At 41.4% G+C, this 71115-nt stretch overlaps 6 protein-coding genes and 1 long non-coding RNA gene across 9 annotated transcripts in view; 3 read left to right on the top strand and 4 right to left on the bottom strand.

The window, feature by feature from the left end:
- LOC138951676 (PHD finger protein 10-like) overlaps positions 1 to 4130 on the bottom strand; it is a 39741-nt gene extending 35611 nt beyond the window's left edge. Inside the window, exons 1-3 of the mRNA XM_070323232.1 lie at positions 3997 to 4130; positions 3228 to 3378; positions 209 to 1130 (exon numbers count right to left, since the gene is read on the bottom strand). Coding sequence (XP_070179333.1) covers positions 209 to 1130; positions 3228 to 3378; positions 3997 to 4068 — 1145 coding nt within the window. The 5' untranslated portion in view covers positions 4069 to 4130. The remainder of the gene's footprint in view (positions 1 to 208; positions 1131 to 3227; positions 3379 to 3996) is intronic.
- A 13787-nt stretch (positions 4131 to 17917) lies between these two features.
- LOC138952765 (uncharacterized) lies at positions 17918 to 23304 on the top strand. The gene is made up of 2 exons (XR_011451415.1): positions 17918 to 18205; positions 21155 to 23304. It is a non-coding gene; the product is annotated as an uncharacterized lncRNA (long non-coding RNA).
- A 185-nt stretch (positions 23305 to 23489) lies between these two features.
- Positions 23490 to 40813, bottom strand: LOC138952764 (uncharacterized). 3 transcript variants are annotated; one of them, XR_011451414.1, is made up of 4 exons: positions 40713 to 40813; positions 40227 to 40380; positions 38033 to 38400; positions 33776 to 34896 (listed from the first exon to the last, which is right to left on the bottom strand). XR_011451414.1 is itself a non-coding variant. In XM_070324485.1 (3 exons), exons 1-2 carry the CDS (start codon positions 38406 to 38408, stop codon positions 34850 to 34852), a joined length of 423 nt encoding a protein of 140 aa, XP_070180586.1. In that variant the 5' UTR covers positions 38409 to 38964; the 3' UTR covers positions 23490 to 28580; positions 34750 to 34849. The 3 variants fall into 3 exon arrangements, 1 of the variants encoding a protein (XP_070180586.1); XR_011451413.1 differs by having other exon boundaries at positions 40540 to 40797; XM_070324485.1 differs by lacking the exons at positions 40227 to 40380; positions 40713 to 40813 and adding an exon at positions 23490 to 28580 and having other exon boundaries at positions 34750 to 34896; positions 38033 to 38964.
- A 3744-nt stretch (positions 40814 to 44557) lies between these two features.
- On the top strand, positions 44558 to 49855 carry LOC138953209 (uncharacterized). Its single transcript, XM_070325001.1, has 4 exons — positions 44558 to 44713; positions 44889 to 44971; positions 47542 to 47762; positions 48188 to 49855. The coding sequence occupies exons 2-4, from the start codon at positions 44908 to 44910 to the stop codon at positions 49052 to 49054; spliced, it is 1152 nt and encodes a 383-aa protein (XP_070181102.1). The 5' UTR covers positions 44558 to 44713; positions 44889 to 44907; the 3' UTR covers positions 49055 to 49855.
- A 2390-nt stretch (positions 49856 to 52245) lies between these two features.
- LOC138952827 (tRNA 2'-phosphotransferase 1-like) lies at positions 52246 to 54285 on the bottom strand. Its single transcript, XM_070324563.1, has 4 exons — positions 54215 to 54285; positions 53456 to 53512; positions 52809 to 52916; positions 52246 to 52491 (listed from the first exon to the last, which is right to left on the bottom strand). Exons 1-4 carry the CDS (start codon positions 54273 to 54275, stop codon positions 52316 to 52318), a joined length of 402 nt encoding a protein of 133 aa, XP_070180664.1. The 5' UTR covers positions 54276 to 54285; the 3' UTR covers positions 52246 to 52315.
- Positions 54286 to 63617: 9332 nt separating this feature from the next.
- Positions 63618 to 67824, top strand: LOC138953066 (uncharacterized). The gene is made up of 3 exons (XM_070324840.1): positions 63618 to 63694; positions 66264 to 66484; positions 66911 to 67824. The coding sequence occupies exons 1-3, from the start codon at positions 63631 to 63633 to the stop codon at positions 67775 to 67777; spliced, it is 1152 nt and encodes a 383-aa protein (XP_070180941.1). The 5' UTR covers positions 63618 to 63630; the 3' UTR covers positions 67778 to 67824.
- Positions 67825 to 70964: 3140 nt separating this feature from the next.
- The window catches only part of LOC138952891 (tRNA 2'-phosphotransferase 1-like), a 2042-nt gene continuing 1891 nt past the window's right edge, over positions 70965 to 71115 (bottom strand). Inside the window, exon 4 of the mRNA XM_070324642.1 lies at positions 70965 to 71115. This exon is cut by the window's right edge and continues 95 nt beyond it. Within this exon, the coding sequence (XP_070180743.1) occupies positions 71035 to 71115 (81 nt within the window). The 3' untranslated portion in view covers positions 70965 to 71034.

Here is a 71115-nt window from a genome sequence, read left to right as displayed (position 1 = left end):
TATTCTCAGCACCTACAATATTTTTGGTACATAGTCGGAGTGGAATTTTAATAAGGCAGCTTGGAAATAGTCACACACAAAATGTGCAAACACAAGTAACTAACACCCAGTCAAACGACATAAGTTTCCTTTTAAAATTAAACATGTCTTTTGTCAACTGTCAACACTTTCCATTTAGTAACACTAACACTAGTAACAGTACACTTACCAATCATCCTGATCAAGTTTTGAGTCCTGAATGTCAGTAATACTATTGCGTCTAACGCGCTTGCGACGCGATGGTCTACCAGTACCAGTACCAGCCACAGAGTTGGATTGCGAGTTCTCGTCGATGAAGCTTATGTTGGAGCTCTCTTCCTCCCCTCCCAGCCCTGTGGCGGGCATGCTGCTGTTAGCGTTTTCTCCAAACGGAATGGAGCTGGGCCGCTTCAGCTCTATGGAGCTCTGCAGCGACTCCTCTTGCTCACTCATCACCGAGTCCATGTTGTACATCTGTCTGGAATCTTCCGACATCTCTGTCACTGATCTCATGGTGTCTTGGTTTTCGCGCTGATTACAAATTTCCCGAAATGGAGTCTCATTTTTATCTTCTTCTCCACTGTCTTCCGTTTCCATGGGCTCTGGTTGAGACAGTGAGTCACTGTTTAAGAAGGCGGCTGGCTGGTTCTGAATGGCACTACCGCTTTCTCTCAGTGTTTCACCCGCAATGGGTTTAGCCTGAGCATCACCTGCAGAGGAAATGTGGTTTGCTTTGGAGCGCTTTCTACCATCCTTAATCTCTCCCGTCACTTCATCCAGAACTAACTCGGGCTGACCGGGTGAAGAGCAGGACCCAGAGCCATCACCCCCACTGTCTAGACTCATGCTCTGGGTATCCAGATTGTCCTTGAGGTATTGCGGCAAGGCAGAAGCAACATTTAAACTCTGAACGACAGGGTTCTGGAAAGCCGAAGGAAGAGGGTTTTCCTCCAGCACTGCTGGAGAATTTGTGGAACGTATGGAGGAGTTGTCACTTTCAGCGTACTCTGCCGCAAGTAAGGAGAGGGCTGAGAAGGAGCTGCCAGGGGGAGGAACTTTGGTCCCTGAATCATCCTCCCCTGCTGCTACTGTTGATGCCCCTGTTTTACTGCCTGATAGAACAGAAATACAAAGGTGAAGAAGTGAAAACTCAATTCAGAAACTCAGTCTCACCGTCACAGAATTAGTATGGTACTCGTGAACAAAACATTTGAAAGAAAATCAAATTTTATAACAATTCAGAAAATATGAACTATGATTGAAAAAAAAAAGATGTTTCCATGAAGAACTATAGGAATAATTTGTGCTCACTCACAAAATAGTGAAGTTTCAATTTTACAACTTTTAATAGTAAACCATGTACGAACCAAAGTCATTTTTGTGTGTGGAGAGATTCTTTTTTCTAATCCAAAGGAAAAAATTTAACTACCTGAATTTAAACTAAACTAAAAAAGCAAAAATTAAATAGCAATATGAAATTGATACTGATAGAAAGCTTCAATTAGACTTTGTTAAAAAAAAGAAATGACCCTACAGAAGCTGCAATCGTTTTGAGTAAACAGGATGAAGAATTCGGATAACAACATGGAATTACATCTGGGACGTCGTTAGGCGTCGGACATAGACCGATTAAAAGGCTCAAATGTCCGATTCATAGCCGCATGGCAGTCAGATGTCCTATCGTTTTGAACTGAGCGCTGTCATTGTCCGATAAGAACTCCATTCCTACTGACAGCGTGATATTCGATATTTTCCATTTAAGATACACATTTTCTAAAAGCGACCGAGCACTCTCGCGTACAGGTGCACTGAAGTTGTGTAGTGCTGATCTTGCGTTTTCGTGAATTCTGAACCGTTTGCGATATGAGCCGTTTGGGTACACCCGTCCGCAGCACACTAAAGTTAGGAGTACGGGAGACAATTCCAACTGACTATAAGTCTTGCGTCTGCTTTTGGTTTCAGTTTGGGACATTTTGACGAAGCGCATTGAATTATGCCACCAAAATAAAACTAAGGCCTGCCAAAAATAAACAAAAGCTGAAGACCTTTGGCTTTCTAACAGCATCCTGTGCTACGTTTGGGTCAAAAACAGGTCAAAACGCGGCGAGTGTCATTCTTGAAAATGACAGTGCCAATCAATCAATCAATGAGTCTTATATCGCGCATATTCCGTGGGTACAGTTCTAGGCGCTCTGCAGTGATGCCGTGTGAGATGAAATTTTATACGGCCAGTAGATTGCAGCCATTTCGGCGCATATTTACCTTTCACGGCCTATTATTCCAAGTCACACGGGTATAGGTAGACAATTATTAACTGTGCCTAAGTAATTTTGCCAGGAAAGACCCTTTTGTCAATCGTGGGATCTTTAACGTGCACACCCAATGTAGTGTACACGGGGGGAGGTTCGGACACCGAAGAGAGTCTGCACACAAAGTTGACTCTGTGAAATAAATTTCCGCCGAACCTGGGATCGAACTCACGCTGACAGCGGCCAACTGAATACAAATCCAGCGCGCTACCAACTGAGCTATATCCCCGCCAATGACAGTGTCGCCGTTAAAACTGACACAACCACAGAAAGAGAAGTTTTGTCTTTTGTACAGGACATGGTCATGGTGTCGGCACAGCAGGAAATTCACAGAAACAGTCTTTTAACTATTCATGGCTGACCCTTTTTGGTTGGTTAGACCTTGACAGCAAAGAGACCATACTGTTTTGTCGAATCTGTGTTGAAAGTGAAACGGACTTTTTTGTTTTCTCAGTAGTTCATTTTTTGGTCAAACCATGCAGTTTGTGAGACAATCAAAAAAAGAGTGCTGAAGGTTTTGGTTGCTTTTTAGATGTTTGTTTCTTTTTGTGTGTGTCCTATTTGGAACTAAATTAATAAAACAATGTATGCAAACATTTTCGGTGTATGTGTGTGCGTTAAAGCATGTGTGTGTGCACATGATTTTGGAACCATTCCATGGACAGTGTTTAACTGTTTTGCACAAAATTATGATGTCCTATTGACATTTCTGAAAGCGGTCAAATGTCCTAATGATTCTGAAGAGCTCAGGACATTTGTCCTATAGGTGTGAATTTGTAACAACATCCCTGTTACATACAGGAATTTTCTCACTCACTTCCTATTCAAAATGTGTAAAATTTGTAAAAATGTAACACTAACAGTAACACTAACAGAAACAGAACTCTGTTGAATCAATACCTTCTAGCCGGTTAATGTCAGTTTCACGAGAAGGTGGTGTGACACCATCATTTGTGGTGTCTAGACCCATTCTGGTTTCTTCATCGATGTTATACACTGACTCAGGTACCCTCACATGTGCATGGCTGTGAGGCTGACTGGCTGCACCCATCTGCCAAAAATGCATCACACACACACACACAATCAAAAATCAGACATCTTATTATGTAAACAACTACTGTACCACAAAAATCCATAATTTACACAGTGTAGACTTCATCATAAGGGAGTTACTGAAATAACTACATGCTGAAATAACTAAATATTTACTGAGCGCAAGTAGACTAATGATTCTGGCTGCGCCTGACAAACGCCACACGTCTAACTCTAATGCTAGCGTGGTTATGTCCCTTCAAGTTCAATCACTGTCACACTCAATCGGTTAAATTTTGAAAACACCTCTCCTCACAAAAGAAAAAGAAAATCATTGTAGTTTTTAATTTTACCAGGAAAATTGCAAATTCACTCTGATAGATTAGTTTGCTCTGCTCATTCATCTTAAAGTATACTGCCATTACTAAAATACTCTTCACCCTAGTCACACCAGCAGTAGCACTAACAGTCGCAAGGCTCTTTCACTTCAGTATTTCACTATTTGTTATGTTTCTTCAGTCGGTACCAATTACCATAAGAAAAAACCCAATTTCTGGCCTCGGGAACACAAATCGTGCGTAAAGATAATTTTCCTTAAGATGAACTAAACATTTTCATGAATTAAACGACGGATTACCTGACTCTCAGCTGCAGACATAACTCCATTTGGTGTTTTCTCGAACTCGACGCTTTGTTCTGGGGACGCCATTTTGCTTGCGAGCTGACTGAAGATGATTTCTAACACTAGAGAGTGAGCTACCCAGATTGCATCCACGATAGCGCAGTGAATAACTCTTATTGCACCCACTGTGGCTTGGTTGCCGCTCCAGGGCCGGACTACCGGGGGGGTTATGGGGGTTGCGCAACCCCCCCCCCCCCCTAGCCTAAACATGTACCTTACTTATTTAATTTTTTTTTATTATTGCTTATTTTATGCCGTTTCATGCAAGGAGCGACCATTTTCTTATCTCAGAATATGACCTACCCGTCAGCTTCAGGGGGCTTCGCCCCCTGACCCCCACAACGAGGGGGGTGGGGGGGTGGGTTCTAGGGTTTCCGGACCCCCCCCCAGCCAAAAAATAAAAATATTGAATGAGGTATGCATTTCTTTATTTTACATTGAGTTTCAATTTTTGGGGTATTAATCAGTGACAAAATCTGCTGCCTGAAACTGGTAATGATCATCCTCAGAATGCACCAGATTGCACCATTTTGCATCCTTTTTTTCAAAATTTTCCGGGGGGGCATGCCCCCGGACCCCCCTAGCAAGCTAGGCGCTTCGCGCCGTCGGCTCGGCGCTTTGCGCCTTCACACCCATATCTTCACAATATACTTTTGAAAAAAACCAGTCATAAAATGAACTGATCCGCCCCTGCCGCCAGGGGGGACATCCCCCTGGGCCACCACTGGCAACCCCCCCCTCCTCTTCGCCTAGTCCGGCCCTGCGCTCCGTAGAGTTCTAATAATTCAATCACACCAACATTGTTGTATATTTCAGTTTTTATTTGAAAAATATTCTGACTAATGCCACAAGATGTTCCTGTTCTCAGCCCGGACTAACATTTCGTTTATACCTGTCTAGTCTGAGTAGCAGCCTAAACTGAACAAAAACAAAAACAAACTGAAACACAAATTGAAACAAAACTGGGGTCAACAAAACGGCCGGAAAATTAGATCTTTTGATGTTTTTACTTCCGCTATTTGGACTGACATTCAAAGACCCTTTCGGCTCCTACCATGCATTATCTACTAGTTGACCCTAACACTGCGGCAATGCCGGACTGTAGACTATACACCGGGGGGGGGGGGGGGGTGTTCCTGGGTTCCGGACCCCCCCCCCCCCCCCTGGCCACCCGATGTACCTCTCAGAGAAAAAAAAAGTGGACTTTTTAAGCTCTTCCCCCAACTCCCTCAGTTTATTTGGTCTTCTAAAACTATTTCAAATTATGAACAACATCAAGTCGACAACGGCCTGCCCTCCCCGTTATAAGTCCATCATCATAGTAATATTCAAAGTAAAGAGTCCTGTCAGACTTATTTACTAGGCATATATGTCTTTGGGATTATTCCACTGAACCACTATGGTAAATGAATATATGAAGTATTTTGTTACTGTTGAGAATGTGTAATTTTGATTCCCAGTTGCAAGGAAAGACCAAAAAATGACCTCACAAATGCAAAATTTTCTCGGCTTCTGGGAGGCTTTGCCCCCCCAGACCCCCCAGCCGGCGGGGCGTTCGTTGCCCCTGCACCCAAACGGGGCATGGGCGGCTCCTGGACCCCTGCCTTCAGTTGGACCCCTCCCCCCCCCCCCCCCCCCCTCAAACGAAATTGGTCCGGCCCTGGACCACATGGTTACCTCTCTAAAAAGTTGGGCATGGACACGATGGTTCACTGACCGTGTACGGTCTAATGGAGCGTTCACATTAATCAGTTTTATTTACACAGGCACTGAAGCATAAACGTAGATTCCCGTCCTATTCAGGGCCAATCCCCTCCTCCAGTCCCAGCCTTTTCTCCCTGACCGACAAACAAATCGAGTGGATGATTGATGTCATGCATTTTATTTGCATACCGTCTGCTTTGCCTGATGCTAATTCATTGTTTTGGGTGTGCAGATATCTGACAGGTTTGTTTACGTATGGCTGTATCATCGGTTTCAGTATTAGACGCATACTGAGGGCGCGGAATTCCGCGTCTGCCCCCGTGTTTTCAAAATGACACTGATGTTGATCCAAATGATTATAGTCTATTAATTTGCGATACATTAAAAAGGGGGTTTAGAACACTTTTTTTCCTGGCCATCTTTGCGTCAACTGCGACTATGTCTCAGAATGATACCACTTCATTTATACTCAATCAATCAATCAATCAATCAATCAATCAATCAATCAATCAATCAATCAATCAATCAATCAATCAATCAATATGAGGCTTACATCGCGCGTATTCCGTGGGTACAGTTCTAAGCGCAGGGATTTTTTTTTTCTTTTTTTTTTATGCAGTTTATATCGCGCACATATTCAAGGCGCAGGGATTTATTTATGTCGTGTGAGATGGAATTTTTTTACACAATACATCTCGCATTCACATCGGCCAGCAGATCGCAGCCATTTCGGCGCATACATCCTACTTTTTACGGCCTATTATTCCAAGTCACACGGGTATTTTGGTGGACATTTTTATCTATGCCTATACAATTTTGCCAGGAAAGACCCTTTTGTCAATCGTGGGATCTTTAACGTGCACACCCCAATGTAGTGTACACGAAGGGACCTCGGTTTTTCGTCTCATCCGAAAGACTGTTTAAAGTAATACTTCATAAATATGTAGTTATGTCATTTTGTCATATCTTCTTCGTTCATGGGCTTAGACTCCCACGTTCACTCATGTTTTTAGCACGAGTGGAAATTTACGTGTATGACCGTTTTTACCCCGCCATTCAGGCAGCCATACGCCGATTTCGGGGGAATTTTGTCATATGATTACAATGGCACATGCGTTTAAAAGACGTTATGAGAATGAACAGAAGTTCTGTGGACATGAGTATCAACAATGTGAATTTGACATTCATGCTCTCATTATCATTTCCATGGAAGGAAACTTTTCGTGGTGATGAACATATCCTTTAAATAAGTTAACAACCAATTGAAGGCTGCTGTGTAAAACAAGAAAGGTGTTTTAAAAACGGCACATACACTCATACATTGCACGACATGCATATTCTCATGCAAGTAACTGCATTTTCATTCTATGACAACAAAAATACACCCAAAGGGATAAGCGGCCGTGGAATATTAATTGTGTGCAGTAGACAGATCTAGCAATCTGAGGGATCAGTTTACGTACAGCACATCAGACATTAGTCTCCCTTTGTGTTGGTAAACCGTTAAGACTGTCATCGAAGCAGACTGTTTGTTTGAGCTTCAGGAAATAATGATATTGCTGATGTTCCGAGAAGTTGTTTCAGAAATCAGAAACAGCGTTCCGTACACACAACTGGGAGAAGTCCACATCCTACACACGGAGCAAGACTGGCGACTAAAACACTGAGAAGACTGAACAACATATATTTGAGTCACAGCGTCAAATATTTGACGAGAGTTTTTTTTCCAATAAGACAATTATTGTTCTCAGATAATTACTACAGAACGTTTGAAGTTACCGCACACCTCTTGGTGGTGATCAGATCGTATATATATATTCTTGTCCTGCGGTCAATCCGCCAGATGGCTGTGTCAGATCGTCAGCCTGGTCTTCCAACTGAATACCGAATCTCAAGTCTGCCTCATGTGTTGTAGTTAACCGGGTGCGTTTTGTGATTAGGCCACAAAAAAAAGTTGTATGTTTCTGGTCACCCGACCCTACCTAGTTTTTTCCCGCCGACCCTAGACTTTTTTGTTATTGCATTTGTAAAAAAAAAAAAGAAAAAAAAGCGTCAAAACGAAAGTAACAGACGACAGACGACACAAGGGGGATAACCCCGCATCCCTTTTGTCTCATTTGTTTTGTAATGTGTTGTCTTTCTCTTTGTATAGTAAGTCCAGTCTCTTTGCGTCACTGTATAGTTATTTTCTACCCTGACCCCCCCCCAAAAAAAAACAAAAAAAACAAAAAATCCCTACCTACCTACCCTATTTTTTGTAGCCATGTTACCAGAAACATACAACTTTTTTTTTGGCCTTAACACCTTTGCTGTTTCTTTTCCTCAGGCGCAGATGTATGTCTACCTGCATGACGCCAAAGATGCATGGGACAGCGAGAGAGTAGCATGAATCGTCCTCTCAACATCGTCGTCAAAGTAGTCACCGTTGTTTCTGTCTCGTGTGTCCGTTTGCAACAATTACACGATCCTTCCTACCGGTTGGAAACATCATACGGCCTTCCGGCACAGCATCAGTGGCGTGTGAGGCAGCATCCTATTCAAGAGTTACCGATGTTGGAAGGACAAGGTGTCCACGCTCAACACGGCGTTACCACCGTCACCGCCACAGCCAATGTCGCGTGCAACGCCGTTACTAACTATCATGTCGACGGACTCCACCAATATTCAAGTATGACGTCAATAATACCGGATCAGTCAGTGTCGTCAAGTTGTGCGGTGACGAGAGATGGTGAGGAAATGACGTCACAGCTTCCACATGTGACGTACCATAGTGACGTGCCCGTTTCTTTGTCATCAGAGGCAATGCATTCGTCAGAACCCACGGTGTACGCACCCGCAGCATGCGTTTACCCAAACTCGGACAGTTATGCAGTGTGTGCAAATTCATACGGGACCACAAGCACAGACTATGGGCAGAGTCGTCACTTCTCCCCAAGCTTTATGGATAAGACTGAACATAACACCCCTGAGAATAACGTGAACAGCTTTGGTAACGCAGGGACATTTGTTCAGGATGAACTCGGCAAAGAAGTCCCGCAAGACTATGATGCAGGGACCTCATGCTTTTTCGCAGACTGCGGGTTTGAAGAATCTTTTTATCCAAGTGATCACTGGCACGGGTTAAGATCCTATTTCCAGAGCAACGGGACGATGGGACACCCTGCTTACAACGAACAATCTGTTAACGTTTCCGCTAACGAGTACACAGACCGAAGAAAATGTGACATGAGGCAGCAGGATTTGGGAGGCACGGGGCAAGCACATTACAACTTTATACCAAATGCGCCGTCGAATATTTTCCACTATCCACAAAACTATTCGGGAATGGAGACCTCAGGGTCGTTCTTTTCAACCCCTCAACAGTTCCATAGCTCAACATTTTCTGGTCTTCAGTCACCGGCTACATCTGCTTCTCTGTACGCAGCTTGTGAGAGGGACATACAAAGCAACACTCTTCAAGCAAACAATCCATTTCATGACAATTTAATTCAGGGCTCCCAGTGGTGTGAAACAGACATAGATGGTCCAGATGAACAGCAACGAAACTCATCTTTTGTGGCTTACCAAGACAACAAGCAAGATTCAAGAGAAATAAACGAAACAAGGATAAATGGGACAGCAGCCGACACCAAGCTGACCAACTTGCAAAACTGCCCCAACAAACATCTTTCTGCAGCCAAAGAGGGACATTTACAAGGCAGAGAACGTATCAGACAGGCCCAGGAACATTCGGCTGAAATGACAGACGACACCAGTAAAATTTCAGCGAAAAATGGCTCCAAACACATACGCTGCGTCGATGAGCCTGACACAAGTTCAGCAACTTTGACATTAAGGTTTTCCGATCGTCAGCTATACCAACAAAACCAGACGCAGCAGCAACACGGATTGTCCGATCAGTTCCACACATTAGCACCGGAACGCCAGCAGAGTCAACCTTGTAGCACCTCGGTTGTCACATCTGACCCTCGATTCAACACGAAAACGGACAGCAGACTTCATTGCATGTTTCCAAAGTCTTTTCCTGCGAGTTCAATAGGAGCTGGTCATTCAGTTTCCCAGCATTCACCATCTTCCTCGTCTTCATCTGGCAAGTCACTCTCCAAACCAGAATGTCCAGCGTCTGACGTGGAAACGAACTTGGAGAATATGACGCAGACTTCAAACCCAGCCCACCCCGCGGCTGCTCACCCGGCTGCTCCACGTCAAGCCTCATCACCGCGATTCGTGTCCACGGAGCCTCGCACTGTGACGTCGTCAGAGAAATGTGGAGGCACTGCAGACCCCATCCTTCACGACGATGATGATTCGTCGTTGTCAATGTCACCGTCGTCGTCCACCACGTCTCTCATCGACGTGGACCACCTCCTGTCCAGCGGGGTTACCGTGGCTGGGTTCAAACCTCGGCCTATTATCAGGAAACGTTGCAAGGTAAGAACAAGTAATAGCTGATTCATGATTTACACGGTAAGAGGCATTGCAGCTGACTAAATTAACCAGAATGTTTGTCTTTTCTTATTACTTTATATTGGGTGAGATGATTATAGGAAGTACTGGCATAGAAGGGATGGGTATATTTCATCGCTGCATGTAAAAAGTTGATGAATGGGCTAAGACTAACAGTACACCTACTGGTACTCTAATACGACGGGTAAGTAACAATGAAATAGCGATCACCGTTGTCATCAGATGCACAAACAAGGCAGCGTCACCCCCACCCACCCACACACACACTCTCACACACACACACACACACACACACACACACACACACACACACACACACACACACTTGCCGTGGTAACCATTTAAAGGCACAGTCCTTCCCGTGTAGACGATTCAGCAGAGTGGAATCTTTTTTGAGTTCATTTTTTGTAAACCCACGGGTGTCAATCGGCGAAATCAATTCATCAACAACACAAATGCTACAACTTGGGCGGGGATATAGCTCAGTTGGTAGCGCGCTGGATTTGTATTCAGTTGGCCGCTGTCAGCGCGAGTTCGATCCCAGGTTCGGCGGAAATTTATTTCACAGAGTCAACTTTGTGTGCAGACTCTCTTCGGTGTCCGAACCACCCCCCGTGTATACTACATTGGGTGTGCACGTTAAAGATCCCACGATTGACAAAAGGGTCTTTCCTGGCAAAATTGCTTAGGCACATTTAATAATTGTCTACCATACCCGTGTGACTTGGAATAAGGCCGTGAAAGGTAAATATGCGCCGACATGGCTGCAATCTACTGGCCGTATAAAATTTCATCTCACACGGCATCACTGCAGAGCGCCTAGAACTGTACCCACGGAATATGCGCGATATAAGCCTCATTGATTGATTGATTGAACTTTGCACAGGAATTAGCAGCCAGGCTATTGATTTCTGGTACGTGTCCAAATGGAGGGATGGTCTTATTTCGTGCAAAAGCCTGGGTTGATCTGAGATAGTGAGCCGGCCTTCACGGGAAGGGTTGTGTCTTTAACACATCTAAACATCGATGCATGCTCAACAACCGTGCACCCACTTCTGTCTTTCAAGGTGATGATGCCTCTGACATCAAAGGATTCAAACTACTGGCGCAAGAGGAAGAAAAACAACGACTCCGCCAAACGATCTCGCGAGGCCAAGAAGGAGAAGGAGAAGAACTTCTACCGGCGGGCTCTCGAGCTGGAATACGAGAACTACTTCCTCAAGGACCGGCTCGGACAGTTGGAGGCGCAGCTTCATGCTGTTACAGGAATAGCTCCCACCCCCCATGAATACGTCGTACCACCAGCACATGAATATGTAGCAGTTAATACTCCGCCTGATGTCTTGTTTATGTAGTGACATGGAATGCTGTTGCAGGAATGAATCCCACTGCCCACGAATACGTCCTCCCCGCACCTCATGAATATGTAGCAGTTAACACTCCGCCTTATGACTTGTCAGTTCATCAGGACATGTAATGATGTCGATGCACGGGGAAGTTGTCACGCGCCTGACTTCGTACTTTTGTGTTGTTGGCATTCTGACCTCTATGAATATGTAACAGACGACGTTCTGTGTGGATTTGTTCGTCTGAGGATTTCCGTTTAATTATCCTGATATTATTGAAACCTGCATGAATTGTCACCATTTATGCTGAACTCAAAACTTGTTGATCATTATACGACAGAGCGCTGTATTTATCATTCTCTTTACTTGTTCTCTTGTCAGCTCTTAATTATGTTCCCTCCATTTTTTAAAATCTTATTTCTGTTGGTCTCTCAATCTGCATATTTCTGTTCACGTCATTTTTCCGTCTTGCACGTTTCTTTCTTTCTTTTTTCATGCATATAGCGGTTTTGCCAACATTTTATATCATCTTTTCATTATTTCGAAGTGCGTTTTTTTTAACCCTCTAAGTTTCTTTTTACATTTAGTCAAGTTTTGACTAAATGTTTTAACATAGAGGGGGAATCGAGACGAGGGTCGTGGTGTATGTGTGTCTGTGTGTGTGTGTGTGTGTGTGTGTCTGTGCGTGTGTGTGTGTGTAGAGCGATTCAGAGTAAACTACTGGACCGATCTTTATGACATTTTACATGAGAGTTCCTGGGTATGATATCCCCAGACGTTTTTTTCCATTTTTTCGATAAATGTCTTATCACGTCATATCTGGCTTTTTGTAAAAGTTGAGGCGGCACTGTCACACCTCCATTTTTCAATCAAATTGATTGAAATTTTGGCCAAGCAATCTTCGACGAAGGCCGGACTTCGGTATTGCATTTCAGCATGTAGGCTTAAAAATTAATTAATGACTTTGGTCATTAAAAATCTGAAAATTGTAATTAAAATAATTTTTTTATAAAACGATCCAAAATTACTTTTATTTTATTCTTCATCATGTTCTGATTCCAAAAACATATAAATATGTTATATTCGGATTAAAAACAAGCTCTGAAAATTAAAAATATAAAAATTATGATTAAAATTAAATTTTCGAAATCGTTTTAAAAACAATTTCATCTTATTCCTTGTCGGTTATTGATTAAAAAAAACATAGATATGATATGTTTGGATTAAAAACACGCTCAGAAAGTTGAAACTAAGAGAGGTACAGTAAAGCGTGCTATGCAGCACAGCGCAACCGCTACCGCGCTAAACAGGCTCGTCACTTTCACTGCCTTTTGCACTAGCGGCGGACTACGGTCATTGTTAAAAAATGCAGTGCGTTCAGTTTCATTCTGTGAGTTCCACAGCTTGACTAAATGTAGTACTTTCGCCTTACGCGACTTGTTTCTTTCTTTCTTTCGTCATACATTTACGTCTTAACCAATCAGTTTCCTAATATTGTTTCATTATTTACAAGAAAGTTCTTATATAATTATCCTTCTTTTTCCCCGCCATTCAATTATTTTCCTCTTCCCGTTGTGATCATTTTGTTTTAAATATTAGCGGTTATACGCTCCAGGACCTAAAAAGGGATTTCAGAAGTAAATAAAACGTGAGATGTATACGTATGCGTGTATGTGTGTGTGTGTGTGTGTGTGTATGTGTGTGTACGTGTGTATGTGTGTGTGTGTGTGTGTGTATGGTGTGCCGTGTGTGTCTATGGAAAGCCGTTTGGCTCATAACCAACACACGTCAGTGTAATAAATCATAATTCATACACGTGTAAGACGAAATAATTTATACACGGGTATTTATTTTTGTGTATAAATGATTTAATACACTTGCAATAAATTATTTTATTTTATGCACGTGTATTAATTATTTATCCTACATACGTGAGAGAGACACTCGTGAGATAATAATCGTTCAAATCACACGTGTGTATATCATGTAAATGAGGTCATGTCAAGCAAGTCTGGCAGGGACCTGTTTTTCCACTGCTTATGATGCCAAAGTCACCGAGACAAACGTCATTACAGAAAAAAAAAATTGCGCTCGACAATTACCCTCGATGAAGTTTTAGAACTAACACGTCACGCCACACTTTCAGAGTGACGTTTCTTTACTTTGACGTAATAGATTGCACGAGGCTTTAGAAGAGATCGAGGTTCCAAACAAGCGTCTTCAATTTAGCTGCCTCGACTGCAGGACATTTTCAGTACTGAAATACACGTAAGTACAGTATGTAGGATAAACAGAATACTACATGGCTTGCTGAGTACCAGATTTACACTCGTTGCTTTTTCAAATAGTGAACAGCTCCTTTCGCTCGCAGTTCAATATTTACAAAAAAAAACCTCGTGTAAATCTGGTACGACACAGCAAGCCATGTAGTATTCTCTATTTCTAATACACGTGTATGAATTATTTATTACACGTGTATTAATCTTTTCTTACACGTGTATGAATTATTTCCTACACGTGTATTAATAATTTCTTACACGTGTCAGAATTATTTCTTACACGTGTATGAATAATTTTTTACACGTGTCAGAATTATTTCTTACACGTGTATGAATCATTTATTACACGTGTAAGAATCATTTCTTACAAGCGTCGTAAATCATGCAGGAGTCACGTGGTTAAGCGACTTAAAAACTCGGACTGGGAATCCCCATGAAAAACACTAAGCGTCTTCATCGCCTCGCTTTGACCCGCACAAGATGGCGGTAGCGGCAAACATCAGTTTAAAAGACAGTTTCGAGTAGAATTCAACGCCGTCGTACAAAATCAAGCCCAGGCTCGCACAGCACAGGGGAGTTATGCATGGACCGAGACAACTAAAGTCTCTGACAATGAAGAAGTTTGAGACTTCATTGTCTGAGACTTTGACAAATCGAAAATCGCTATGCATAGAGCGAGACTTCACCTCGGACAACGAAGTCTTGGACAACACGCCGGTTGTCTCAGACTTTGAGGTCAAACTATTTTTAGACAGGGGATTTCCAGTCAGTTGGTACTTTCAGTTCCCATTGCGCATGCTCAGTTCAAGTTCCAGCAACTGATCCGCATCATCTTTCAAGATGGCTATGTTCGATGAAAACTCCGAGTCGCAGGAAAGATACAAATACGGCTAAAAGAGCCAAGAAACCAAATTTTTCAGATCAGGAGATGGAGGTTCTAATAGAAGAAGTGGCTTTGGATGCGAAGCTGCTTTTTTCTTCGTTCCGGAATGGCATTACAAACGCCAAGAAGAAATTTGCGTGGCTTCGCATCACTACGCGGGTCAATGCAGTAGGCGCCAATGGGCGCACACCGGCAAAGGCGAAGGCAGCCATTTTTGTTTGGGTTTGAGTAAAAGCCGTCGCTTCGAATTTTCTATCGTGCCGTTCACTTCTCCTATCACATCGTCCACACTAATTTGAATCCCTTGTACATTTACGGATACATCTCACACATCTAACGCGTATGTGAGACCATTCAATTCTCGATTTTCAGTAAAATACCGTGACTGCCCGCGGCTACTTCAATGAAAGTCAGACGATTGTCCGCCGAAATCGTGGGTGTAAATTTGAGCCCTTTAGTCAGCGCTTTAGTCAGTGGACTAGGCATTGTCTCTGTCCATGCATCGCTGACAACGTGTTTTAGTCACTGACTTCTGAAAAAGTCTCTGACTTCGCTTATTGTCTCGGTCCATGCATAACTCCCCTGGAGAGGTAATTGCCGTTACGGTTTTATCAGACGAAGTCGGCTCTCAGTGTGGCGTATTCCCCACGATCTACACCAAGTGCCACTTGAAGTGGGGATTATTCCCCCCTCTGCTTCTTTCTCTCTGTAAACTTGTAGGGCTAGTTATTTTTCGGAAACTTACCCAACAACCAAAAGCACTTACCCAACAACGGGCTGAATCCTCGATAGCTCATGGGTAGGGACTGTACACATTGTGGATCTACTTTTTGCGACTCAAAAGTTCAGAACACTCTAATGTACAAAATATACATTTGTCATTTCTGGAGCAAACAATACAACCATACCGCATTTAAACCAGCAACTACAGGCTTGAACACATGAATCTCAATATAAAATCCATGAGTTTGGTTGTTTTGTGAATTCAGATCTGCCGTGCACAATCGTTTATCGCTAGCAAGATTCCAAGGAAAAGTAACTCTCATACTTTGTCTAGCGACACGAGTAGTTCCCCTTCCAGATTTCGGCTGCATCGACAAGACTGCAATCCGACGGTCAGTTTTCAACAATATTTCATTTTATAAACAGATCACACGCAATCAATTGCAAACATTTAATCAACTTAAAGAACATGCAGCGGTTTCATACATTATTTTGCCCCAGAAAACTGAACTTCATACAGTTTGTAACGTTGGAACACGGGTGTAAAACTTCGTCTGCTAGTCACATTTGAGGAAAGAACATTTCCTGAGCGATACCAAACACTGTACATAAAGAGAATACTACATGGCTTGCTGTGTCGTACCAGATTTACACGAGTTGTTTTTTTAAATATTGAACTGCGAGCGAAAGCGAGCTGTTCACTATTTGAAAAAGCAACGAGTGTAAATCTTGTACGACACAGCAAGCCATGTAGTATTCTGTTTATCCTACATACTGTACTTACGTGTATTTTACTGAAAATGTCTTGCAGACGAGGCAGCTAAATTGAAGACGCTTGTTTTGGAAGCTCGATCTCTTCTAAAGCCTCGTGCAATCTATTACGTCAAAGCAAAGAAACGTCACTCTGAAAGTGTGGCGTGACGTGTTAGTTCTAAAGATTCATCGAGGGTAATTAGCGAGCGCAATTTTTGTTTCTATAATGACGTTTGTCTCGGTGACTTTGGCATCATAAGCAGTGGAAAAACAGGTCCCTGCCAGACTTGCTTGACATGACCTCATTTACATGATATACACACGTGTGATTTGAACGATTATTATCTCACGGGTGTCTCTCTCACGTATGTAGGATAAAAGGTAGTTTCTTTGGCGATACCAAAACATGAACAGAACACACACTATCTGCCTTTACCGCCACAGCAGAATGACAACATAACTGTGTACTTGATTTTAGTTCAAAACATGGAAACTGACAAGAAGTGTTAACAGAATTGAATGATTTGCACGGAACTATACAACCGCGCATTAATCGATCGCCTGCGCAGGTAGACTGGTTGGGTGAATATGATTCGATCAAACTTTCGCACAAAAACTCCTCTTTTCTTTGAATAACTGAAGAAAGGAGGAATAAAGAGGTTACATACCTCGTCTCAGTGATTATCAAAAATAATGATCTCAGTTCGCGGTCATGAAAAAGCTCGCTGAAGCTCGCATTTTTCATGATCCGCTAACTTCGACCATTATTTTTGATAATCATTGAGACTCGGCATGTAACCTCTACATCCACATCCACTAGAATCAGTCTCTTGACTCTTGTTGTGGATTGGGATCATGGGGTCAGTCCGTAAACTTGCAATGTGTTCGTTTCTCTTTATACGTTAAAATGTGCTTTGTTCTGCCGTTTAAAACGTCAGGATTCCTAAATCACCAACTAGTGATTGTTCTAAATATTTTAAGACTGAGTCCAAGAATTAGGAACAGGACATTGAAATTAAGGCACGAAGCGTCCCGGTACCGAAGCGCCCCGGTGCCGAAGCGTCCCGGTGTAACACGAAATTTTTACTCCACGAAAAATTTACTCCGGAGTAAATATTTCGTACGAAATTCTTACTCCGAGTACACTTTTCGTACGAGAAAAGAACTCCCCAAGGCACGAAAAAATTACTCCCTCCACGAAATTTGTACTCCCCATTTTTTTTACTTCCAGTAAAAATCTCGTACGCAAAAATGGGATGCGGGCGAAGGGATCATGCCAATAAGTATGGAAAGCCGTTTGGCTCATAACTATTACAGCTGTAATTTAAAATAAATACACCTGTATTTAATGATAAATACAGCTGTATTTATTTCTTAAACGTATACAATAAGTATCATTATTAATTACAGGTGCATTTTTTTATTAATTACAGGTGTATTTTTTTTATTAAATACAGGTGTATTTATTATAAATTACAGGTGTATTTATTTTTAAATACAGGTGTAATTATTATTAAATACAGGTGTATTTATTTTTAAATACAGGTGTATTTATTATTAAATACACCTGTATTTATTATAAAATACAGGTGTAATTAATGATAAATACACCTGTATTTAAAAATAAATACACCTGTATTTAAAAATAAATACACCTGTATTTAATAATAAATACACCTGTATTTAAAAATAAATACACCTGTATTTAAAAATAATTACACCTGTATTTAAAAATAAATACACCTGTATTTAAAATTAAATACACCTGTATTTAATAATAAATACACCTGTATTAATCAGTTATTAGTCACGTGGTTAAGCGACTTAAAAACTTGGACTGGGAATCCACATGAAAAACACTAAGCTTATACGCGTCTTCATCGCCTCGCTTTGGCGCCTTTTGACAGACTGAACAGCTCAAGATGGCGGGGGTGGCAAATGTCCCTGAGTGATGTTTTGGAAGGTTTGCGAGTGCAGTTTAACGCTGTTGCCCAAGCTCGCACAGCAGGGTAAGTTAATTGTTTTATCAGACGAATTCGGTTCTTGTGACGATCTACACCGAGTCAGTGGGGCATCCACATCCAGAAGTTGAACTTGAAGGGAGGCCTGTGGCTGTGCCGTGTGCGCGTTTTTGACCAAAGATGCAAAATATTGAAATTCGGTGCGAGAGACTAGCTGCTATATTGTGTTATCGGTAATCTTGAACTTTAGCGTGTTAAATTCATAGCTCTTAATTCAGAAGCATTTAAGTCTCCAAATTTGTAGAACCTGTACTTGTAATCATAACAAGTCATTTTAGATCCCTTTGAAGTTACGGAATGAACTCCGATGATGAACTGTACGAATGCATTTGACCCATCAAAGAAGGAATTATCTGTGTGACCAGACAAGGGAGACAACTCTTTCGTGTAGATGATGTCCCATGGCATGGTTGACAACGTACACCATTTTCGGTGCATTTTCGTCACGCTAAAGTTCAAGATTACCTTATTATCTGTGTGTGTGTGTGTGTGTAATGTGTGTGTGTAATCCGTTGTAAAGTGTATATTATGATTATTTGGTGGCGGCGGCAGTGGTACGTATATAATCTCATATGGAAAGCCGTTTGGCTCATAACAAACCTTGATTGATATGGGTTAAAGCTGTGGTCTATTTATGACTTTCCGGGGCTACGAGGTTGAAAAATAGGGACAAAATCATGTACAGATTTCTGTACAGCAAACACTACCCGAAACCCCACCTATACGGCGTGTATGACCTTGAGAGCTTCAGTCAACGCTTGAATTTTGCAGTGGTAACATCCGGTTTGCTCTCGCAGAGCTGAGCATATTTGTTGTCAAGAAGGATCGAGCAGAAAAAATAAACGACTTGGCAGGGATTCGAACTCAAGGCATCGGGGCCTCGAAATGTCGGGGCCGATGTCTTAACCGCTAGGCCACTTCACCAGTATTGTCAAAGATAAAAAATTGATAATTTTATATCATTTTACGCTTGAATTATCATTTATGCGTTGCAAAAACGTAAAAATTGACATTAAAATTTGCCTTTATTTGCAAACATGTTTTACAGAATCGCAGTACATGTTTACACCGTCATGCTACACGACATTCGCGCCATGCAAATAGCTGCGATATCTCTATTTACAACATGCAAGAAAATGACAAGAACAGTAATTGAATCTCTCCAAAGCCAGTTGAAACCAGACATCTAAGAAATAGTTATACATGTATTCACTTCTGAACAACCGGCACGGTTGGCCTAGTGGTAAGGCGTCCGCCCCGTGATCGGGAGGTCGTGGGTTCGAACCCCGGCCGGGTCATACCTAAGACTTTAAAATTGGCAATCTAGTGGTTGCTCCGCCTGGCGTCTGGCATTATGGGGTTAGTGCTAGGACTGGTTGGTCCGGTGTCAGAATAATGTGACTGGGTGAGACATGAAGCCTGTGCTGCGACTTCTGTCTTGTGTGTGGCGCACGTTATATGTCAAAGCAGCTCCGCCCTGATATGGCCCTTCGTGGTCGGCTGGGCGTTAAGCAAACAAACAAACAAACAAACAAACTTCTGAACAATGGGCGGATAGAGATATAAATCATGCTGCTTCAAGAATAACATAACATGAATTCATATCAATGTTTTTCCTTCATTTTCTCAATTGGCGCAGTAGCCTAGTGGTTAGGACATGAGACACGAAGTCGAGAGGTCGAGAGTTCGAATCTTCGCCGGGGCGTTTATTTTTTCCCCTTGATCTCTCTTGAAGATAAAATATGATCAGTCTTGAGAGAGCAAACCGGCTGTTATCCCTGAAAAATTCAAGCGTTGACTGAAGCTCTCAAGGTCATACACGCCGTATAGGTGGGGTTTCTGGTAGCGTTTGCTGTACAGAATTCTGTACATGATTGTATCCCTATTTTTCAACCTCGTAGCCCAGGAAAGTCATAAATAGACCACAGCTTTAATCTCCAGAGCTGTGTACCAGGGAAAACCATGTTATAAAGTAGACTTTTTATTAAATTTAACTTGAGACATTTAAGCTGTACAAATTAATTTCATTCACAAATACTAGTTTCATAAATATTCTTGGCCTGCAGAGATAGAATAACAAATACTTGCACATTTTGTTTGTCTTAGTGTTCAGTAAAAATACAAAGGTTTTAAAGTAAAGCACCTTCATAACATGGAAACCGGAAGTTGTGACATGAATTTGAATACTGCTAACACTACCAAGAAAATAATATATATATATTCTATATTGTTTTGTTGCAAGTCTGCATCATTAACAACCTGGAGTATTACTGGAAAAAAAATTATTTCTAAAGAAAATATGTATACTCTCGATACTCTCCATGCACATGATTTTTGTGCAGACGAGAATTTTTGCAATTCAATAAAAGGGCGACCACCCAGTAAAGTCTTGGTTCAATTATGTTCTTTTTATGGGTTAGTTGTTAGCAACAATGTAACCGACAAACTTCAAACTGAATTTTGGTGCTTTCCTCTAACATATATTATATATTTGAAAAACATCAATGTTTACCTGTGTCAAGTTTCTTTTTTGGGAGAGTATACATTCAAGTTGCCATTTAATACATGTTTTAAGGACTGAAAATACATGTCACAAAATGGGAAACGGCCCAGGAGAATAACTTGTATGTAAAGCAGCAAATGATAAACACATGGTTTTACCCCTGAAAGCTCCAAAGATTTGGGAAAATGAATCTCGTTTGCCTTCACATATCAAACTGAACGTCAAGCAGCTCAAAAAAAGTCTCAAGAAAAGTTACGCTTTCAAAATAGCATTTCATTCTGTGTCGCAAAGCATGCTTAACATTTCTACGCTTCTACAAATGAACACAAGCATGCAATAATTCCCTCTCTTTTGAGTCCTGGTACTTGTATGCTTATAAAGAAAGCGGGATGATGTTTCCTTTATTTCAGAATTTCTTTTTTGTCTTGTTTCAGATGGAAAGTGCGGAGAAACCACCATCTCAGATTTCGTGTTTTTCATGTCTGGGAGCCGGTCCACAGTACCAGGAGGGTACCAGAGTCCTCTGACCGTGGTGTTTGTGGACACACCCGAAAAGCCACTCCCCAGAGTGTCAACTTGTGCCCTCAGAATGCAGGTGTCTGCCCGACACGTCAAGAACTGAGGCAGAAGCTGTCCCAGGCTGTTCTTGAAGGGGGTGGATTTTATTTATTGTAAAAACTTTCCTTCAATGGTGCGTTTAGTTTCTGCTTGGTAGCCGTAGCTGTTGGTGTTTCTATCTGTACACACCCTGGGGGGGGGGGGGGGGGGGGGGGGGTGTTAACGTTGAACTTTGAAATCTTAAAATTATTAAGACAAGGTGTGTGTGGTTTTTTTCTCTCCGTAAAATAAGCTTTATGTTAGGTGCCTGTACCGTACATCATTTCTTACTTGCTATTAAATGCAAGAGAGAGACTTTCGAAGATTTGATGTTTGTGTTTCGCATTATTTTTGCTTGGTAGCCGTAGGTGTTGGTGTTTCTATCTGTACACACCCTGCGAAAAAATGTTTGTTCTGCAATTTGAAGAGAATTCATAAATGTATTCAAACTGAATTATTTGAGGTCATGCTGCAAAGGAAAAAAAAACATGACCCTGATTTAACCGGTTTCCTATACTCCTTTACATACCTTGTTTTTGTTTTGATTGTTTTCTTTGCTTTTTGCAGGGGGGGGAGGGGGGGTGTTTAACGTTGAACTTTGAAATATTAAAATTATTAAGACAAGGTGTGTGTGTGTTTTTTCTCTCAGTAAAATAAGCTTTATTTTGGGTGCCTGTACCGTACATCATTTCTTACTTGCTATTAAATGCAAGAGAGAGACTTTCGAAGATTTAATGTTTGTGTTTTGCATTATTTAAATTGCCGTTGTGTTTCAAGAGTGTGTTCTGTTCTTATTTGTTTTTTTGCACCATTGTTTGTCGTTATGTTGCCTGCTTTTCGTGTTCCGTGTAACGCTGTCCATGGAAAACATGTAAATCATTGTATTTCTCTCGACTATTGATCAAGTCACATCATATCAGGTATCAGTTACCTAATGTACAGAATAAATGGTTCAACCCCCCTACTACACGAATAACACGTTGCCAGCAAAATATCAAAAGCACTCGGACTAGCGTTAGTGTCCCATACAAAACTTGGCAATATACACCATAAACCGGATACAAACAAATCAATTGCACGCTAACAACTTTGTTATACTGTCTCATAATGGTATACAAATTAATAAACTCAAAAGCGTTTGTAACAGTTATGATAATGTGATATTCGTGCCCTGTGTAACGAGTCTGTTTTTATGTTTTACCAAACTAACCAAAACTGGCGTTGTCTACTGCTTTTCCTTTTATAGTTTTACACTCCTCTGTAGTGAAGGTCACTGTTCACACAAGGGCGGGGATGTAGCTCAGTCCTGTTGGCCGCTGTCAGCGCGAGTTCGTCCCCACGTTCGGCGAGAGATTTATTATTGCTCACAGTCAACTTTGTGTGCAGACTCTCCTCGGTGTCCGAACACCCCCGTGTGTACACGCAAGCACAAGACCAAGTGCGCACGAAAAAGATCCTGTAATCCATGTCAGAGTTCGGTGGGTTATAGAAACACGAAAATACCCAGCATGCTTCCTCCAAAAGCGGCGTATGGCTGCCTAAATGGCGGGGTAAAAACGGTCATACACGTAAAAGCCGTGGGAGTTTCAGCCCATGAACGAACAAACGGCTCACACAATTTCAGCTTTCTTGTTTAGTTTATAAATTTCAGCCTCAATTCCTCGTCTCTGTAACCAGTATTAAATAGTGACTGTTTTGCTAACTGTTCAGCTGTCACCTGCCAAGTAGAACCGATGTATTCTTTATGATGTGATAAAATTAAAGTATTCATTCCACTTTGTGATGGATGAACTCGCAACTGCCAAGTAATACCAGTCTTATGATGGGATAAAAATATTCATTCCATTGTGTGATGGGTTAACTCTCACCTGCCAAGTATTACCAGTGTGTCTTATGATGTGATAAACATAAAGTATGCATTCCATTTTGTGATGATTTTCTGCATGACACTTGTTTGATTAAAATTAATTGTATTTGTGGCAGACAACTTGAGTTATGTTTTGTGTTTTTGTAAAAACAACTTGTTTTTTTTTAATATGACTGGAAATGAGACTAGCAGCCATGAATCCATAACTACATTTTGCTGTCCATCATAGACATCTCACTCGCACATGTTCATTGCCTCACCATACAGGAATCAAAATCCATACAAACAATTTGTATTATCCAATATTCAAACTTGTCATACACATTTATTCATACACAAGAATTATGTGTCATACACATTCAAGCAATCAAGATCCAATAAATGTATATAATTGATGTTCTTAAAAAGACTACACACACACCTAAATATATAGGTGATCTTTGAAATGGGACATTTACATGCAAAATTCAGAATGCAAACAGAGCTTTGGCTTGCAAATTTAATAGTCATTAACCAGCACATAATATGAATAATTTTTGAAATTGTTGTGATACTGATTCAATTTTTCACATAAAATCAGAATTTCATTTAGTTTCCTGATACAAATGATTCGTCTAGCTTACCTTGAATAAACATACCAATTCGTCAAAAAGTAGGACATCTGAGCTCAAAGATTAATAGTTTGGTTTGAAAAATCTCTAAATACACATAATTACAAAAACAAAACAAAATTCCGTGATAGAACATGTACTGATCTTGCAACTAAAGTAAAAAGGGGACTCAGGTGTGCTGTTAAAATTGTTGGCACATTTTAGTATCTAAAACTCACCTTTGATTTGGTGTTTAACATTGTTTTCAACCACGAAGGTTATATCGCGACGGGGGGAGATGGGATAGAGCCACTTGTCACTTGTTTCTTGTTCACAAAAGCACTTAATCAAAAATTTGCTCCAGGGGCTTGCAACGTAGTACAATATATTACCTTACTGGGAGAATGCAAGTTTCCAGTACAAAGGACATAACATTTCTTACATACTGCTTGAGTAAAATCTTTACAAAAATTGACTATATTCTATACAAGAAACACTTAACAAGGGTAAAAGGAGAAACAGAATCAGTTAGTCGCCTCTTACGACATGCTGGGGAGCATCGGGTAAATTCTTCCCCCAAACCCGCGGGGGGTACCTATGCGACTCACCACAATGTTTACTTTCAGCAGAAGAATGATTAATATTCTAGCAACAAACATGCAATAAATTCATACATGATTATTGATGTTCAAAAAATGCTCTACACTACTTCACCAAACTAAATGGAGAACTGAAAATGTTTAAAACACTTTCTTTCTTTATTTGGTGTTTTCAACCACGAAGGTTATATCGCGACGTGGAAGGGGTGGGGGGGAGATGGGATAGAGCCACTTGTTAATTGTTTCTTGTTCACAAAAGCAGCCACTTGTTAATTGTTTCTTGTTCACAAAAGCACTAATCAAAAAATTGCTCCAGGGGAAAACACTAACCATAAACAATAAACACCACTATGAGGTTTGATAGGTAACTTAAAGTGACCTTGACCTTCAATGAACGTTGCAAATAGCTTATGTTCTGATGAATATGGGTGAATGAGGCACCATTGAATATAAAAAGAAAAATAACTGATTTGACTCTAGTTAAACTATGGCGCTCATGGCATCATACCAAAGTTTGAACGAGTATCCCTTTCACTGTTCTGTACAGCTGTGAAAACACAGTGAGACATAATAATAATGAACATAAATTAATCACCCCTTCTCGCCGGAGCTCACGGCAATACACAATAGCAAAACAAATCAGAGCATTCACACACAGACACACACAAAGTCGTTAAAGGTTTATTGGCTGCGGCAATAATAGCCGCAAGAATAATCCTTTAGTTCGTTCAAAGTACCCAAGCATGTCCTGTATACAAAAGTAAGGCGATTGAGATTTTATTTTGGGTTTTTTACACAAGCCAGAGAACACCAGTGCTTGTGAGAGCAAAACGTTTGCCCGTAGGGAAGTGAACCTTCCTTATCTTTCGCACCAGAGAGCTGTTCAAAAGGGGTATTGTGCAAGTTGGCTATTAAACCATTGTAATTCGGAAAATGTCTTTAACCTTCGCCGGCACTCGTGGGTCCGTGCGGACCCAGAAGGGTGTTTGATTGCAAATATCTTTTAAACGAGTTGGAATTTTTTAATGAGCTTTTAGAAATGCCTCAGACACCTAACAAGCTATCATCTCCTAAAAGCTCATTAAATTTCAGTGATAATTAATTAATTAATTAATGGTCAAATTTAGACTACACACGGAAGCATTCGTGGGGACGTGCGGACCCATACTTCTCAAAGAAGGAAAAGCGTGTATACCCTTCCGAGGCACTCGTGGGTCCGTGCGGACCCAGAAGGGTGTTTGATTGCAAATATCTCTTAAACGAGTTGGAATTTTTTAATGAGCTTTTAGAAATGCCTCAGACACCTACAAAGCTTTCATCTCCTAAAAGCTCATTAAATTTCAGTGATAATTAATTAATTAATTAATTAATGGTCAAATTTAGACTACACACGGAAGCATTCGTGAGGACGTGCGGACCCATACTTCTCAAAGAAGGAAAAGCGTGTATACCCTTCCGAGGCACTCGTGGGTCCATGCGGACCCATACTTCTCAAAGAAGGACAATTGTGCAAACCCTTCCGTGGCACTCGTGGGGCCATGCAGACCCATAATATTTTACCAAATACCGTGTGTAGTCTAAATTTGACCATTAATTAATTAATTAATTAATTATCACTGAAATTTAATGAGCTTTTTAGGTGTCTGAGGCATTTCTAAAAGCTCAATAAAAAAATTCCAACTCGTTTAAGAGATATTTGCATCAAACACCCTTCTGTGTCCGCACGGACCCACGAGTGCCACGGAAGGATATGCATATTTTTCGTTCTTTGAGAAGCATGGGTCTGCACGGCCCCACGAGTGCCACGGAAGGATATGCACATTTTTCCTTCTTTGAGAAGCATGGGTCTGCTTGGCCCCACGAATGCGTTCGTGTGTAGTCGATAACGAGTGCCGGCGAAGGTTAATGGCTGAATAACAATGAGTTCCTTTATACGTTGGATTGGGCAAGCCATATATATATATATATATATATAAATATATCTAGCATCAATAAACCTAAAAATACACTAAGGTCTTTTTCAAAAACAATAGTCTGTTTTAAAAACTTTCAGCAATTTTCAACCTTATAAATCTATACTATAGATACATCAAAAGAAATTTGGTGCAATTAAACAGGTAACCTAATGGCAAATCATTGTGTAAAACTTTCTTTGCAACTTTCTTTCACAAAGTGTACGTATTTTTTTTTTTTTTTTAGCAATATTGTTTTCGTGGTGCAGTACCTGTGTTTAAAAATAATAAAATACACAGCGGACATAATTTCGCTTTATTTGAATGACTTTCCACTTTACAAAGATTGGTTTAGAATTAGAGCGCAGATTTAAACCAATTTGAAAAAAACAGTTGCTTATACCTTCTACCATGCTTGGTACTTTGAACAAACTTTATTGATTGTTTTTGAGGCTTTCATTGTTGCAGCCCAATGCTGCTCAGTGCAAATTAACTTTTTGGAAGGCGAAGTGTCTGCACCCAGACACATCCTTACTCTGAGGTCTCAAAGCAAACCCGCAAATTGAGGCACACCTCCCAACGCCATGCAAGATATTGCAGATTTATTGCACGATTACGTGGCTGGCGCGGATAGGGCAAGTAGCCTAATAAGTTTACAATTTAAAACGAATGCTTCTTTCATTGACAAAAGCAGTAATCATGTGTCAAAACACTGGATCGGCTTTGGAATGCGCTTCAGGGGTCGACACTAACTTATTTGGCCTGGGGCCACACTGGCCCCAGAGATGGAAATTGCTGGGGCGGAAAACAAAAATCTGGGGCCCACTCTCATTATTCACGTGCGGCAATGCATTGTTTGTTTTTCTTCATCGTACTGAAGCCAGGGTAATTCTTTCAACCATTTGACATTGAAATTACGACAGAGCTTCACGCTTTTGGCTGCATCGGTCTCCTTTTTTCGTTTCTCTCCACCCTGTTCTTCATCTTCATTTCCAGGTCTTTTTACACCAGGGATGTGTCGCCACATTTTGCGTTTGGCATTTGAAGGCGATACTTATCTCTCACGCTAAAGAGCGCAATTTGGGAGTTATTTCCCTTGCGGCATTGTCCTTCGACGATTTCAATGGGTTTTTTTTCTTCTTGACTGCGGCATTGATCGTAACGCAAATTTCAGTGACGACTATGACTGGCGATTTTTAGTGATTGGCTCTGGCATTAGAAATTTCGGTTTGTCATTGTTGGAATTTATCCTGGGGCGGAGTGGGCCCCAAGCTTCGGCAATAATTGGGGCGGAACACAAAACTCTGGGGCGTTCCGCCCCCCGCCCCCGCTAGTGTCGAACCCTGCGCTTGTAAATAAAAGTAGACAATGAATTTTTCTTGTGATTCCACTGACCAATCTGCTTGTAGTCTGGACAATCAAGCGTACAAAATATGGCAAAATCGTATGGGTTCACAGGTCTGCTATACACTTCAGGTTTGGGGTGTCCACAAGCTAACTTTTTTTTTACTCGAGCATGTTGGCAACGAACTGGAGAACAACATCTGACCATGTTGATCGGTGGGTGGCCCACTCCGAGGGTCAATGCGCTCCGTTAGTTGCACGAGCTGTTCCTCAGAGAGGGGGCAAGCCGTGGCAGGCACATCCTAACGACTGTCTGGCAAAGGATGGTCCTCGATTATCGATTGAAGGCTTCTCCCTTTCCAGAAGTCCTGTACTGCTGTGGATGTGCTGGCTCGTCTCTCCAGCATCCCCCTGAAGAAGAGCTGCAGGGGAGTTCTGTTGCGCTCTGTCCTCAGGGGTTGGTGGTTCTTCTGTTCCACAAACCACTGTAGGGACCGGTTCAGCCTGGGCAGAAAAACATAGTGGAGGGCCCACAAGTGAATGGGATTGTCCATGTTCAGTATCCCCAGACCACCTTCTGCCTGTGGTGTTCCCATAGCAGTAAACAGGTCATGGTAAGGGTTCACCACATCTTTCCAGACGTCGAGCCAGAGACGCTCGATCCTTTGGTTATGGTCACTGCGGCCTTGCATCGCACTGCCTCTCCCTTCTCCCCTGTGTTCGTTCATGAGGGCGACGACATCCAGATTCTCGCCACCATGGTCCATGCGGACTCTTGACGGGAGTCCAAAGCGTTGGGTTCCACCCAAAAACAGATCCCGAACGGTCTCTGACCTGTTGTTTCGGTGGCATGGAGGAAGGTAGTGGCCCGGCTAAAGCCATCGATTGCCCCATGAATCACCATTTTCCACCTGCAATATAACAAACAGAGATCCGTTTCCATATGTGATTTCACCACACAAATTCTGATTAAAGAGTTATTGGGAAATAAGTACAGGTAACATGCTCAGTAAATATTAAAAAGTAATGGTCAAAGTGCTTTTTCATGACCGAGAATCAAGACCATTATTTTTAATATATATCATTGAGAAAAGGTGTGTAACCCATTTAATCCACCTTTCTTCAATTTTGCAAAGAAATAAATCAAGAAAAGCAATTGCTTTATATGACTTTTCTTCGTCATGTCCATAAGCCTTAAGGGTCTTGTAGGTCTTAAAAGGAGGATTCCACTAACTGCTGGGACTCTAAAATTTGATAAAAATAAGCAAAATTTTGGTAATGTCTGCTGGTTAATAACACATACAATTCAGTGAAATTTAATAAAAAATAACTGAGACAAGAAGAGCAAACGCTCGATCGAGTCACTTTCGCAGTTCTGAATATTATATGAGGCATCAGATGGACAGGAAGAAATTGCTATTCACAACACAATACAGATGTAAATAATTTGATGTAAAGAATAATCCTATAAAGTTTGAATCAAATCCGATGAATAGTTTCAGAGATATGATATTTCAATTTTTTTCCTTCAAGACATACCTGTGACCTTGAAAAAGGTCAAAGGTCACCAAAGCAGACGTCAAAGTGTAGAGGTCACTGGGAGTCACGTTCACATAAAATTTGAGCCCGGTCACTTTTATAGTTTCCGAGAAAAGCCCAACGTTAAGTTGTGTGTTGCCGAACAGAAAAGGCTAGTTATCTCCCTTGTTTTTCTGATAACGTTCGTAAAAGGCTACAGATGTAAATACTTTGATGTAAAGAATAATCCTACAAAGTTTCAATCACATCCGATGAACTTTGTCAAAGATATAAAATGTCTAATTTTTCCTTTGACGCTGACCTGTGACCTTGAAAAAGGTCAAAGGTCAACGAAACCATCGTTAAAGTGTAGAGGTCATTGGAGGTCACGACTAAACAAAATATGAGCCCGATCGCTTTGATAGTTTCCGAGAAAAGTCCAACGTTAAGGTGGTGTCTACGGACGGCCGGCCGGCCGGCCGGCCGGCCGGACAGACTAACACTGACCGATTACATAGAGTCACTTTTTCTCAAGTGACTCAAAAACCGCAATGTAAAGCTTTTACAAACTTGACCCCACTGTGACCCCAAAATGTGACAGGGATCAACCAAACTAGGGTCACGTAGGTAGATTATCAAATCCTTCAAGTGTTCAAAGTTTCAAAGCTCAAGCTTCAAAAACACCTGAGATAACATCAATGTTAAGATATTTTGATTCGAACATGACCCCCTGTGACCCCAAAACTTGACGAAGGTCAATCTTCTTCTTCTTCAGCGTTCGACGATGGCTGTGTCTAGATTCTTTGGCCCGTGATGTTGACGAAGTGGGCTGTGACGAAGGTCAATCAACCTTATGTCTTCTTCTTCTTCTTATGCGTTCGTGGGCTGAAACTCCCACGTGCACTCGTGGTTTGCACGAGTGGAATTTTACGTGTATGACCATTTTTACCCCACCATTTAGGCAGCCATACGCCGCTTTCGGATGAAGCATGCTGGGTATTTTCTTGTTTCTATAACCCACCGAACTCTGACATGGATTACAGGATCTTTTTCGTGCGCACTTGGTCTTGTGCTTGTGTGTACACACGGGGGTGTTCGGACACCGAGGAGAGTCTGCACACAAAGTTGACTCCGAGAAATAAATCTCCCGCCGAACGTGGGGACGAACTCACGCTGACAGCAGGCAACTGGATACAAATCTAGCGCGCTACCGACTGAGCTACATCCCCGCCCACAATCTTATGTCAAGTTGGTAGATTATCAAAACCTAGAAGTGTGCGTACTATTAAAGCTCTAGCTAAAAACACATCTGAGATAACATCAACGTTAAGTTTTTATTAAACGAACATGACCCCGCTGTGACCCCAAAATTTGATGAGGGTCAACGAAACTGGGGTCACTTCGTGAAATCATCAAATAAAAGTGTGCAAAGTTTCAGAGGTCTAGCTGTATAAACTTCTGAGATAACAGCTCAACGTTACATTTTTATATTTAGTCAAGTTTTGACTAAATATTTTAACATCGAGGGGGAATCGAAACGAGGGTCGTGGTGTATGTGCGTGTGTCTGTGTGTCTGTGTGTCTGTGTGTGTGTGTGTAGAGCGATTCGGACTAAACTACTGGACCGATCTTTATGAAATTTGACATGAGAGTTCCTGGGTATGAAATCCCCGAACGTTTTTTTTTCATTTTTTTGATAAATGTCTTTGATGACGTCATATCCGGCTTTTCGTGAAAGTTGAGGCGGCACTGTCACGCCCTCATTTTTCAACCAAATTGGTTGAAATTTTGGTCAAGTAATCTTCGACGAAGCCCGGACTTCGGTATTGCATTTCAGCTTGGTGGCTTAAAAATTAATTAATGACTTTGGTCATTAAAAATCTGAAAATTGTAAAAAAAAATAAAAATTTATAAAACGATCCAAATTTACGTTTATCTTATTCTCCATCATTTGCTGATTCCAAAAACATATAAATATGTTATATTCGGATTAAAAACAAGCTCTGAAAATTAAATATATAAAAATTATTATCAAATTTTTTTTTCGAAATCAATTTAAAAACACTTTCATCTTATTCCTTGTCGGTTCCTGATTCCAAAAATATATCGATATGATATGTTTGGATTAAAAACACGCTCAGAAAGTTAAAACGAAGAGAGGTACAGAAAAGCGTGCTACCCTTCTCAGCGCAACGAATACCCCGCTCTTCTTGTCAATTCCACGGGCACTGCCTTTGCCACGGGCGGTGGAGTGACGATGCTACGAGTATACGGTCTTGCTGCGTTGCGTTGCGTTCAGTTTCATTCTGTGAGTTCGACAGCTACTTGACTAAATATTGTATTTTCGCCTTACGCGACTTGTTTGTCCTTGGACAGACAGACAGCCTGCCCACAGCACACATAATTATTTTGATCAAGTATTATTCACTCAGCCAGTCTACCTGCACAAGCATGTGATTAATCCATGGTTGAAGAGTTCTGTGAAAATTGCGCAATTCTGCAAACTCTTTATAGCAGTTAATTTAATTTCGAATAAAATAAAGTACATAGTTGTTCTGCTAAGACGATAAGGCAAATATTTTTGCGTTCTTTTCATGTTTAAGTATCTCGGGAAAAAAAGTTCTATTTATGAAGTGAAATATAATTGACCTACAGATTACTGTCTTTTTATTTGTACAAATGCAAAATGGGAACAACTCTATTTTCTACACAAAATATGAGAGTTACTTGCCTTGAGACCTTGTGTCTGGTACAACGTAGATTTTGATTTAGAAAAAAACCAAACTTATGGATCTTATATTGGATTCTGTGTGTTGAAACCTGAAATGAATAGTGTAAATGCAGTATGTATGAGCTCTTTCCTCTTTCGAATATTTGAGCATTCAGAACTTTTCAGTCACCAAGCAGTGACCACACAGTGTGGTTTCTCAACCTATGAGCTATCGAGGATTCAGACTGGTTGCTGGGTGGTTATTTGTTAGGACTAGGTAGCTTGGTATTCACCGAAAAGTATTCCCCCCTCTGCTTATTTCTCTGTTAACTTGAAGGGGTGTTTATTGTTAAAAAAAACACCAAGCAACCAAATTTAAATAACCACCCAGTAGAAATGGTAAGGTATAACCAGAATATGTTTTGTATTCCGTGGGGAAATCATCAATGGACCAGTCTTTCATTACATATCCAGAAAATGACAAAATAAAAAGAAAAGAAAAGCAAATACTTGCACACGACTCACCTTCGTTACCCACCTACCCCTTAGAAGACGCCCTTCCTTTTACGATCCCAAACAAGACATTTTCAAGACCCTGTTTCATAGCTGCCAACCCCTGTGAAGCCCAAAGAGTAGCATTTTGGAACTTTCACCCAATGTCAGAGTTGCAATTGGTGTTTATAAGCGTAGCACTAGCATAATCTTAAATTTGAATCGCAAGCCCGCATTTAAAATGCCATCAAAAACGTTTGTAAGATTCTGAGAGCTTTACGACATTACAACCGTCTAAACATTACCCGCTATTACGAGCTAGTCGTGTGACAGAGAGTTTTCTTGCACACGAGACTGTAGATGTTTCACGACGGCTTTAGCCGGAGTGAAACAGCAGCAGTCGAGTGTGCAAGAACACTCTCTGTCACACGACTAGCTCGTAATGGCGATTATGTCTCACAGCTTCAACAGAGGAGAGAACAAACACGTTTTGTGTACTCACGCTTGATAAACCTAAACACAGGAGCAGCCATTGTGGAGAGATCTACTTTTTGACGAAAGTGAACGAACAACTATGAATGACGTCTTGGTATATGTGAATGACGTCACAGTCATCGTCACAGTCTGTATCTTTTGAAGCATTCCATTCTTCATGACGTCTTTCTGTGTCTGCATCCGCGAAATGTTTGTTCTTTCCGGGGTCTTTGTCATCTATGTTCAGAACTCTGTCCTTCTAGTTTCAGACTAACAGGCCTCCTGAGCGAGCCACTTTCCAAGGGAAGCTAAACTCGCGTATGGAAACAGTACTGTAGTCTGGGATGCCGTTTTCAGTATTCTCAGCATTGAAGAATTTGTAAAGAGAAGACACGACAACAGCAGGAGAAATAAAAGTCGTGTGTGCATTTTGGGGCTTTTGGAGGGACGATTTCGAGTTTGAATCCGTTCTTGCACATGCTCCAAAGCGTGTAACATACAATCTTGCACACGTTTGCTTTAGTAGTGGCAAAGAAGGAAAGCGTGTGACATAGTTCAATGTCACACGCTTTCCTTCTTTGCCACTACTAAAGCAAACGTATGCAAGATTGTATGTTACACGCTTTAGGAGCATGGCAAGAACGGATTCAAACTCAAAATCGTCACTCCAAAAAAACATAAAATGCACACACGACTTTTATTTCTCCTGCTGTTATCGTTTCTTCTCTTTACAAATTCTTCAACGCTCAGAATACTGAAAACGGCACCCCAGACGACAGTACTGTTTCCATACGCGAATTTAACTTCCCTTGCAAAGTGGTTCGCTCAGGAGGCCTGTTTGTCTGACACTATAAGGACAGAGTTCTGAACATAGATGACAAAGATTCCGGAATGAACAAACATTTTGCGGATGCAGACACAGAAAGACGTCATGAAGAATGCGATGCTTCAAAAGATACAGACTGTGACGATGACTGTGACGTCATTCCCATATACCGAGACGTCATTCACAGTTGTTCGGTCACTTCCGTCAAAAAGTAGATTTAGACAATCAACGTAATCTCGTGTGGAAGAAAACGTCTGTCACACAACCAAGTCGGAATAGCAGGTATTATTACCTATGCACGCAAAGTCTGTCGAATTCTTCGGCAAAAATCGTTGAAAATGATTTGCCCGCATCGGCGTGGAACTTGCACCATAATCTTCACCACCCTTACGTTTCCCCGTTTTTATCCTGTCTCCCTCCAGTTTCCACTTCTAACACCGTCACTGTGCACAGCTTACAACTTAACAAGTGCATTGCATATTCTAATCAAATTCACAATTGGCGCATAGAGTCACCGGAAATGCGAATGCTTGCAATAAAATTCACGATTTGCTAAGCAAGTCACGTGGACAATATCGAGTCATAACGGAGTGGTTCCCAGCCATCGGTACTCGACTAGTTATGCAATGTTCATTGTTGATTGTCAAGCAATAAGTGAACATTTTGCACGCTTGTCATTTTTTTTTTTTTTTAGCGTAGCGGCTCAGGGCTTAGAGTAGCAGCGTAGCAATTCCTGCAAAATCGGAGCATGCTGCGCCAAAATCGTAGCAATTGGCAGGTATGCTGTTCTCTAAGATATTCTGCTCATAACCTCTGTAAGTTTACCCCCATTATAAGACCTTATTATCTCAGGGTTATGTAGGTCTTAAAAGAAAGATTCCAGCGTCATAAAATAATGTTTAAGAGAATTCCTTATGCCACCTGTATCAATCCACTCAAATTCCATGTTCAAACTGGCACAACCCCCAACATCCTCCCCACCACCGGACACACTCAACATTCACCAAATTTTGAAAAAGGATTTTTTTGTGCCCAGTGTATGTATTTGTAGCTGTACTCACGATATCAACTTGTGGTATCCGTCTAGATGCCAGAGAGCGTTTGGTCCTGATACTTGGTACAGACGACGTCTCGTGGGCCTCAACGCCAAAGCTCTGACAGCTACTCCACCAGGATCAACCCGCTGGATGGCTCCCCGTACTCTGTGCCTTTGTGGAGCGTGTAAGAATACAACTTATTACACTAACGTGACATACCACTCATGTCATAACAATACCATTCACTCTACATTGCATGTGTAAAGAGGTCTTGTCTGACAAGGACCTGATTTTTCACTGCCTCCAATACCGAAACAAGCGTCCTTCTTTGAACACTCGGAAGAATTTTAAGAACGTAAACACCACACCAGTGACATTTCCTTGCTTTGACATAAAAGATTACACGAGGCATTCGGAGAGATCCAGGTTCAATTTTTAAGCTTCTTCAATCTGGGCGCTTCGACAAAGGGACATTTACAGCAATGAACATGCAACAGTATGTACAGGGTCCCCACTGGTTTTTAGAAACAAAATTCCATGACTTTTCCATGAGCCTCAATAACATTTTCCATGACTAGATCCACAGGTCGCCATTTCCGAACACGCAAACTTTTTACGTCTTGTCACTGCCAGTTTTGACACTGGCTTGCTTTGCACTGAATTTGAGTCAGTTTCTACGCAGTGTCTCTTTGACAAGCAAGTCAAGCATTTGCTACGCAGTCAGATTATCGGTAATGTTTGCTGGTCCTGTCATTTCACTAAACTGGACCAGCCACTGTTTGTATCCATCTGCACTTTCGTAAATTCCGCTTCATAACCGTCACTAACACTGTGACTTGACGAACTGTCATTTTTTTCACCGCGATACACAGTTCATTGCGAAGATCTTCCTTGGTAAGGCCAAAAAAAAAAAATGCTTTGGTTACGGTTTCCCGACCGACCCTAACTTTTTGGGCCGACCCTAAACTTTTTTTTTTGGTCCTAAAGCTAAAAATAAAATGAACCAAACACATACGATACATACACACACAAAAAAACACACACACACACAAAAACCCACCGAAAACGACAACACCACGGCACAGAGAAAACATCGATCGCCGGCGAGCAGACAACAACAAGACCGACAAGGGACACCACTCCGCTTTTTACAACTCCCATATCCAAGGGAAGTCAGTCTCGTGCGTTCGTTCGTTGCGCGAACGTAAAAAGATGTCGTCTGCATTTGCAATCGTATTCGGAAAGTGCGTTCATATCGAACAAACACGACTGATAAGTCGGTACTCGAAGAGTGCAACTTTTTGATGGAAAGACTTCTGTTTAAGAAAACTTGTATAAAGTGAAAGGAATCATCAGCTACTGTATTTTGACTAGTTGGCTCACGTAAGTGTAGCCTATGCGATCGTAACTTTGTCTGTCTGTGCGTGCGTGCGTGCGTCTGTGCGTGTGTATGTCTGTGGTAGAAACTCTAACATTTGAAGACGTCACATTACATTGACGTCACATTATGACGTAAGAGGGTTAGACGTCACGCGAAGGAAGTACTGAAAGTCTCGGTCATTATTATTTTGAGCGCGCCGAGACTAGTTGGCAGTCGTGTCCTTGTAAGTAGGCTACATGCAGACAGACAGATCTAGATCTAGTGTCTCGCTTTCTTGCACAGTTTCACCTATGCTCTTTCTCTGTGTGTGTGTGTGTGTGTGTGTGTGTGTGTGTGTGTGTGTGTATGTGTATGTATGTGTGTGTGTGTGTGTGTGTGTGTGTGTGTGTGTGTGTGTGTGTGTGTGTGTGTGACGGAGTGATTGAGTTTGTGTTACTGTTTGTCGATTTCTTACGTGAGCCTTGATGGCTTCGCCTCTTGTTTTCAATTTGTGACAATCAGTCCAGACTGCGTTCAAGACTGTGTTCACTAGTGGCACTATACAGTTTAAGGGGTATGTCCAGTTTTCTTTTCTTAACATGAAAAAGTAATTAATATCTGTGGTTCCAAATACACCAATATGAAAATACCTCGAATATCCTGCATACACAAATATTTTTATCATTTCAAGAGGGACCAACCAACAAAAACAAAAACAAAAAAAAACCAAAAGTTTAATCGACCTACCTACCCTATTAATTTTGGCCATAAAACCGTAACCAAAGCATTTTTTTTTGTGGCCTAATATCGTTCCAATTCCGCATACTTTTTGTTGTCAAGAAACAACTCGAAAGAAAGCTGGCGTGCTAAAGGTTATTTTTTTTTTTTCTTATTTATATTAAATTCCATGACTTGAATTGAAATTCCATGACTTGAATTGAAATTCCATGACTTTCCAGGCCTGCAAAATTAAAAATCAAATTCCATGACTTTCCAGGTTTTCCATGACCTGTACGAACCCTGTATGTAGGATAAACAGAATACTACATGGCTTCCTGTTTGATACCAGTTTTACACTAGTGTTTTGAAATATTGTTCGCAGTTTAATATTTAAAAGCACAACTTGTGTAAAACTGGTATTTCATAGGAAACCATATAGTATTCTCTATGTGGACAACAATGTCACAGGCTTACCCACTAAAGTTCTTTAGGAGCTTCTGACATATTTGCCTTAAAAACAACATGCAAAATAACTTGTGGAATCCAAAAGCACCATGCCGCATTAGTGGCCCAATTAGAGCTGCAGACTATTACGCTTTCGATGTAGCATGCTACTTGTAAAACAGAAAATGCTACTTCGTTATACAGACACCCTACAATGTTCATTTGTTCCTGCTGCTGTTTTCTTGTCTGAACACAGTTATTGCAACATTTGTGTCTTGACATATTTATAAACATGTAGGTGCAGTGGATTATAAGATGATGCAATACTTAAAGATAAACACCATTTGCTACTCTATAAATTCAAGATTGCTACACATGAAGCTTCATAGGGGCTGACAGCTCTGCATCATACACCTGCACATAAATCTTACTGACTGAGTTGATGTGTATTTACACATTGCACACCTCCCACATTGAAGTAAACAATTGAATATCTTCAGTTAATCGAAGTACACTTAAAGATGAAGTTCTCTCCATAGGAATACTGTGCATCACCCTTGCATGTAAGTGAACTCAAAGTACTATGTGAACAGAACAGAACCAATTCTGGTCTGTTTGCAACCGCATGAACGCGGGAAAGAGATCATTGTCAGATTGAATTACAATTAACATTGACACGCTTCCATTTGAAACTTTTCAGTTGTCATTGTGGATTGACGCCCCGGGCCCCAGATCCTGCGTTTAACTTTATCCTCGACGAACAAAATTGGGCGGCCGCCTCACCTGTGATTGTGTTGACCAGGTTGGCAACCGAGCCAGACAGGGTAGAATTGCTGGTACCGGTTGTCATCGATCCCGATGTTGAGGCGATGGCCTCACGATCACCCGAAACAGCTTCTTGCAGACGTTGGTTGTCTTTCTGGAGCGAGACAATGGCCACTTGGCAGGTCTCTTGCCGCTCCCCCAGCCTGCGTAGCTCAGCCAATACCGCGGCCAAAGCAGTGGCGCTTTCTTCCCCTCCTGCTGTGGCTGACTCAAACCCACCGGGTTGTCGCTGCGAGGCTGTCTGGTTGCTGGCCCTCGGCCGACCTGCAGCGGCTCGGGTCACTTCGGCTACCCGCCTTGACGCTGCCCTCCTGGGAGGCATATTCCTGTGCATAAAAAACAGGATATATATGTGAACACAGCCTTATTTGTCAGATTACTGAGAATTACACATAAGCCTTGAACTCGTCTGCTGCTCCTTGCAGGAGTTGACAACGCCTTCACTGTTCAGCCTGTAAAAGGTGTTTAATATCCCATACTTCTGAAGTTGTCACCAGATTTTGGGAGACTGAAATACAAACCAAAGAAATTGATTAAAATCTGGCCCAAAGTACTTCAAACCAATTGTGTTTTCTGTGTCAAACTCAAATCCTGGCACCCAGTACCCCCACCAAACGAGTTTGGAATCTCTGAGGCTCAATACATTTATGACAAACAGAACACCAACAGGAAATTACATCATGGTTCTCTGAACTGTCACACACTAACATAATACCTGGCTAACAAATCCACATACTAACTAATGTTGGAATCTCTGAGGCCCTATAGCTTAATTTGACAAAAAGAACAACAGCGAACCATGTTTTCTGATTCTCTGAAAAATCAGCCCCACCATGAAATATTACCTAGCCCACGGTACATGTACTTTAACCAAAATAGTGTTTGTAACCTGTGAGGCACCAGCCAACACAAGTGACAACAGTACCTCCACAGGAAAAACGTTTCCCGATTCTCTGCAAAGTCAAACACATGAAATATTACCTAGCCCACAGTACCACAACCAAAATAAATTTGGAATCTCCTAGGCAAAATAACAGGTGATCGACAAAACAGTACCTCCACAGGAACCAATATTTCCTGATTCATTGAAATGACAAACACCCACCTAACAGGTAATTGACATACAGTACCTCCACAGGAACAAATATTCTGATTCTCTGAATTGACAAACGCTCACATGAAAAGGCATCGTAACACCAACATGTTCATCAGAATCTCACCTGAAAATTATTTCCAAGTACTCTGGAAAAACACTGATCCATACTATCCACCAACACAGAAACATACTGTTGAAACATGTCACGATATCTTGATTTGACAGAACACTCAACAATCGTGTTGATCGAAGAACCATTCCACCTTGAACTGGTTTTTAGACAAGGGACATCATCCACAACGAGCCTGTCATAAACTCGAGTTACTTCCCATCTACCGATCTGGTTGACCCCATTTAGAGCCTTCGATTTATAATGCCACCCACCCGCATCAAACAAGAAAGAAAATGTAAACAATTTGAAGATTCCCTGTTCCTATACCCGTGCTTTGTAAGCTGATCAGTCAAAACGCACAATGCAACCTGACCCGGCTACAACATTATTTAATCACACAAAAACCGACTGTGTTTATCGCCTGACGAAGGGACTTGTACAACCTGGCCTGTCCTGACGTTGCTTGATCTTCTTGATCTTGATATGTTACGCCAACAGGTCCCAAGCTTGGGAATATACGTTTGCTAGATGCACACCATCACCCAGGAAATGACGCTGCAAATTCAGGTAACGTAAACTGTTTTCCAGCGGAAAACATAAAATCATGGTCCCAAAATACAACTCTAGGGGAGTCCACAGTGCCCTGCCGAAGCAACGCATTGACCTCCATAGCTGCGGCGTTGTATGATGGATCGAAACACACACACAGACAGACAGACAGACAGACACACACACACACACATACACCACGACCCTCGTCTCGATTCCCCCCTCTACGTTAAAATATTTAGTCAAAACTTGACTAAATATAAAAACGGTATTACTTAACTTTAAAATCAGAATCTGTGACTGTGAAACATTGGTCCATTTCTCAGTTGTTTTTCAACAGTTTAAAATTCCTTTTTGAAGCTTTACTATTCTAATATTCAGCACAGAAGAGTTACCTGAAGTACTGTCCCCTGTCCTTTCAGACGAGCTTGTATCATTAAGGACCCAGTAAGCTTGTTGGAAGCAGTAATTGGTTCCACCAACGCATCCAACTCTTGATCAGATATCCTGGAATACACCATGCGTTGTACTTGTAGCATTCCATTTTCCCTGAAAATTGCCAAACACTTTTATTACTTGCGTTGTATCGATAAACGAAGCACAAGTAAGAAACAATAATAAAAGCAAAGAAAATAGCAACACGATATGCAAACATCTAACAAAGCCGAGCAAGCAGAATGACAGGTCTAATGAAAAACAAAGAGGTACCGATTCGGAAACAAGATCGCGATTCTTTCCTTCGCTGCACGACGCAAATCTTCTGTGACCTTTGACCAAACGTAGCTTCCACATTCGATCACCGTGCTCAGCTTAATATTTACAACAGAAAGCCGAGGGGGTGGAATACCGAGATGAACCTACAGAAATGTGCATCCTCAAACCTGACATATTCATCCCAACATTTAATGAACTCCAAAACACAGAAAGTTGCTTTCACACGCCATCTTTGATTGCCACTGCCAGCGGTCTGACTAATTACTACGCGACCACACGCGACCTTGCACTACCTTGCGCGACCTCAAACTAAAGCAGGTGCATGTAATATTTTTATATATATAGTATCTTCACAACATTATCTGACTTTATACCAAGTTTTAAGTCAAAGAAATTAAAAATAACGGAGCTATAATGTATTTTGCGACGTGCTATCGAGCTAAAGTGAAATCATCCGATGTTTGCACTTTTGCTCGCTAGGCTTTGAAAATGCATCAGAATTAACTTTGTTTTTACTTCTCTGACTTAAAACTCGGTTCAAAGTATGATCATGTTGTGAAGATACTAGATATATAAAATGTTACATGAATATTATTTAGTTTGAGGTTGAGCCTGCGTTCTTAAACGAATGCGAACATGGTCGGACGCTGAATCACGATGATTTCACTTTAGCTCGATAGTTCGTCGCAAAATACATTATAACTCCGTTATTTTTAATTTCTTTGACTTAAAAATTGGTATAAAGTCAGACATTGTTGTGAAATACTATATATATAAAAAATATTACGTGAACATGCTTTAGTTTGAGGTCGCGCAAGGTAGTGCAAGGTCGCGTGTGGTCGCGTGCGGTCGCGTAGTAATTAGTCAGACCCACTGCCAGTGGTTATCAAACAAACCGGGACCCGGTACCCGTGTTTCAAAGATCACGCATTGTTTCTTCCATTAAGTCACAAATGAACAAGCAAACAAAACGTTGCTTACCTTCTTAAAACTTCTTCTGGCTCATTACCAGACTGCAACAAATTGACGCAATGGCGGGTCTGATCCAGTGGCGTCGCTATTTTGGAAGATGGCGCAAACCGGAAGTAGTATCTCCACGAGATTGTCGCTTTGCATGTCGTACATTTTCCGATTCAAGTTCTAATTTGTTTCAGCTGCATTTATTAAATGCAGCTGCATTTAAAAATAAATACAGCTGTATTTAAAAATAATTACACCTGTATCTAAAAATAATTACAGGTGTATTTATTTTTAAATACAGCTGTATTTACTATTAAATACAGGTGTAATTATTTTTAAATACAGCTGTATTTCTTTTTAAATGCAGCTGTATTTAAAAATAATTACACCTGTATTTAATAATAAATACAGCTGTATATATTTTTAAATACAGGTGTAATTATTTTTAAATACAGCTGTATTTATGATTAAATACAGCTGTATTTATCATTAAATACAGCTGTATTTATTTTAAATTACAGCTGTAATAGTTATGAGCCAAACGGCTTTCCATAAATAAGTGATCTCGCGCACACGAATGTCGCGCTACCCTCCTTCCACCCCTTCCACCACCAAGACTAACAGGGGACAAGGGAGTAAAAATTTCGTACACCTGGCATGGGAAGTTAAATTGCTTGTGTTTGGGTGAAGTAATTTATTCGTTATTTATTCGTCAGGGGAGTAACATTTTTGTACGAAATGTTTACTCGGAACTCACCTGTCTTGGGGAGTAATTTTCTCGTGTAATGGGGGAGTGCTTTTTTCGTAAAGGGAGTAACTTTTTCGTACGAAATGTTTACTCCGGAGTAAAAATCTCGTGGGAGTAATTTTCTCGTGTTACACCGGTACCAGTCACCACGCACATCCTCGGCTCGCATGCCAATGTATTTATAAAGCAAAGGGAATGCCTGTAATTCACACAGAGCAATCACTTGGTCTTAAACGTGCACAAGACAAAAACTTTCATACTGGGGGAGCGACTACTCGGGTCCAGCGCGAGCGCTTTTTATTACCCAAATGAACCCAAACAAACCCAAATTAACCCAAATGATACAATTTAAAAGTCGGAGGCAGAACTGAAAAGACTTTTTCCGACGCTCACGCTTAGTGAAGCCAGAAAGCGTGTGTGATAACAGACATATCCCTCTTGTGAACGGAAGCCTACGGACTTTTCCCCCGAACTTGTCCACACGGGTACAGTATTTCCAAATTGGTGTGTTGTGAGTACAGATCGAAAGTAAAGTTGGGGAAAAGTTGGACCAAAAGTGATTTTTTTTTACTGAAAGCAAATCAAGGTCTGTGCAAAATTAAAAAAATCAGTGAAGTCAAGGTCAAATCAAGGTCAAGATTAAATTTAAAAAAAAAAATATGGTTAGTCAAGTCAAGGTCAAATCAAGGTCAACAAGGGCGGATCTGGGGGGGGGGGGGTTACACGGGTTACGTAACCCCCCCCACCCCCCCAAAAAAGAGATAATTTATTGGCTCAGGATGCACCAGATAGCTCTATTTTGCTTCTTTGGATAAAAAACAATTCCGGGGGGGAATGCCCCCGGACCCCCCTAGAGGCTTAGGCGCCTTCGGCGCCGTCAACTTGTATCTTCGCAGTCATTTTGTAACCCCCCCCCCCCCTCCAAAGTGAATTGATCCGCCCTTGGTCAAGGTTTAAAAAAAAAAAAAAGTCTAAGTCCTGTGACGCGTTATAGTGGGACGCTTCGGGTACCGGGACGCTTTGGTACCGGGACGCTTTGGTACCGGGACGCTTCGGGGTGTCCCCGAGGACGTCAGCCGGGTGTCAGCCTAAATAAACTCCAGACTGAATGTTTCCTTGCCAAATTGAAGAGGTACAATTATTTAAAGACTTTAAAGGGAGAAACTCACAAAGGCATGGAGTCAAGATCTTGCAACTGAATTGTGATTTTACCACTATGATTCAAGGGACGTTACCACTTGGGTCTGACTAAAGCCACTACGCGACCTCCAACCACAGGCGGAAGGTATCGTCCACTGGACTACTACTATCACAGAAAGACTACACAGGCGGAAGGTGTCGTCCACCGGACTACAGCTAGGATTCCATTCTTACGGCTGCGGTGCGGCTCCGGCTCCGGCTCCGGCGACGGCAACGGCATCCGGCGGCTCTGGCGAGAAAAACGCATCGTCGTGAACCGTATATAACGGCGACGTCGTCCGGATATATGTTCTCTTGCCGCCAATGCCGCCATGGCTCCACATTGGTCTCGTCTCATGCAAACTGTCATTCATAATGAAGAACAATTTATGTTAATATTATTAGCGTACCGCCAAATGAAAAAAACGCCAAAAGAGACGACATCGCTGGTGGGTGCATGCCATTTTGGAGAAAAGACGGCAGTATGGAACCTATCACCATCTTGTTCAAGAACTGCAACTCGATGGCGAAAGGCTTCAGCAGTATTTTCGTCTCTTTATGCTCGGAAAGACTCTGAGAAAAACGCGGGAAAAGAGACACGCCCACAAAATACCAGACGGCGTCCGGCGACGGCAGTCCAGAAAGCTGCATGGAGCTTTCTTGAAAAAACGCACGCACGCCGGGCCGTCGCCGTCGCCGTACCGCACCCGTGTGAATGGGGTCATCCCTTCTTTCATCAATGTTTTTCAAATTGCCGTCGCCGCTGCCGTCGCCGGAGCCGCACCGCAGCCGTAAGAATGGAATCCTAGTTTACTACTATCACAGAAACTGTGATAGTAGTAGTCCAGTGCGGGACGATACCTTCTGCCTGTGTGCTCCAACTAAAGTATGTTTATACATGTAGTATCTTCACAGCATTATCTGACCCAAGTTTTAAGTCATAGAAATAAAAAAAATATGGGAGTTATGATGGCCTTCGTCTGCAATGCAATATATCATAATATACAATGTGCGTCTCGGAAACTAGACCGTACACTCAAAGTCTTATTTTAGTAGTTTTGTACGAATAGACGACCTGGGGTTTTGAAGGTGGTCTCCCTTGCTTCGTCACCAACAACGCGCACATGTTGACGAATGGTTATTTTTGTTACCTGATTCACATGCACCTTTTGGGCAGAAGTATCAGTCTATACATGCATACATTAAGCAGCTATAAGTTGCCAGACACTAGAAGTCTGTTCGGAGCAGGAACGCGCATCCCGAAATATATCCATTGTTATTGTGAGTGAACTAATTGGATTTCTGATCTTCAACATGTATTATGTAATTGACGTGTGTGTGTGTGACTGTGTGTGTGTGTATTAACATCAGACTGATACATTCGTGTGTGTGTTTAGCTTTTTGGCCATTCTAAACTTATTGTGAGCCAACACGATTTTTTTTTTAATGTTATCAGGTTTGAATGACAGACAGAAATGACAGCCGTCAAGCCACAACTGTTTACCTGGGGCCTGGGGAAGTCTGGACAGCTGGGGACAGGTAACGGAGATGATATTGTCCTTTTAACCTTCACCAGATCACCTTCGGACTACACAGCCTGGATGATGTGGGTCGTGTACGACCCATACTTTCCAAAGAAGGATTCAACGTAAAAAGTATGGGTCGTACACGACCCACACCATCCGATTAGGGATAAACGTTTTGCCGCCTCTTTACAAAGTACGGGTCGTACACAACCCATGCCATCCGAATAAGGATAAACAACGAAAATTCCTTACGTAACTCCATATGGGTCGCCCACGACCCACATCATCCGGACTGTGAAGTTCAAATTACGTCATCCTTTATTTGTTTGTTTACAAAGATGATCTTTCAAAAGTTGGGCGATGGGAAGGTCGTATGGTGATTGGAGATTATATAAAGTCTCAATTAAAAACTTCAAATAGTTTCAGAGATAAAGACGATTTTGTGAGGCTCTGGGTCGTCCACAACCCACGAAGCATGGTGAAGGTTAATTTGTATTACTTAAATGTCAAAATAATTAGTACACAAGTTTATTTTATGAATCATGTGTGAGTTTAACAGGTTGATTTTGAACACCCCACTAAAATAATATATACACTGGTAGGCTACTTAGATGCATTGTAGTTTTTCTAGTCAATACACACTGCATCAGAACAGAAAATAGAAAGACCTGAAAGAAGTAAGCAGACCTGTTTACCCCCATAAGTGTTTTGGAGTAATGCTCAGCCCCAAAAATAGTAACCCTGGCACAAAAATAGTAATCATCCAGCATTCGTCGCCAATTACAACGCCGCGGCACATGACAACTGTGTCTGCGAAACGCAATCATGCACATATATCTGTTCTGCGCGAACTTAGAATCCGGTTTCATTCTAGAATGGACCGGGTCCAGGTTGGAATTCTAACCCTGCGCAAGTACAGGGGTGCCATTCTAGAATGAAACCCTTGTTGCTGGTCCATTCTAGAATCGGCCGTGCGCAAGGTTGGAATTTGGGTCCAAGTTGGAATAGTCATTTCAGTTAGACTATCACACAGCCAAAGCCAAAAATGTGGATTTTCTGTTTGTTTTTGTTTTTTGTGTGTTTGGTTGGGGTTTTTTTCTCGGGTTTTTTACACTTTACTCAAAGACATCGTGAATTGGGATTGTGATGTTCTGAAAGTGATTACGATTTTGAGAGACACTCAGCACTGATCGCTACGAACGGAAATTTCCGGACGGACTGACAGTGTTTTGCCGATCTCGCTTGTAACTTTTAATCCGTCTTATTCATGTACATGAAGTTGGTCTTCTGAAGATATAATGTCAACTTCTTTTTAAACCTGTGACAACAGCTCTATAACTCACTCTGTCCTTCTGTTGGTCTGTCTGTCGGTTACTGAGTCGGTCTGACCGTCTGTCAGTCTGTCTGTCTGTCAAAAAAATTGTCAAAAAACCGGACATTTCCGAGAGGGAGACAGCGCTGACATTGCAAGCGGCCGCAACCGGCTCTCATCACAAAAACAACTGCCCTGCAAACAATACCGCCCTGGTAGTCCCCCTTGCTATGGTCTGCCTTTGTTTATTGCGTACTCAGGAGTGTCAACTTTCTTGACATGACATGACATCGCAAGATCGCCAAAGGATTTTTTCAGGGGTAGACAAATCAGCCCCATTTTATCAAAGGGAAGGTGCAGGTGGAGATAATTCAAGAGAAGACAACTCTGTCTTACCTACAAACATTACGGCCCCCTTTATTCAAGGGTTTCATTCTAGAATGGCACCCCTGTACTTGCGCAGGGTTAGAATTCCAACCTGGACCCGGTCCATTCTAGAATGAAACCGGATTCTAAGTTCGCGCAGAACATATCCATCAAATTACAAACAAAACACATCAGTCAGTTTTTGTAGTCATCATAATTTCAAAGAAGATCACATCAAAAGCACATGCATCACTGATTCTTTTTCTTTTGCTCGTAGTAGGCCTTTTTCAGTGTGTCAAGCGCTTCTCTACTGTACTTGCGCTTGCCGAATGAGTGAGGGCTAGACTTCACCACTAGAATAAGGCTCTCCAGCGTCTCATCAGACAGACATGATCTCTGGTCAGTCCTGTGCTTTTTCACCCCATTTTGCCATTGAAAAAAACAATGCCAAACATGTGAATTGATAAAAAAAAAAAAAAATGAAAATCGTAGTCTTGACACGGATAGCAGAATGGCGTATTTTTTGCAGAAAATCGTAATAAATTACGCCAAAATCGTAAGGGTAAACAGGTCTGAGTAAGTCATATTGAGCGATACACTTACTTGACAAAAATTAGGAGTTGGCATAGCAACAAGTTCTAGTGTATGGGTAGGGTTTTGAGTTTAAGCTCTCTGTTGCAGATGTCATTGTGTAAGTCTAGTGTGTGTGTATGAGTGGTATGTATATGTTTGATATGTGAGTGTGTTAGATTGTGCATGTATGTATGCGGATGGTTTGTTTGCTCGTACATGCATTTGTGTTAGTTTGCATGCACATGTGTGTGTGTGTGAATACGTTTGAAATTTGTTTGTCTCTTCACACCAGTCCGATCACCTAACTCATAGTTTATGTATTTCATCCACAGGCAAAGAGCAGACAGAACACACCCCCCAATTCATCAAGCTGCGCAATAAAGCTTCAAGTACCTTGAAACAGGTGTCATGTGGTGCTCTATTCACAGCAGTAATTATGCAAGACGGAGATGTGTTTGCCACTGGATGTGGCAAGTATGGGCGTCTTGGCACCGGAAATGAGGAAGATCATGTCACCTTTGTTCCAGTGAATCTTCCAGAAAAAGTAACACAGGTATGTGTATTTGTCTATTTTATGCTATGTTTTGTCAAAATAAGGTTCATTATTACATGTCCTGTGGAAAAAAAAATTCTCAGTAATCAAAGCATTAGTGTTGCTTGAAATAAGTTGAATGAGTGATTTGTACCTGAGCAAGAAAGAAAAAGTATGGGCTGCAAGTTTTTTTAGTTTTTTTTTAGAACTTAATTTAGTTTACAAAGTATTTTTGGTGAACCAATAACTTAAAAGGTTCTGTTGCTTGAAAACTCATTTAAAAATCTCATTTGATGTTGTCAATGAAGCGTCATACCTGATCAGTTGATGTGATCTTTTGGGACCAAGCCCACCATGGTCATTATTTAAAAAAACTGAACAGAATTACAATCATTTCATTTATTTAAATGGACACCATGAACAGTGCCTGTACATTCACTTTCCAGATCTCGTGCGGTGTATGGCACGCGGCAGCTGTCACCACCTCCTACGGTCTGCTTGTGTGGGGTCACCGCAAAGGCTGTGGTACGAAAAGCGGTCAGCAGAGCAGCAGCGTACTGACGCCACCCTCTCTCGTTATCTCACCTGAAGAACACAAGGTGGTCGGTGTTGCGTGTGGAAATAATTTCACTCTCGCTTGGACTGATGAAGGGAGAGTACTTTCATGGGGCAGCGGGCATCATGGAGTGCTAGGTCATGGGTCCACAGATGACATCCCTTCACCGAAAGTCGAAGCAGCCTTGAAGGATGAGAAAATTGTAGCAGCATCAGCAGGCTTTTTCCACTCAGCGTTCGTCACCGAAGATGGAAAAGTGTTTACTTGCGGTAAAGGGAGTGATGGAGCTTTAGGACTAGGGAAGAACAGCCTCTCTGATGCGCTCACTCCTAAGCTGGTCTCTTTTTCAGAGAATACTCAGATTGCGAGCGTAAGCTGTAGCGTGGGCGAACACCACGGTCACACGCTAGCTTTGCCGACTGACGGCAAGGTCTATTCTTGGGGCGACGGCTACAAAGGGAAGTTGGGTCTGGATAGCCAAGACAGTAGCTACACCCCATCACTCATCTCTCCGTCTCACTTCAACAACGAGCAAGTCACTGTCGTTTGCGCTGGAGGAATCCACAGCACGGCCTCCACTGCGGAAGGGAGTGTTTTCACCTGGGGCTGTGGTAGTGACGGTCGATGCGGGCACCCTGAAGGTCAAGGTCATAGATATCTTTTCCGCAGTGATGTGCCCAAGAAGGTCGAGGCGTTCAAATCAAAGTTTGCGATGGTGAGCTGTACCTATTACCACTCGGCAGCTATTGTTGGATGAAAAACAGAGCACTGAATCAACATAGATATTTGTGTTGCCGTAGCACTGAAAATGTGCGGTATAGGTTTTCGCACATTCCTTCAGCTTGTTCTGTTAATAAATTATATACATTCAATTTTGTGTGGTATGTGCAATTTGAACCAGGGTAAACTGTTGACAGTATGTTACCGTAATTTCTAAAGAACATTCTGATTTTGTTACAACGATAATTATGTTGTTGGGCAATAAGTGAATACACATTTTGACACTGATATTTCTGTGGTAATCTTTTTTAAATGTTGTTGTCTAGCACTGAAAATGTACAAATGTACTGCTGTGTAAGTTTTCACACATTCCGTCAGCTTGTTCTGTTTATATGCATTCAAACTTGTATGTTATGTGCAATTTGAACATAGGCTAAATAAACTATTGACAGTATGTTTCTATAACTTCTGAAGAACATCCTGATGTTCTTACAAGGATATATAAATTATGTTATAGAGCAATGAGTGAATATTCATTTTTATACTGATATTTCTGTGGCAGCCTTAATTGTTTAATGTTGTTGACTATGCGACGGGATACTTGCAATTCTGAGATTAGAAGTTGATGACCAGCAAACGTGGATAATGAGGAGTCCTAGCTCAGTCTATTTCTCCTATCTCTGTATTTTCAGGGGTGGGACTCTCTTGTGATGAAAAAAGAGGAAATCCCTTTTTTCCTGGGGGGTTCGGGGGCATGCTCCCTCGATTTTTTCTAATTAAAATCTGTGCAATCTGAGACTAAAATTCAACTCGTTTGGATCAGGTAAAAAAGACATTCTCCTCACTCACCCCACTCCCACCCCACCCCCCCCCCCCCCCACCACCCCATAAAATTGTTTCCCAACCAGACATAAAAAACACTTTCACACAACAATGGTAACATTGTAATGATGCATAGTTACGGAATGAACCATGTATCCATAGTCCAATACTGGCAATAGTATGATCCAAACCCCCCGCGGGTTAGGGGGAAGAATTTTACCCGATGCTCCCCAGCATGTCGGAAGACAGGCATGAAAATTCTCCGTATTTTCCGTATTTTTGAAGAAATAAACCGGTTTTTTTTTTATTTTCCGTATTTTTCTTTTTTTTTTTTTTCCTAGTGATAGTTATAGTAAAATAGTTTTGGGGCCATGTTTGAATCCAATTTTAAGGCTCAGATAGCCCCAGATTGCACCAAATTGCACCCTTTAAAAAACAAATTTCCGGGGGGGCATGCCCCCGAACCCCCCTAGAAGTCTTGGCGCTTCGCGCCTGCGAAACTTGGCACTACGCGGCTTCGAATTTTTTTTTCAGTATTTTTTTTTTTTTCAGTTTTCATGCCTGGTAAGAGGCGACTAACGGATTCTGTTTCTCCTTTTACCCTTGTTAAGTGTTTCTTGTATAGAATATAGTCAATTTTTGTAAAGATTTTAGTCAAGCAGTATGTAAGAAATGTTAAGTCCTTTGTAATGGAAACCTGCATTCTCCCAGTAAGGTAATACATTGTACTATGTTGCAAGCCCCTGGAGCAAATTTTTGATTAGTGCTTTTGTGAACAAGAAACAATTGACAAGTGGCTCTATGACCCATCTCCCCCTTTCCCCGTCGCGATATAACTTCGTGGTTGAAAACGACGTTAAACACCAAATAAAGAAAGAAAGAAAGTATGATCCAAGTGACGTGAAGCTCAACATGATTATTAGTTATCAGGAGTTTTCAGTCAGCACAATTTAACTCTCAAGCCTCCAGTGTTCTCATCCATCTTCCCTTCTCTCCATATCATTCAGTCAACAAGTTATAGATACTGTGATGAAACGGGACGCGGAAAAATAGATTACTCCAGCGGAATTCGTAAGTTGTGTCATTTCCGCGGATTCGCGGAAAAGTCCCACCCCTGATTTTGCTGATAGGGAAAAATAATGATGTTTTTGGGCTGGTATAATTGTCAATCATGAGGACAGTAGTTATGGTAAGTGAAAACAATGTACAGTTGAACCCCCTTTTTAAGACTTCCAAAAATCTCAGAAAATCAGGTCTTAAAAAGGAGAGTTTAAAATGGGGGTAAATTTTAAGATGTTATGTACAGAAAATCTGAAAAAGCATGTCTTTCATGGGGGGGGGGGGGGGGAGTCCTAAAATGGGGGTCCACTGTGATCATTTTATTCTTTATTAAATGGTGACTTACAGGTTGAAACTCAAAATAAAATTGTTACATCTTCAATGCTGTTCATCATTCAAGCTTTTACCCGTGTTATGAGAGTGTGTAAAATGCATAACGTGTGTGTATGTGTGTGTGTGAACTTACTTTATTCAAAGTCTGTGTAGATGCACGGAGTTTACAATGACGCACATTATTGCTTAACACATCCTAAGAAGAGTCGGTAGTTAATACAGTGAATCAAATAGAATTTGGATATGAAACAAAATGTGACTTGATTGGAGTGTTTTAAATATACAGTAACTATATGATGTGTGTGTGTGTGTGTTAGCCTGTGCAGAGAGAGAGACTCGCTCACTGGGTGCCCGAGTGGTAACGCACTTGCGCTCGGAAGCGAGAGGTCGTTGCGAGTTCGACCCTGGGTCAGGGCGTTAGCAATTTTCTCCCCCCTTCCTAACCTAGGTGGTTTGTTCAAGTGCTAGTCTTTCGGATTAGACGAAAAACCGAGGTCCCTTCGTGTACACTACATTGGGGTGTGCACGTTAAAGATCCCACGATTGACAAAAGGGGTCTTTCCTGGCAAAATTGTATAGGCATAGATAAAAATGTCCACCCAAAATACCCGTGTGACTTGGAATAATAGGCCGTGAAAAGTAGGATATGCGCCGAAATGGCTGCGATCTGCTGGCCGATGTGAATGCGTGATGTATTGTGTCAAAAAAAAAAAAAAAAAAAAAAATCCATCTCACACGGCAAAAATAAATCCCTGCGCTTTGAATAATTATGTGTGCGATATAAATTGCATAAAATAAAAATAAAAAAATGAAATAATAAATCCCTGCGCTTAGAACTGTACCCACGGAATACGCGCGATATAAGCCTCATATTGATTGATTGATTGATTGATCTTTAATACAAAAGGAGAGAGAAAAAAAAGAGATAAATAAAGGCTGCATGATAATAAAGTCAATTTAAGCCAGAGGAGTGAAAGAGAAGTTGGGTCTGGATAGCCAAGACAGTAAGGAGGCTTTAATTTTTAATTTTATTGACGTAAGAAATATCACAGTTGAACATGCCTCAAGTGAAGCTTATTTAAAATTAATTTTGGGGATTTTTCTTTTTTCTCCGCTGTTTTCTCTTGCTGTCCATTTCATCTGCCAGGTCGTCTGCTGTGACAGACACAGATGATGCTCCAGACTCAGGTAATGGAAGATCTGTACCATCTGTAGGACCTCCCAGGCTGCCTAGCTCCCTGTCTATGCTGATTTCTTTGCCTGGGAAAAAAATTATGCAAGTCTCACAAACAGTTATAAACAAATGTGAGCATATTGGAGTCACTGAATCACAAAAAATGTTTTGTACAGGTAAACCCTTTGTGTTTTCCAGCTGACCAGCAGTGTTAAACAACCAATTCAGCAAAATCTAAAATATTGAAGCCTGTTGGGGATATATTTATATACTACTTCTATTGCATGAGCATTTAAATTTCAACACAGAACTTATACTGTAGTTGTTTTATAAACTCTTCCCAACCAAAGTGATGATTAAAGGTGTCAAGTTGATGCTTTCATGTGAATATTCAATTTCTCACCTGTTTTTCTGTTGATAACCTTCATAAAGAAGTCTGGCGGCACAGCCCCATCCTGGTTTCCCTCGGTCAGTATCACGTTGTTGGCTGAACGGAAAAACTTCAAACCATCTGGACAAATATTAAAAACACTGAATTAAAACTACTGTATGTTTCAGGTGCCTTTCTGACAAAGCTCAGGCTAAATAAAGACTTGAACTTCCAGCTCCAGAAAAAAATACAAGTCTCAGAAGCCCTTCACCAATATGTAAACGGAAGAGTACTGTAATTTCAATGATTAGGGCAACTCCAAAACTTTGACTTACTGCAACTATTTTGGGAAAAGCCTTGCAAGGAACCTGAGAGTCTTATATGGTATCAATTTTCTCAGCCTGTGCTAGCTGTACTATTACTGATGTTCTCAAATGTGTGTGTGTGTGATGTGCATGTGTGTGTGTGTGAATGCATGCGTGTGTGTGTATGTGTGCCAGTGTGTGTGCATGCAGGCCTGTCAGTGCTGTTTAGTCTTAGTCAGTATCCCCGTCCTATATAGGACAGTATATCAATTGTGCAATTAGGACCCGTGCTATTGATCTTTCTTTAACATCTACCCACTTTTTTTTTTACAAAACCCAGTCCCACCACCGAGTGAAAAATTGACTGTATCAAACCTGCCAAAGCTTTTTCCAAATCTAGATAGATCATCAGGTCACAACTTCCTCGCATACCTGGAACAAAACAACCATCTTTTAATGTTCACTTGAACTGCATGCATGCACACATTTTTTTAATTTTAGTTCATGTATTGTTATTGCCAGGAACAGCTAGGACTGACAAGGTAAAGGGAGATGACTGGATTTTTCAATAAATTTCAATACAGTAGGAATTATGAGTAAATGAATACCACTGGATGACGTTTGTCGTTCATCTGAAACACCAATTTTTCAGTGTCAAAAATTAATTTTCCTCGCAAAGTTAAGCCGTTTTATATGCTTCTATTGCCGCAGCTCTTAAAGTTACATGTACCTCTTTTGCCTTCCTAACGCAGACCTGAGAACCCTTTTTTTTGCACTTAAGTATTCTAAATCAAACTTGGTGTACATGTATTTTCAAAAAAATGAGTGTACTCTACATAGCATTTAAACATCCATGCTTCCAACATGCTTCACATGCGTCCGTCGCACCGTTAATTTAGTTAGCAATACATTTAAAATAAATGCTTCTTTCACTGTTTACTGACAAAAACTGCAATCAAGTGTCATAATACTGAATCGGCTTCGGGATGTGCTTGTGAAGAAAAGTTGTCTAGGAATTTTTCTCGTCATATTTTTTTTTCAACTGACAGTACTGATCGTATTCTAGACAATCATGCGTACAAAATACCGTGAAATCGTATGGGTTCCCAGGTCTGTAACAGGTATTGGTCTCACCACTAATGACACCTGTTTCGCCCGGTTCTCCTGCTGCGAAGTGTACATGAGTTCTCTTCATTCTCTTCAAACCCTGCAAACAGATATATATAGTGATATTTCTGCATTAAGTGAAAACCTCAAAACAAATCTACTACTGTACTGTAAACAATCAAGCAGTAACCCAAGGAAAGTTATAGGTTCTCACACCACTGATATGTTTGGCCGTTTTCTTGCCCTTCACCTTTTTAAACCCAAAAAGTGTGTGTCAAGATGCAATGACATGTAGCATGCAAACCAACAGCTGTCAGAAGCAGATACATGTACTTTTCAATTTGCAAAATCATGAATGGCACATTCTAATGAGCAATCGATCTAATGTGCCACATTTAACACTGCTCGTAAGATTCAGAATAACAAAAAGACAGCCACAAAACATCGCTCCAATGCACAAAATTATAGGGATCGGTTATACCAATGAAACTGAGTTGCTGGTGTTTTCTTGTTGAATAGTCACACTGAAACCACACCAATATTTTCCAATACTTAATTCTGAATAATTGAACCCAAAGCCCAAGTCGCCAATGAAACATGTCCTGAGCAGAACACACATGTGTATAACAGAATTGACGTAAGTGTAGCCTATGCGATCGTAACTTTGTCTGTCTGTGCGTGCGTGCGTGCGTCTGTGCGTGTGTATGTCTGTGGTAGAAACTCTAACATTTGAAGACGTCACATTACATTGACGTCACATTATGACGTAAGAGGGTTAGACGTCACGCGAAGGAAGTACTGAAAGTCTCGGTCATTATTATTTTGAGCGCGCCGAGACTAGTTGGCAGTCGTGTCCTTGTAAGTAGGCTACATGCAGACAGACAGATCTAGATCTAGTGTCTCGCTTTCTTGCACAGTTTCACCTATGCTCTTTCTCTGTGTGTGTGTGTGTGTGTGTGTGTGTGTGTGTGTGTGTATGTGTATGTATGTGTGTGTGTGTGTGTGTGTGTGTGTGTGTGTGTGTGTGTGTGTGTGTGACGGAGTGATTGAGTTTGTGTTACTGTTTGTCGATTTCTTACGTGAGCCTTGATGGCTTCGCCTCTTGTTTTCAATTTGTGACAATCAGTCCAGACTGCGTTCAAGACTGTGTTCACTAGTGGCACTATACAGTTTAAGGGGTATGTCCAGTTTTCTTTTCTTAACATGAAAAAGTAATTAATATCTGTGGTTCCAAATACACCAATATGAAAATACCTCGAATATCCTGCATACACAAATATTTTTATCATTTCAAGAGGGACCAACCAACAAAAACAAAAACAAAAAAAAACCAAAAGTTTAATCGACCTACATGTACCTACCCTATTAATTTTGGCCATAAAACCGTAACCAAAGCATTTTTTTTTTTGTGGCCTAATATCGTTCCAATTCCGCATACTTTTTGTTGTCAAGAAACAACTCGAAAGAAAGCTGGCGTGCTAAAGGTTATTTTTTTTTCTTTCTTATTTATATTAAATTCCATGACTTGAATTGAAATTCCATGACTTGAATTGAAATTCCATGACTTTCCAGGCCTGCAAAATTAAAAATCAAATTCCATGACTTTCCAGGTTTTCCATGACCTGTACGAACCCTGTATGTAGGATAAACAGAATACTACATGGCTTCCTGTTTGATACCAGTTTTACACTAGTGTTTTGAAATATTGTTCGCAGTTTAATATTTAAAAGCACAACTTGTGTAAAACTGGTATTTCATAGGAAACCATATAGTATTCTCTATGTGGACAACAATGTCACAGGCTTACCCACTAAAGTTCTTTAGGAGCTTCTGACATATTTGCCTTAAAAACAACATGCAAAATAACTTGTGGAATCCAAAAGCACCATGCCGCATTAGTGGCCCAATTAGAGCTGCAGACTATTACGCTTTCGATGTAGCATGCTACTTGTAAAACAGAAAATGCTACTTCGTTATACAGACACCCTACAATGTTCATTTGTTCCTGCTGCTGTTTTCTTGTCTGAACACAGTTATTGCAACATTTGTGTCTTGACATATTTATAAACATGTAGGTGCAGTGGATTATAAGATGATGCAATACTTAAAAGATAAACACCATTTGCTACTCTATAAATTCAAGATTGCTACACATGAAGCTTCATAGGGGCTGACAGCTCTGCATCATACACCTGCACATAAATCTTACTGACTGAGTTGATGTGTATTTACACATTGCACACCTCCCACATTGAAGTAAACAATTGAATATCTTCAGTTAATCGAAGTACACTTAAAGATGAAGTTCTCTCCATAGGAATACTGTGCATCACCCTTGCATGTAAGTGAACTCAAAGTACTATGTGAACAGAACAGAACCAATTCTGGTCTGTTTGCAACCGCATGAACGCGGGAAAGAGATCATTGTCAGATTGAATTACAATTAACATTGACACGCTTCCATTTGAAACTTTTCAGTTGTCATTGTGGATTGACGCCCCGGGCCCCAGATCCTGCGTTTAACTTTATCCTCGACGAACAAAATTGGGCGGCCGCCTCACCTGTGATTGTGTTGACCAGGTTGGCAACCGAGCCAGACAGGGTAGAATTGCTGGTACCGGTTGTCATCGATCCCGATGTTGAGGCGATGGCCTCACGATCACCCGAAACAGCTTCTTGCAGACGTTGGTTGTCTTTCTGGAGCGAGACAATGGCCACTTGGCAGGTCTCTTGCCGCTCCCCCAGCCTGCGTAGCTCAGCCAATACCGCGGCCAAAGCAGTGGCGCTTTCTTCCCCTCCTGCTGTGGCTGACTCAAACCCACCGGGTTGTCGCTGCGAGGCTGTCTGGTTGCTGGCCCTCGGCCGACCTGCAGCGGCTCGGGTCACTTCGGCTACCCGCCTTGACGCTGCCCTCCTGGGAGGCATATTCCTGTGCATAAAAAACAGGATATATATGTGAACACAGCCTTATTTGTCAGATTACTGAGAATTACACATAAGCCTTGAACTCGTCTGCTGCTCCTTGCAGGAGTTGACAACGCCTTCACTGTTCAGCCTGTAAAAGGTGTTTAATATCCCATACTTCTGAAGTTGTCACCAGATTTTGGGAGACTGAAATACAAACCAAAGAAATTGATTAAAATCTGGCCCAAAGTACTTCAAACCAATTGTGTTTTCTGTGTCAAACTCAAATCCTGGCACCCAGTACCCCCACCAAACGAGTTTGGAATCTCTGAGGCTCAATACATTTATGACAAACAGAACACCAACAGGAAATTACATCATGGTTCTCTGAACTGTCACACACTAACATAATACCTGGCTAACAAATCCACATACTAACTAATGTTGGAATCTCTGAGGCCCTATAGCTTAATTTGACAAAAAGAACAACAGCGAACCATGTTTTCTGATTCTCTGAAAAATCAGCCCCACCATGAAATATTACCTAGCCCACGGTACATGTACTTTAACCAAAATAGTGTTTGTAACCTGTGAGGCACCAGCCAACACAAGTGACAACAGTACCTCCACAGGAAAAACGTTTCCCGATTCTCTGCAAAGTCAAACACATGAAATATTACCTAGCCCACAGTACCACAACCAAAATAAATTTGGAATCTCCTAGGCAAAATAACAGGTGATCGACAAAACAGTACCTCCACAGGAACCAATATTTCCTGATTCATTGAAATGACAAACACCCACCTAACAGGTAATTGACATACAGTACCTCCACAGGAACAAATATTCTGATTCTCTGAATTGACAAACGCTCACATGAAAAGGCATCGTAACACCAACATGTTCATCAGAATCTCACCTGAAAATTATTTCCAAGTACTCTGGAAAAACACTGATCCATACTATCCACCAACACAGAAACATACTGTTGAAACATGTCACGATATCTTGATTTGACAGAACACTCAACAATCGTGTTGATCGAAGAACCATTCCACCTTGAACTGGTTTTTAGACAAGGGACATCATCCACAACGAGCCTGTCATAAACTCGAGTTACTTCCCATCTACCGATCTGGTTGACCCCATTTAGAGCCTTCGATTTATAATGCCACCCACCCGCATCAAACAAGAAAGAAAATGTAAACAATTTGAAGATTCCCTGTTCCTATACCCGTGCTTTGTAAGCTGATCAGTCAAAACGCACAATGCAACCTGACCCGGCTACAACATTATTTAATCACACAAAAACCGACTGTGTTTATCGCCTGACGAAGGGACTTGTACAACCTGGCCTGTCCTGACGTTGCTTGATCTTCTTGATCTTGATATGTTACGCCAACAGGTCCCAAGCTTGGGAATATACGTTTGCTAGATGCACACCATCACCCAGGAAATGACGCTGCAAATTCAGGTAACGTAAACTGTTTTCCAGCGGAAAACATAAAATCATGGTCCCAAAATACAACTCTAGGGGAGTCCACAGTGCCCTGCCGAAGCAACGCATTGACCTCCATAGCTGCGGCGTTGTATGATGGATCGAAACACACACACAGACAGACAGACAGACAGACACACACACACACACATACACCACGACCCTCGTCTCGATTCCCCCCTCTACGTTAAAATATTTAGTCAAAACTTGACTAAATATAAAAACGGTATTACTTAACTTTAAAATCAGAATCTGTGACTGTGAAACATTGGTCCATTTCTCAGTTGTTTTTCAACAGTTTAAAATTCCTTTTTGAAGCTTTACTATTCTAATATTCAGCACAGAAGAGTTACCTGAAGTACTGTCCCCTGTCCTTTCAGACGAGCTTGTATCATTAAGGACCCAGTAAGCTTGTTGGAAGCAGTAATTGGTTCCACCAACGCATCCAACTCTTGATCAGATATCCTGGAATACACCATGCGTTGTACTTGTAGCATTCCATTTTCCCTGAAAATTGCCAAACACTTTTATTACTTGCGTTGTATCGATAAACGAAGCACAAGTAAGAAACAATAATAAAAGCAAAGAAAATAGCAACACGATATGCAAACATCTAACAAAGCCGAGCAAGCAGAATGACAGGTCTAATGAAAAACAAAGAGGTACCGATTCGGAAACAAGATCGCGATTCTTTCCTTCGCTGCACGACGCAAATCTTCTGTGACCTTTGACCAAACGTAGCTTCCACATTCGATCACCGTGCTCAGCTTAATATTTACAACAGAAAGCCGAGGGGGTGGAATACCGAGATGAACCTACAGAAATGTGCATCCTCAAACCTGACATATTCATCCCAACATTTAATGAACTCCAAAACACAGAAAGTTGCTTTCACACGCCATCTTTGATTGCCACTGCCAGCGGTCTGACTAATTACTACGCGACCACACGCGACCTTGCACTACCTTGCGCGACCTCAAACTAAAGCAGGTGCATGTAATATTTTTATATATATAGTATCTTCACAACATTATCTGACTTTATACCAAGTTTTAAGTCAAAGAAATTAAAAATAACGGAGCTATAATGTATTTTGCGACGTGCTATCGAGCTAAAGTGAAATCATCCGATGTTTGCACTTTTGCTCGCTAGGCTTTGAAAATGCATCAGAATTAACTTTGTTTTTACTTCTCTGACTTAAAACTCGGTTCAAAGTATGATCATGTTGTGAAGATACTAGATATATAAAATGTTACATGAATATTATTTAGTTTGAGGTTGAGCCTGCGTTCTTAAACGAATGCGAACATGGTCGGACGCTGAATCACGATGATTTCACTTTAGCTCGATAGTTCGTCGCAAAATACATTATAACTCCGTTATTTTTAATTTCTTTGACTTAAAAATTGGTATAAAGTCAGACATTGTTGTGAAATACTATATATATAAAAAATATTACGTGAACATGCTTTAGTTTGAGGTCGCGCAAGGTAGTGCAAGGTCGCGTGTGGTCGCGTGCGGTCGCGTAGTAATTAGTCAGACCCACTGCCAGTGGTTATCAAACAAACCGGGACCCGGTACCCGTGTTTCAAAGATCACGCATTGTTTCTTCCATTAAGTCACAAATGAACAAGCAAACAAAACGTTGCTTACCTTCTTAAAACTTCTTCTGGCTCATTACCAGACTGCAACAAATTGACGCAATGGCGGGTCTGATCCAGTGGCGTCGCTATTTTGGAAGATGGCGCAAACCGGAAGTAGTATCTCCACGAGATTGTCGCTTTGCATGTCGTACATTTTCCGATTCAAGTTCTAATTTGTTTCAGCTGCATTTATTAAATGCAGCTGCATTTAAAAATAAATACAGCTGTATTTAAAAATAATTACACCTGTATCTAAAAATAATTACAGGTGTATTTATTTTTAAATACAGCTGTATTTACTATTAAATACAGGTGTAATTATTTTTAAATACAGCTGTATTTCTTTTTAAATGCAGCTGTATTTAAAAATAATTACACCTGTATTTAATAATAAATACAGCTGTATATATTTTTAAATACAGGTGTAATTATTTTTAAATACAGCTGTATTTATGATTAAATACAGCTGTATTTATCATTAAATACAGCTGTATTTATTTTAAATTACAGCTGTAATAGTTATGAGCCAAACGGCTTTCCATAAATAAGTGATCTCGCGCAAGCGAATGTCGCGCTACCCTCCTTCCACCCCTTCCACCACCAAGACTAACAGGGGACAAGGGAGTAAGAATTTCGTACACCTGGCATGGGAAGTTAAATTGCTCGTGTTGGGGTGAAGTAATTTATTCGTTATTTATTCGTCAGGGGAGTAACATTTTTGTACGAAATTTTTACTCGGAACTCACCTGTCTTGGGGAGTAATTTTCTCGTGTAATGGGGGAGTGCTTTTTTCGTAAAGGGAGTAACTTTTTCGTACGAAATGTTTACTCCGGAGTAAAATCTCGTGGGAGTAATTTTCTCGTGTTACACCGGTACCAGTCACCACGCACATCCTCGGCTCGCATGCCAATGTATTTATAAAGCAAAGGGAATGCCTGTAATTCACACAGAGCAATCACTTGGTCTTAAACGTGCACAAGACAAAAACTTTCATACTGGGGGAGCGACTACTCGGGTCCAGCGCGAGCGTTTTTTATTTCCCAAATGAACCCAAACAAACCCAAATTAACCCAAATGATACAATTTAAAAGTCGGAGGCAGAACTGAAAAGACTTTTTCCGACGCTCACGTTTAGTGAAGCCAGAAAGCGTTTGTGATAACAGACATATCCCTCTTGTGAACGGAAGCCTACGGACTTTTCCCCCGAACTTGTCCACACGGGTACAGTATTTCCAAATTGGTGTGTTGTGAGTACAGATCTAAAGTAAAGTTGGGGAAAAGTTGGACAAAAAGTGATTTTTTTTTACCGAAAGCAGATCAAGGCCTGTGCAAAATTAAAAAAATCAGTGAAGTCAAGGTCAAACCAAGGTCAAGATTAAATTTAAAAAAAAAATATGGTTAGTCAAGTCAAGGTCAAATCAAGGTCAACAAGGGCGGATCTGGGGGGGTTACACGGGTTACGTAACCCCCCCCACCCCCCCAAAAAAGAGGTAATTTATTGGCTCAGGATGCACCAGATAGCTCTATTTTGCTTCTTTGGATAAAAAACAATTCCGGGGGGGAATGCCCCCGGACCCCCCTAGAGGCTTAGGCGCCTTCGGCGCCGTCAACTTGTATCTTCGCAGTCATTTTGTAACCCCCCCCCCCCCTCCAAAGTGAATTGATCCGCCCTTGGTCAAGGTTTAAAAAAAAAAAAAAGTCTAAGTCCTGTGACGCGTTATAGTGGGACGCTTCGGGTACCGGGACGCTTTGGTACCGGGACGCTTTGGTACCGGGACGCTTCGGGGTGTCCCCGAGGACGTCAGCCGGGTGTCAGCCAAAATAAACTCCAGACTGAATGTTTCCTTGCCAAATTGAAGAGGTACAATTATTTAAAGACTTTAAAGGGAGAAACTCACAAAGGCATGGAGTCAAGATCTTACAACTGAATTGTGATGAAATTCAATCGATTTTACCACTATGATTCAAGGGACGTTACCACTTGGGTCTGACTAAAGCCACTACGCGACCTCCAACCACAGGCGGAAGGTATCGTCCACTGGACTACTACTATCACAGAAAGACTACACAGGCGGAAGGTGTCGTCCACCGGACTACAGCTAGGATTCCATTCTTACGGCTGCGGTGCGGCTCCGGCTCCGGCTCCGGCGACGGCAACGGCATCCGGCGGCTCTGGCGAGAAAAACGCATCGTCGTGAACCGTATATAACGGCGACGTCGTCCGGATATATGTTCTCTTGCCGCCAATGCCGCCATGGCTCCACATTGGTCTCGTCTCATGCAAACTGTCATTCATAATGAAGAACAATTTATGTTAATATTATTAGCGTACCGCCAAATGAAAAAAACGCCAAAAGAGACGACATCGCTGGTGGGTGCATGCCATTTTGGAGAAAAGACGGCAGTATGGAACCTATCACCATCTTGTTCAAGAACTGCAACTCGATGGCGAAAGGCTTCAGCAGTATTTTCGTCTCTTTATGCTCGGAAAGACTCTGAGAAAAACGCGGGAAAAGAGACACGCCCACAAAATACCAGACGGCGTCCGGCGACGGCAGTCCAGAAAGCTGCATGGAGCTTTCTTGAAAAAACGCACGCACGCCGGGCCGTCGCCGTCGCCGTACCGCACCCGTGTGAATGGGGTCATCCCTTCTTTCATCAATGTTTTTCAAATTGCCGTCGCCGCTGCCGTCGCCGGAGCAGCACCGCAGCCGTAAGAATGGAATCCTAGCTTACTACTATCACAGAAACTGTGATAGTAGTAGTCCAGTGCGGGACGATACCTTCTGCCTGTGTGCTCCAACTAAAGTATGTTTATACATGTAGTATCTTCACAGCATTATCTGACCCAAGTTTTAAGTCATAGAAATAAAAAAAATATGGGAGTTATGATGGCCTTCGTCTGCAATGCAATATATCATAATATACAATGTGCGTCTCGTAAACTAGACCGTACACTCAAAGTCTTATTTTAGTACTTTTGTACGAATAGACGACCTGGGGTTTTTGAAGGTGGTCTCCCTTGCTTCGTCACCAACAACGCGCACATGTTGACGAATGGTTATTTTTGTTACCTGATTCACATGCACCTTTTGGGCAGAAGTATCAGTCTATACATGCATACATTAAGCAGCTATAAGTTGCCAGACACTAGAAGTCTGTTCGGAGCAGGAACACGCATCCCGAAATATATCCATTGTTATTGTGAGTGAACTAATTGGATTTCTGATCTTCAACATGTATTATGTAATTGACGTGTGTGTGTGTGACTGTGTGTGTGTGTATTAACATCAGACTGATACATTCGTGTGTGTGTTTAGCTTTTTGGCCATTCTAAACTTATTGTGAGCCAACACGATTTTTTTTTTAATGTTATCAGGTTTGAATGACAGACAGAAATGACAGCCGTCAAGCCACAACTGTTTACCTGGGGCCTGGGGAAGTCTGGACAGCTGGGGACAGGTAAGGGAGATGATATTGTCCTTTTAACCTTCACCGGATCACGCTTCGGACTACACAGACCGGATGATGTGGGTCGTGTACGACCCATACTTTCCAAAGAAGGATACATTGTAAAAAGTATGGGTCGTTCACGACCCACGCCGTCCGATTAGGGATAAACGTGTTGCCGCCTCTTCACAAAGTATGGTTCGTACAGAACCCACGCGATCCGAACAAGGATAAACAACGTAAAATTCCTTACGTAATTCCATATGAGTCGTCCACGACCCACATCATCCGGACTGTGTAGTTCAAATTACGTCATCGTTTATTTGTTTGTTTACAAAGATAATCTTTCAAAAGTTGGGCGATGGGAAGGTCGTATGGTGATTGGAGATTATATAAAGTCTCAATTAAAAACTTCAAATAGTTTCAGAGATAAAGACGATTTTGTGAGGCTCTGGGTCGTCCACAACCCACGAAGCATGGTGAAGGTTAATTTGTATTACTTAAATGTCAAAATAATTAGTACACAAGTTTATTTTATGAATCATGTGTGAGTTTAACAGGTTGATTTTGAACACCCCACTAAAATAATATATACACTGGTAGGCTACTTAGATGCATTGTAGTTTTTCTAGTCAATACACACTGCATCAGAACAGAAAATAGAAAGACCTGAAAGAAGTAAGCAGACCTGTTTACCCCCATAAGTGTTTTGGAGTAATGCTCAGCCCCAAAAATAGTAACCCTGGCACAAAAATAGTAATCATCCAGCATTCGTCGCCAATTACAACGCCGCGGCACATGACAACTGTGTCTGCGAAACGCAATCATGCACATATATCTGTTCTGCGCGAACTTAGAATCCGGTTTCATTCTAGAATGGACCGGGTCCAGGTTGGAATTCTAACCCTGCGCAAGTACAGGGGTGCCATTCTAGAATGAAACCCTTGTTGCTGGTCCATTCTAGAATCGGCCGTGCGCAAGGTTGGAATTTGGGTCCAAGTTGGAATAGTCATTTCAGTTAGACTATCACACAGCCAAAGCCAAAAATGTGGATTTTCTGTTTGTTTTTGTTTTTGTGTGTTTGGTTGGGTTTTTTTTCTCGGGTTTTTTACACTTTACTCAAAGACATCGTGAATTGGGATTGTGATGTTCTGAAAGTGATTACGATTTTGAGAGACACTCAGCACTGATCGCTACGAACGGAAATTTCCGGACGGACTGACAGTGTTTTGCCGATCTCGCTTGTAACTTTTAATCCGTCTTATTCATGTACATGAAGTTGGTCTTCTGAAGATATAATGTCAACTTCTTTTTAAACCTGTGACAACAGCTCTATAACTCACTCTGTCCTTCTGTTGGTCTGTCTGTCGGTTACTGAGTCGGTCTGACCGTCTGTCAGTCTGTCTGTCTGTCAAAAAAATTGTCAAAAAACCGGACATTTCCGAGAGGGAGACAGCGCTGACATTGCAAGCGGCCGCAACCGGCTCTCATCACAAAAACAACTGCCCTGCAAACAATACCGCCCTGGTAGTCCCCCTTGCTATGGTCTGCCTTTGTTTATTGCGTACTCAGGAGTGTCAACTTTCTTGACATGACATGACATCGCAAGATCGCCAAAGGATTTTTTCAGGGGTAGACAAATCAGCCCCATTTTATCAAAGGGAAGGTGCAGGTGGAGATAATTCAAGAGAAGACAACTCTGTCTTACCTACAAACATTACGGCCCCCTTTATTCAAGGGTTTCATTCTAGAATGGCACCCCTGTACTTGCGCAGGGTTAGAATTCCAACCTGGACCCGGTCCATTCTAGAATGAAACCGGATTCTAAGTTCGCGCAGAACATATCCATCATTTACAAACAAAACACATCAGTCAGTTTTTGTAGTCATCATAATTTCAAAGAAGATCACATCAAAAGCACATGCATCACTGATTCTTTTTCTTTTGCTCGTAGTAGGCCTTTTTCAGTGTGTCAAGCGCTTCTCTACTGTACTTGCGCTTGCCGAATGAGTGAGGGCGAGACTTCACCACTAGAATAAGGCTCTCCAGCGTCTCATCAGACAGACATGATCTCTGGTCAGTCCTGTGCTTTTTCACCCCATTTTGCCATTGAAAAAAACTGCCAAACATGTGAATAGATAAAAAAAAAAAAAAAATGAAAATCGTAGTCTTGACACGGATAGCAGAATGGCGTATTTTTTGCAGAAAATCGTAATAAATTACGCCAAAATCGTAAGGGTAAACAGGTCTGAGTAAGTCATATTGAGCGATACACTTACTTGACAAAAATTAGGAGTTGGCATAGCAACAAGTTCTAGTGTATGGGTAGGGTTTTGAGTTTAAGCTCTCTGTTGCAGATGTCATTGTGTAAGTCTAGTGTGTGTGTATGAGTGGTATGTATATGTTTGATATGTGAGTGTGTTAGATTGTGCATGTATGTATGCGGATGGTTTGTTTGCTCGTACATGCATTTGTGTTAGTTTGCATGCACATGTGTGTGTGTGTGAATACGTTTGAAATTTGTTTGTCTCTTCACACCAGTCCGATCACCTAACTCATAGTTTATGTATTTCATCCACAGGCAAAGAGCAGACAGAACACACCCCCCAATTCATCAAGCTGCGCAATAAAGCTTCAAGTACCTTGAAACAGGTGTCATGTGGTGCTCTATTCACAGCAGTAATTATGCAAGACGGAGATGTGTTTGCCACTGGATGTGGCAAGTATGGGCGTCTTGGCACCGGAAATGAGGAAGATCATGTCACCTTTGTTCCAGTGAATCTTCCAGAAAAAGTAACACAGGTATGTGTATTTGTCTATTTTATGCTATGTTTTGTCAAAATAAGGTTCATTATTACATGTCCTGTGGAAAAAAAAATTCTCAGTAATCAAAGCATTAGTGTTGCTTGAAATAAGTTGAATGAGTGATTTGTACCTGAGCAAGAAAGAAAAAGTATGGGCTGCAAGTTTTTTTAGTTTTTTTTTTAGAACTTAATTTAGTTTACAAAGTATTTTTGGTGAACCAATAACTTAAAAGGTTCTGTTGCTTGAAAACTCATTTAAAAATCTCATTTGATGTTGTCAATGAAGCGTCATACCTGATCAGTTGATGTGATCTTTTGGGACCAAGCCCACCATGGTCATTATTTAAAAAAACTGAACAGAATTACAATCATTTCATTTATTTAAATGGACACCATGAACAGTGCCTGTACATTCACTTTCCAGATCTCGTGCGGTGTATGGCACGCGGCAGCTGTCACCACCTCCAACGGTCTGCTTGTGTGGGGTCACCGCAAAGGCTGTGGTACGAAAAGCGGTCAGCAGAGCAGCAGCGTACTGACGCCACCCTCTCTCGTTATCTCACCTGAAGAACACAAGGTGGTCGGTGTTGCGTGTGGAAATAATTTCACTCTCGCTTGGACTGATGAAGGGAGAGTACTTTCATGGGGCAGCGGGCATCATGGAGTGCTAGGTCATGGGTCCACAGATGACATCCCTTCACCGAAAGTCGAAGCAGCCTTGAAGGATGAGAAAATTGTAGCAGCATCAGCAGGCTTTTTCCACTCAGCGTTCGTCACCGAAGATGGAAAAGTGTTTACTTGCGGTAAAGGGAGTGATGGAGCTTTAGGACTAGGGAAGAACAGCCTCTCTGATGCGCTCACTCCTAAGCTGGTCTCTTTTTCAGAGAATACTCAGATTGCGAGCGTAAGCTGTAGCGTGGGCGAACACCACGGTCACACGCTAGCTTTGCCGACTGACGGCAAGGTCTATTCTTGGGGCGACGGCTACAAAGGGAAGTTGGGTCTGGATAGCCAAGACAGTAGCTACACCCCATCACTCATCTCTCCGTCTCACTTCAACAACGAGCAAGTCACTGTCGTTTGCGCTGGAGGAATCCACAGCACGGCCTCCACTGCGGAAGGGAGTGTTTTCACCTGGGGCTGTGGTAGTGACGGTCGATGCGGGCACCCTGAAGGTCAAGGTCATAGATATCTTTTCCGCAGTGATGTGCCCAAGAAGGTCGAGGCGTTCAAATCAAAGTTTGCGATGGTGAGCTGTACCTATTACCACTCGGCAGCTATTGTTGGATGAAAAACAGAGCACTGAATCAACATAGATATTTGTGTTGCCGTAGCACTGAAAATGTGCGGTATAGGTTTTCGCACATTCCTTCAGCTTGTTCTGTTAATAAATTATATACATTCAATTTGTGTGGTATGTGCAATTTGAACCAGGGTAAACTGTTGACAGTATGTTACCGTAATTTCTAAAGAACATTCTGATTTTGTTACAACGATAATTATGTTGTTGGGCAATAAGTGAATACACATTTTGACACTGATATTTCTGTGGTAATCTTTTTTAAATGTTGTTGTCTAGCACTGAAAATGTACAAATGTACTGCTGTGTAAGTTTTCACACATTCCGTCAGCTTGTTCTGTTTATATGCATTCAAACTTGTATGTTATGTGCAATTTGAACATAGGCTAAATAAACTATTGACAGTATGTTTCTATAACTTCTGAAGAACATCCTGATGTTCTTACAAGGATATATAAATTATGTTATAGAGCAATGAGTGAATATTCATTTTTATACTGATATTTCTGTGGCAGCCTTAATTGTTTAATGTTGTTGACTATGCGACGGGATACTTGCAATTCTGAGATTAGAAGTTGATGACCAGCAAACGTGGATAATGAGGAGTCCTAGCTCAGTCTATTTCTCCTATCTCTGTATTTTCAGGGGTGGGACTCTCTTGTGATGAAAAAAGAGGAAATCCCTTTTTTCCTGGGGGGTTCGGGGGCATGCTCCCTCGATTTTTTCTAATTAAAATCTGTGCAATCTGAGACTAAAATTCAACTCGTTTGGATCAGGTAAAAAAAGACATTCTCCTCACTCACCCCACTCCCACCCCACCCCCCCCCCCCCCACCACCCCATAAAATTTGTTTCCCAACCAGACATAAAAAACACTTTCACACAACAATGGTAACATTGTAATGATGCATAGTTACGGAATGAACCATGTATCCATAGTCCAATACTGGCAATAGTATGATCCAAACCCCCCGCGGGTTAGGGGGAAGAATTTACCCGATGCTCCCCAGCATGTCGGAAGACAGGCATGAAAATTCTCCGTATTTTCCGTATTTTTGAAAGAAATAAACCGGTTTTTTTTTATTTTCCGTATTTTTCCTTTTTTTTTTTTTCCTAGTGATAGTTATAGTAAAATAGTTTTGGGGCCATGTTTGAATCCAATTTTAAGGCTCAGATAGCCCCAGATTGCACCAAATTGCACCCTTGAAAAAACAAATTTCCGGGGGGGCATGCCCCCGAACCCCCCTAGAAGTCTTGGCGCTTCGCGCCTGCGAAACTTGGCACTACGCGGCTTCGAATTTTTTTTTCAGTATTTTTTTTTTTTTCAGTTTTCATGCCTGGTAAGAGGCGACTAACGGATTCTGTTTCTCCTTTTACCCTTGTTAAGTGTTTCTTGTATAGAATATAGTCAATTTTTGTAAAGATTTTAGTCAAGCAGTATGTAAGAAATGTTAAGTCCTTTGTACTGGAAACCTGCATTCTCCCAGTAAGGTAATACATTGTACTATGTTGCAAGCCCCTGGAGCAAATTTTTGATTAGTGCTTTTGTGAACAAGAAACAATTGACAAGTGGCTCTATCCCATCTCCCCCCTTTCCCCGTCGCGATATAACCTTCGTGGTTGAAAACGACGTTAAACACCAAATAAAGAAAGAAAGAAAGTATGATCCAAGTGACGTGAAGCTCAACATGACTATTAGTTATCAGGAGTTTTCAGTCAGCACAATTTAACTCTCAAGCCTCCAGTGTTCTGTTCCATCTTCCCTTCTCTCCATATCATTCAGTCAACAAGTTATAGATACTGTGATGAAATGGGACGCGGAAAAATAGATTACTCCAGCGGAATTCGTAAGTTGTGTCCGCGGATTTCCGCGGATTCGCGGAAAAGTCCCACCCCTGATTTTGCTGATAGGGAAAAATAATGATGTTTTTGGGCTGGTATAATTGTCAATCATGAGGACAGTAGTTATGGTAAGTGAAAACAATGTACAGTTGAACCCCCTTTTTAAGACTTCCAAAAATCTCAGAAAATCAGGTCTTAAAAAGGAGAGTTTAAAATGGGGGTAAATTTTAAGATGTTATGTACAGAAAATCTGAAAAAGCATGTCTTTCATGGGGGGGGGGGGGGGAGTCCTAAAATGGGGGTCCACTGTGATCATTTTATTCTTTATTAAATGGTGACTTACAGGTTGAAACTCAAAATAAAATTGTTACATCTTCAATGCTGTTCATCATTCAAGCTTTTACCCGTGTTATGAGAGTGTGTAAAATGCATAACGTGTGTGTATGTGTGTGTGTGAACTTACTTTATTCAAAGTCTGTGTAGATGCACGGAGTTTACAATGACGCACATTATTGCTTAACACATCCTAAGAAGAGTCGGTAGTTAATACAGTGAATCAAATAGAATTTGGATATGAAACAAAATGTGACTTGATTGGAGTGTTTTAAATATACAGTAACTATATGATGTGTGTGTGTGTGTGTTAGCCTGTGCAGAGAGAGAGACTCGCTCACTGGGTGCCCGAGTGGTAACGCACTTGCGCTCGGAAGCGAGAGGTTGCGAGTTCGACCCTGGGTCAGGGCGTTAGCAATTTTCTCCCCCCTTTCCTAACCTTAGGTGGTGGGTTCAAGTGCTAGTCTTTCGGATGAGACGAAAAACCGAGGTCCCTTCGTGTACACTACATTGGGGTGTGCACGTTAAAAGATCCCACGATTGACAAAAGGGTCTTTCCTGGCAAAATTGTATAGGCATAGATAAAAATGTCCACCAAAATACCCGTGTGACTTGGAATAATAGGCCGTGAAAAGTAGGATATGCGCCGAAATGGCTGCGATCTGCTGGCCGATGTGAATGCGTGATGTATTGTGTCAAAAAAAAAAAAAAAAAAAAAAATCCATCTCACACGGCATAAATAAATCCCTGCGCTTTGAATATGTGAGCGATATAAATTGCATAAAATAAAAATAAAAAAATGAAATAATAAATCCCTGCGCTTAGAACTGTACCCACGGAATACGCGCGATATAAGCCTCATATTGATTGATTGATTGATTGATCTTTAATACAAAAGGAGAGAGAGAAAAAGAGATAAATAAAGGCTGCATGATAATAAAGTCAATTTAAGCCAGACGAGTGAAAGAGAAGTTGGGTCTGGATAGCCAAGACAGTAAGGAGGCTTTAATTTTTAATTTTATTGACGTAAGAAATATCACAGTTGAACATGCCTCAAGTGAAGCTTATTTAAAATTAATTTTGGGGATTTTTCTTTTTTCTCCGCTGTTTTCTCTTGCTGTCCATTTCATCTGCCAGGTCGTCTGCTGTGACAGA

Source organism: Littorina saxatilis, linkage group LG17, assembly GCF_037325665.1.
Source record: "Littorina saxatilis isolate snail1 linkage group LG17, US_GU_Lsax_2.0, whole genome shotgun sequence".
In the NCBI taxonomy this organism is placed as follows: domain Eukaryota; kingdom Metazoa; phylum Mollusca; class Gastropoda; order Littorinimorpha; family Littorinidae; genus Littorina; species Littorina saxatilis.
Note: the sequence above shows the minus strand (reverse complement) of the source record. Positions and strands in the feature narration are given on the sequence as shown.

What these genes read in the sequence shown, in the direction of transcription:
- LOC138952764 (XM_070324485.1), bottom strand. Translation starts at nt 38,408, where the DNA reads ATGCACAGGAATATGCCTCCCAGGAGGGCAGCGTCAAGGCGGGTAGCC. An exon ending in CCTGGTCAACACAATCACAG is followed by an intron (nt 34,897 to 38,032) that starts GTGAGGCGGCCG and finishes CGCTCCACAAAG; the next exon opens with GCACAGAGTACGGGGAGCCA.
- LOC138953209 (XM_070325001.1), top strand. Translation starts at nt 44,908, where the DNA reads ATGACAGCCGTCAAGCCACAACTGTTTACCTGGGGCCTGGGGAAGTCT. An exon ending in GTCTGGACAGCTGGGGACAG is followed by an intron (nt 44,972 to 47,541) that starts GTAACGGAGATG and finishes TTTCATCCACAG; the next exon opens with GCAAAGAGCAGACAGAACAC. An exon ending in TTCCAGAAAAAGTAACACAG is followed by an intron (nt 47,763 to 48,187) that starts GTATGTGTATTT and finishes TTCACTTTCCAG; the next exon opens with ATCTCGTGCGGTGTATGGCA.
- LOC138952827 (XM_070324563.1), bottom strand. Translation starts at nt 54,275, where the DNA reads ATGAAGAGAACTCATGTACACTTCGCAGCAGGAGAACCGGGCGAAACA. An exon ending in TTTGGAAAAAGCTTTGGCAG is followed by an intron (nt 52,917 to 53,455) that starts GTTTGATACAGT and finishes ATATTTGTCCAG; the next exon opens with ATGGTTTGAAGTTTTTCCGT. An exon ending in GGTTATCAACAGAAAAACAG is followed by an intron (nt 52,492 to 52,808) that starts GTGAGAAATTGA and finishes TTTTTTTCCCAG; the next exon opens with GCAAAGAAATCAGCATAGAC.
- LOC138953066 (XM_070324840.1), top strand. Translation starts at nt 63,631, where the DNA reads ATGACAGCCGTCAAGCCACAACTGTTTACCTGGGGCCTGGGGAAGTCT. An exon ending in GTCTGGACAGCTGGGGACAG is followed by an intron (nt 63,695 to 66,263) that starts GTAAGGGAGATG and finishes TTTCATCCACAG; the next exon opens with GCAAAGAGCAGACAGAACAC. An exon ending in TTCCAGAAAAAGTAACACAG is followed by an intron (nt 66,485 to 66,910) that starts GTATGTGTATTT and finishes TTCACTTTCCAG; the next exon opens with ATCTCGTGCGGTGTATGGCA.